This window comes from Triticum aestivum, chromosome 5D (genome assembly GCF_018294505.1).
Source record: "Triticum aestivum cultivar Chinese Spring chromosome 5D, IWGSC CS RefSeq v2.1, whole genome shotgun sequence".
Classification (NCBI taxonomy): Eukaryota; Viridiplantae; Streptophyta; class Magnoliopsida; order Poales; family Poaceae; genus Triticum; species Triticum aestivum.
The window spans coordinates 524074308-524145972 of NC_057808.1; the positions used below are offsets into that span (position 1 = coordinate 524074308).

Genomic DNA, 71665 nt, shown 5'->3' on the forward strand with positions numbered 1-71665 from the left:
GTCGTATCAAAGCAGAACATCAAAGGCCTGCTGGAACTCTGCAACCTATCTCTATTCCTGAATGGAAATGGGACCATGTTGAGATGGACTTCGTCACTGGATTTCCCAAATCACAGAAAGGTAATGATGCTATTCTTGTCGTCATTGACCGGCTTTCCAAAGTTGCACATTTCCTGGCGGTCAAAGAAACGATCACTGCTAGTCAGCTGGCAACGCTCTATATGTCCAGGATTGTTTCACTCCACGGTATTCCATTGGTTATCAGCTCAGACCGTGGCAGCTTATTCACTTCAAGATTCTGGGCAAGTTTCCAAGAAGCTATGGGAACTCATCTGTCATTCAGTACTGCGTTTCATCCTCAGTCGCAAGGGCAAGTTGAACGCGTCAACCAAGTTCTCGAAGACATGCTTCGAGCTTGTGTTATTTCCTTCGGCAAGAAATGGGAGGAATCTCTCCCGTATGCTGAGTTCTCTTATAATAATAGCTATCAAGCTAGTCTGAAGATGGCCCCCTTCGAAGTGTTATATGGACGAAAGTGCCGAACCCCTCTGAACTGGTCAGAAACTGGGGAACGTCCACTCTTCGGTCCGGATATTATCCAACATGCCGAAGAACAAGTCCGCATTATTCGTGAGAATCTCAAGACTGCTCAGTCACGTCAGAAGAGTCAGTATGACCGTCATCATAAAGACATGGTCTATCAACCTGGCGAAAAGGCTTATCTTCGAGTCACACCAATGAAGGGTGCTCACCGCTTCGGAATCAAGGGCAAACTAGCTCCTCGATATATTGGCCCATTCACTATTCTCGAAAGGCGTGGAAAAGTGGCATACCAACTGGAGCTTCCGCCGAACCTTTCTCAGGTTCACGATGTGTTCCATGTGTCACAGCTCCGCCGTTGCTTCAAGGACCCAATCCGAGCAGTGGATCATGAAGTGCTCGAATTGCAGCAGGACCTCTCCTATAAGGAGCATCCGGTCCGCATTCTCGACCAAGCTGAACGCCGCACCCGTCAGAAGGCGATCAAGTTCCTCAAAGTCCAGTGGTCGCACCATTCTGAAGATGAAGTCACTTGGGAACGCGAGGATCGCCTGCGTGATGAATACCCCGCACCGTTTCCTTCTACCTCCTAAATCTCGGGACGAGATTTCTTGTAGTGGAGGATTTTTGTAACGCCCGGGTAACTAAGCTACAGTAATCCCACGCTAATGATGCCACGTCACCATGGTTACTATTGCTAATCTACCGTGAGGTCAAACCCTTTCAAAATTCAAATTCAAATTAAAGTCAACGATAAAAGTTTTTCAAAATTTAAAACAAAAATGTCCGGGAGGTGCCATATTTTGCATAAGTAAATATGGTGTAATAAACACATTTTTATAAAATGCCTAGATAATTTAAAATGATTTAAAACAGAAAAGAAAATAAAAAAAAGAAAGAAAAGGTGAAAACAAAACAAAACAAAAGAAAAACAAAGAAAAGCCCCCCCACTGGGCTACGGCCCAGCCAGCAGCCCAACCGGGCCACCAGGCCAGCCCACCCACTCCCTTAACCCCCTGGACCCCGACCCACCCCCACCGACACCCCACTCCTCCCCCAAAATATCTCCCCCTCCCCCCCCGATTGGATCGGGATCGAGGAGGAGACCACCGACGCCGCCGCCCGGATCGCCCGACGCCGCCTCGCCCTCGCCGGCCTGCCTCTTCCTCCCCCGCCGGCCTGCTTCCCCTCGACGCCGTCGTCCCCATCGACCACCTCGCGCCCCACTGCCACTCCCCTACGGCCACCGTGAGCACGCGCCCCTCCTCTCTCTCCCCTGTCTCCCACGCGCTCACCGCGCCCCGTGCGCGCACGCGCACGCATCGCCCCGGCGACCGCCACTTGCGCTCGGGCGCCCCTGGCCTTCGCTCGCCCCCGACGCCAGCACCGGACTCGCGCCCCTGCCACCGCGCCCCTGCCCCGCAGCGCCCTCGCGCGTGCACGCCGCCTGCCTCACCTTGCTCTCCTCCTCCGTGCCCGCTCTCCGTCGGCCCCGTGCTCGTCGTCCTCACCGGCCCAGCGAGCGCACCCCACTGCTCGCCGCCTGCCTGCCCGACCCCGCTCCGTCGCCGCCCGTCGCTCCTCTCGTCCCACCCGCTCCGGCCACTAGCGACCGGCCTCGCCGCGGCCGCGGCCCCCCTCGCCCGCCACCGCAGTCGTCCCTCCGCCGCCTCCCTTGGCTTGGCCGCCGGCGCCGGCGTGCGCCGCGCGCGCCCAGCGCCCTCGGGCATGCGCCCCTTGGGTTGCGCCCGCACCCCCTGCACACGGCGCCCGTCGCCCGCTGCGCCCGCTCGGGCGCACACCCGCACCCGAGCGCCCGAACCCGATAGGCCCCTATGGGCCTATGACATATGGGCCCCGCCCATAGAACGTAAAAAAAGAATTAAAAAATATATATAATTAATTAATTAATTAATTAATTAATTAACTAAATTAATTAAGTTAATTAATCCTGTTTAAATTAATCTAATTAATTAGTTAATTTAATTAAACAGTAATTAATTAGCTAAACCCTAATTAAACTAAGCAGTGTATGACATGCGGGACCCACACGTAGTTGACCCAGTCAACTGCACAGTTGACTGCTGACGTCAGCATGATGTCATGCTGACGTCATCTTTTACTATTCTGGATAATGTTGTAATTAATTAATTAAATAAATGCTAAAATTAATTTAAATCTTTTAAAAATCATATAAAATAATCCGTATCTCGGATGAAAATACTTTCTATGAAAGTTGCTCAGAACGACGAGACGAATCCGGATACGCAGCCCGTTCGCCCGCCACACATCCCTAACATATCGAACTCGCAACTTTCCCCCTCCGTTTCATCTGTCCGAAAATGCGAAACATCGGGAATACTTTCCCGGATGTTCCCCCCCTTCGCCGGTACCACCTACTGCCGCGTTAGGGCACACCTAGCACCGCTCATTGTCATGTCACGCATCGTCATGCTTATGTTTGCATTGTATTTACTGTTTCTTCCCCCTCTTCTCTCCGGTAGACTACGAGACCGACGCTGCTGCTGTCCAGTTCGACTACGGAGTTGACGACCCCTCCTACTTGCCAGAGCAACCAGGCAAGCCCCCCCCCTTGATCACCAGATATCGCCTATTCTTCTCTATACTGCTTGCATTAGAGTAGTGTAGCATGTTACTGCTTTCCGTTAATCCTATCCTGATGCATAGCCTGTCCTTGCTACTACTGTTGTTACCTTTACCTGCAATCCTACATGCTTAGTATAGGATGCTAGTTTTCCATCAGTGGCCCTACATTCTTGTCCGTCTGCTGTGCTATACTATCGGGCCGTGATCACTTGGGCGGTGATCACGGGTATATACTTATATACTCTATACATGACACCTGTGGTGACTAAAGTCTGGTCGGCTCGTAGGAGTACCCGCAAGTGGATCTTTGTGGCGGAGCGACAGGGCAGGTTGAGACCACCTAGGCGAGAGGTGGGCCTGGCCCTGGACGGCGTCCGCGGTTACTTCAAAATAACACGCTTAACGAGTTCTTGGTATTTGATCTGAGTCTGGCCATTTGGTCTATACGCACTAACCAACTACGCGGGAACAGTTATGGGCACTCGACGTCGTGGTATCAGCCGAAGCCTTCGTGACGTCAGCGACCGAGTGGCGCGCGCCGGATTGGACTGGAACGCCACTAGGCTAGGTCTGCTTCCGGCCACGTACGCAACGTGCAGGTGTGCAATGGGCGATGGGCCCAGACCCCTGCGCGCATAGGATTTAGACCGGCGTGCTGACCTCTCTATTGTGCCTAGGTGGGGCTGCGACGTGTTGATCTTGCGAGGCCGGGCATGACCCAGAAAAGTGTGTCCGAACAAATGGGATCGAGCGTGTTGGGTTATGTGGTGCACCCCTGCAGGGAAGTTTATCTATTCGAATAGCCGTGTCCCTCGGTAAAAGGACGACTCGGAGTTGTACCTTGACCTTATGACAACTAGAACCGGATACTTAATAAAATACACCCTTCCAAGTGTCAGATACAACCCGGTGATCGCTCTCTAACAGGGCGACGAGGAGGGGATCGTCGGGTAGGATTACGCTATGCGATGCTACTTGGAGGACTTCAATCTACCCTCTTCTACATGCTGCAAGATGGAGATGGCCAGAAGCGTAGTCTTCGACAGGACTAGCTATCCCCCTCTTATTCTGGCATTCTGCAGTTCAGTCCACTGATATGGCCCTTTACACTTATACCCATGCATATGTAGTGTAGTTCCTTGCTTGCGAGTACTTTGGATGAGTACTCACGGTTGCCTCTCTCCCTCTTTTCCCCCTTTCCCTTCTACCTGGTTGTCGCAACCAGATGATGGAGTCCAGGAGCCAGACGCCACCGTCGACGACGACTCCTACGACACTGGAGGTGCCTACTACTACGTGCAGCCCGCTGACGATGACCAGGAGTAGTTAGGAGGATCCAGGCAGGAGGCCTGCGCCTCTTTCGATCTGTAACCCAGTTTGTGCTAGCCTTCTTAAGGCAAACTTGTTTAACTTATGTCTGTACTCAGATATTGTTGCTTCCGCTGACTCGTCTATGATCGAGCACTTGTATTCGAGCCCTCGAGGCCCCTGGCTTGTATTATGATGCTTGTATGACTTATTTATGTTTTAGAGTTGTGTTGTGATATCTTCCCGTGAGTCCCTGATCTTGATCGTACACATTTGCGTGCATGATTAGTGTACGGTCAAATCGGGGGCGTCACAGCCTCCCTCCCCTGGGTTATCCCTGTCATCTGGGTTGGGCTTATAGCCTTCCCAGCCCAATATGTCTTCGGCCCATCTTTCCAGATCCTCATTTTCAGGAATTTTATTCCCCTGTCTAATGCATTCCATCTCCACCACACAATCACCCCCATAAGTAACGAAATCGTCATGCCCAATTTCTGACCAAATGTCAGGAATTTTGGGAATTTTTTCCATAAGATTCTTAACAAACCATGCATCTAGATAGTTTTTTTTATTTACATCCTTATCACCCTCACCTGTTGCCTCCTCGCAAATTAGTTTTGCTGGGGCTATCATTTTTGTACCATTTTCTATCTTTTTTTCCTAGTATTTTGCGCTGAGATTTACCCTCAGGATTATGATCAATATCTTCAGTAATCAAATATCTGCAAACTGTGTTAACGACATGAGACTCACCCGAATCCTCTGACGAGTCCCCAGCCCCCTCGTCAGCGTCGTCCCCAGCCAGCAACCAGAATCGATTGCCGGCGGGGGAGACGCCTACTTTGCTGGAGATTTGGGGAGGCCGAGGAGGCGTGGTGAGCGGCGCAGGAAGGGAGGGGATCGCCTTGGCATCATCACTTTCTCCTTCTTCTTCTTCACCCCGCCACTGCTCTCGCCCAGATCTGGAATCTCCTCTGGTTCCTCCATCTCCGAATCCAGGTCCTCCTCGCTGTCTTCGATCGGGATCGGGACCCAGCGAGTTCCCGGGGTGGGGATCGCCATCACCGCCCCGACCACGAACTCCTCCGGTCCTGCAGAGTGACGGCGACGGGATCTGAATCCCCACCACTTCGCCCTCTGGGATGGATCTCCCGACTTGGTTTCCTCCATCGCCCAGACCAACGCAGCCAGAGAGCTCACCAGGGCCCCCGTCGGAGTGGTGAAACCGTTGGGGGCGAGTCTCTCGTCTTCCTCCACGGTCAGGTTCCTGAATACCCTCTTTGCTGCACGTCGCATCTCTCTCCTCGTGGCGAACCAGGACACCACCTTGTGAGCCCTCGCCAGCTTCGCCTCGTCGCCGCTCGCCAGCACTACTATGGCCCTCTCCATCTTCATCCTCCAATCCGCCATCGCCTCGGCTCTCCTGAGCAAGGGTTCGCTCGTTGCTGTGGGAGGGGGTGGAGTTTTGGGTGCGTTGCGTCTCCCAGCCACCGGGCGGTGGGGATTTATTACCCACACTCCGCCCGCATTCATGGCGGTAGTTCGCCTCGGAATCCTCCCCGTCGCCTCCCCTCTCCCAATCCAACGAATTCCCAACACAAACCAGATGACACAGAAACCAAATCCTTGACCGCCATGAAATTACCTCTCCGTCTCGCAATCCTCGACTGTCAATCAATCGGTCCTCCGCATCAAGTAAGAGGATCCGGCCAATCTCCCTCTGTATCAACACCGCCCCCTGGTGGTAGCAGAGCAGCCCCGCCGCGAAGAGGTTGGGAATGTAGAGCGCAGGCCACGCTTCTCTCCCGCCCACCGTTCGCCTCTCGTCGTCGGCGGTCTCCCTCCGCTCGCTCCGGTGTGGGGAGCGGTGGTCGTCAGCATCGCCCGAGTCGCCTTTTTGGTTGCGTGAGCTAATCGCCATCCGGTAGCCTTTGTACAAGATCAACTATCAACAAAACTGACATATTTGTGTTAGCCTCACTTTGTCTCCGTGAGATATATGGATTGCGTTGACTGATGTACAACAAAAATCCATATCCATATTTGTTAAACAATTTCTCCAATGTTGACTAGCGGTCGATGTGTGTTGGATGTGTTAATGGAGGCCTGGCACAGTGTGACACATGCAAGATGGGTGGGGGAGGGCCCACGCCCCCCTCCTACTTCCTCTGCAATTTTTTATCTATATTTCAGCACATGCATTTTTTTTTACAATTTTGTTGTACAACACTCTGCCAAATGTTTTGCAACTCAAACCTATTTATCTATCGATTGAGCCGCCATCAAGGCTTGATTTCACATGACATTACCGTAGAAAACACGGTGGTTGCAGTCCAGTAGGCGGTGGCGCTCATCGATAAGTTAGTTGTGTAATGTTGCACCATCAAGGGATATACTAAGACACACTCTACGATATGCACAATGTGTAGATAACGTGAATGCCGCTTTGAGGGAACCGTGGACTTCCTCTCTGGCGACACCGACCATGATTGTATCCTATAAGTGTTCCATCCAGGACGGCCGCCGCTCCAAGGCCATTGGAATATAATCATTGCTCGTGGACGAGTAAGACGGTTGATGCAATTCTCCTTCAAATTCCGCAGTTTGTCCATCGACGACGAGCGAGCTTGCTCGCACCGGTTTGATCGTCAAGACATACCTCAGACGTCCATGGCAACACTATTTGTGTCTGTTCTTCATGGAGTGCACAATGTCGAAGCTTGTGCGGACGAAGGGATGGCTGGAGTTGTGGCGGTGTTGCCATCAACGATCCATAGCATGGAGAGTACAAGAACATGGCTAGTATGGGTGACCACTGTAAGTGTTGCCGTACATATATTCAGATGTTGCATAGAGACCAACTTGAGTGTTGCAGTTTGGTTTTGTACATGACACACCAAAACGAGTATTCCTGATGATGCGACTCACTCTTTATGATGCACAGGTGCATGTGCAAAATGTACAATACATGACATTCATCAATACATATCTTGAGGACGTTAGCACGCGGCTGCACGATAGCCGTACCATGTCTGGCGGCCTCCTCCACCGGTCATCTCCACACCAAGGGCTAGTTGGGAAGCTCGCAGGAGGCATCGGTGGCATCGGAACGGTGGCACTCTCGGCGTGGTCGGCTTGGACGAGAGGCCACGCTCTCCGCAGTAGCTTGTAGATGGTCTGGCATCGCGGTCATGCCTAGAGCCTAGATTCCAGCGTGTGAGGCAGATAAGCTTGGGCACGCAAGCACATTCGCAGCCGCAGCAGCTGTTGTCTTCTCCAGCCTGCCATTCCAGATCAATCCATCCATCTTTCCTTCTGCCTGCTACGAGCGGCAGCAGATGAATCATATACTGTATGTCGCTTTAGCTGGCACTGTAGATAAGGTATGTATGATCGCACGAACGAGTGATCCCGCCTCGCCACACCAATCGATCTTCATACAAATTCGCTTTAGCTGGTACTGTAGATAAGGTATGTATCTCCTTTCCGTTTTCGCTTCTTCTTCGAAGAAATGTGTGGGCATCTTTGCACTGACGGTGCAGCAAGAGCAACAAATTTCTTCTGTATGTAGACAAAGAAAAAGGAGACGTCACACAACGGCTCGCCCACCAGAGGACATGGTACGTCTGTACAGTACGTGTGTGTGACAGGGTACAAAGCCACGAGCGTACGTATGCTTGAATGTGGACGAATAAGCATCGGGATCAGATTTCTCAACCTACTTTTGCAAGGTACACGTGTCTCATTCATATCATAAAGAACAAAATACAAATCACGTAAAGACCGACATGACAAAACTGAAAAGATAGCAGAACATCTCTGAGCTTGACACCAACGCACGTCACCTGTCTCCGGCACCACCATAGCAGCCATCGTAGAAAAGAATGGCGAATCACCTCCTCACCCGAGCTTGCTCGGCTCCATCACTGATATGCAGCTTTGTAGATTTTCAAGGTGGCTCACCAAAAGTGAAACCTTTGCCATTGAACGAATCAAACCGGGGCAACACTCCAGACACGTCATCGAACTCTAGATCTGGCACCCCACCACGACTAAGACGCCGAAGGAGGAAACCATACCCGCCATCCACTAACCACGAGCCCAGCACATGTTCCGTCTTTCAGATGTCGTCGATGCAGACCACAATCTGCATCCACTCCTAGACTACCTCCCAAGCTCCGCGCTGACAATGGAGCAAACGTTGTCGTAACGGCGGAGCCTGAGGACACAGGTCCACCACAAGAATGATGCCGCCGCCACACCATCCTTACTTGAACAGACTGGTTTCCAAATCCATCCACAACCATAGAACCGATGGCCTCATCAGGGAAGGATCCGAAGAATCTTTATTCAGCGCCGTCATCGTCGCCGCCGAAGAGCAAAGACGATGAACAAACTGAAAACCTAGACTACGAGAGAGTAAAAACAATCCACACGAGTGGATCCGGCGACCCCCTCACCACTGACGACCGAGATCACCGGCGGAGGGGAGCCGCCGGAGGTCGGCGTTGGAATATCGGCCTCTCCTGGCGGCGGCTAGGGTTCCAGCCGCCAGGGACAAGAGGAAAACTCGTACGAAACCTCTTGGTCGTGCTCCTAGGTTCAGATTTCTCAACCTAGACTAGAAGGTCTACGTGAGCGTGGCCGTATAATACATGACATGCATGCATGGATGGAGACCTATGAGACGTGCTACAGTGTGGTGTGCTCCATATACACAACATACTCTGTACGTGTGGTTCTGTTCGAGTGTTTGTTCTGTGGTCGTATACGATGCATCCGCCTGCATATGCTCCGTTAGCCATGTTTGTTTGTGATGACGTAGTCCCGTACGTCAACATTCAACAAAGTCATGCTGTACTACTCCAAGACCGGCACGATCTCATGCTGTCATGCATGCGGCGGACCAGCGGTACGGCTAACTGTGTGCCTGTCTCTTCCTTGTGGACTCGTACGCGCGGACGTGGCAGTTGGACATCCGTGCAGGGTTAGCTCTACTTTTTTTTTGAGTCTGAACACACTATAATTAATGCTCAGAAATGTTCATATGGATACAATGAAGGTCCGGTGGATTTATAAGCCACATGTGGGCACGTGGCGCCAAATCCAGACCGAAAACATGCTTAACGAGGCTATGTGCCTTGAGATTGGTAATTCGCCCTTCGAAGACGAAGGTGCAATGCACAAAAGTTCTTGCCGTCTCCGTTATCTCCTTGACAGTACTAGCATATGCACCCGCATCCGCTGGTTGATATCACAGACCACTCTTTGGCAATCTGAAGCAATGTTAACATTACAGGGTTAGCTCTATTGCTTTGTCCATATATATGTTGGGGTTTCATGAAAAGTTCATGCAACGGCCGAGCTCCCGGGAATTCTTTTTATTATCGAAAATACTATTTCAACACCTAGAAAAATATATCTGAAAACGGATACACATAGACATATACTTGTAGGACAAATACATAGATTAAAATGGGCTTCTTGTTTGTTGTATTTGGGCTAGATATTTGTCTTTTTTTTGTAGCATGCAAATAATCAAATTAGTTCATGAAAATGTATACATACTTAAAGAACATGCATATGTATTTGTAGAGAAAATTAACATTTTTATCTTTTAAATATATTTAGTTTTTTTAAAAGGGTTGTATGGAGCCCAGCCTTTGTAACGCCCCACTCGGTGGTTTCGTACATGGTTTGATCTGAGCAGTCAATGCACATTCTAGAACTATTTATGACCACGGGTGTTGGGTGAAATGCAGTAATATACTGCGTAGGTGTGGAGATAATCTCACTAGTTTGAAATTGTTTCATCTTCAAAGTTTGTTTTGTGGCATGTATTTGAAAAGTTATATCTTACAAACAATGGATTCAGAGCTTGACCTATTTGAGCTCAGCTTGCTCTAGGCTTGGCTTGGCTCGAGCCTCCAACTAGCAGCTTCAAGCTTGCACTAAAGTTCATGAGCCTAACGAGCTCTAGCCTGAATATCTCAACAAGGCTTGCTTGGACGTATATTGATGTAGGGCATATTCGATTCATAATGCATGAACAAGAAAACATAAATGATTTGAGTGGCATGCTCAATTGAATCCTATAGGATTAGCAAGGCACATGAATCTGAACCAGAGAGTGATTGATGCCATAGAAAAAACAAAGAAATTGTAAAAAGAGATTGAAGTGCATGTTAGATTTTCAACTGAATGTATTACAAATGATTCCTTAGGAAAAATTCCTATAGGATCCAATCCAACAAATCAAACATCCAACGTAGAAAAGAATTCTAAGGATTCTACTCGTCCGAAGATCCTATGAAATTCCTTTGAATCAAAGGAAGCGTGGCATTTATAATAGACCTCAATATACAGTACTCGTGGTGGGCATCCAACACTGCACTAGTACAAGGACATGACACATCAAGGAACGATGCTAATCACGGGGAGCATGCATGGAGCTGATCAATGATTCACATCGTGTAGTGCAAAGGAGCGTTAGTGTGAACGTTCTCCAATTAAAATATCCGTTTATAATTTTGTCGAGCCAAGCTTGAACCCAACTGAGCTTTATCCGACTCACTTTTTCGTATGATCAGACTTTCTTTGTAGCACAAAGATACTTTGTTGAGTTGAGCTTGATCTCAACCAACTTTTCTTTACTTCTCCCCCTGAACCAAAGTTGAGCAAAGATAATTTGTTAAGTCAATATTGAGCCCAACCAAGTTTTCTTTACTTCCCCCCACTAGTAGAAAAAGGGGTTTTCGTTCGGGCCTGGCCAGCCCATTACTCCCGGTTCTTATACAAACCGGGATCAACGGGTGCATTCGTCCCGGTTCGTGAGCCCAGGTGGCCGGCCGGGGCCTCGCGGGCTTTGGTCCCGGTTCGTCTGGACCCATTTGTCCCGGTTCTAGGAACGAACCGGGACCAATGGGCCTCGCTCTTGGCCCATAACCATTGGTCCCGGTTCCAGCCACGAACCGGGACAAATGATTTGCCTATATATAGCCCATCGCCAGCGAGCAGAGCACTCCACCGTGCTCTGTTTTTTGCTGGCCGGCGAGGGGAGGGCATTTGGGTGCTCTAGCTCACCTCCTATGCACATGAGGTGTTCGATGAAATGTCCGAACCACACTAGTTAATATTTCTTCTCTCGAAACTCGACCTCCGAACTCCATTTTCCCCAAGATTTTTCTAGGTTTAGCGGTCCGTCACGTCCCGTCCCCGTCTTCACCGCCGTCGATCGCCCGCGCCGATCTCGTCGCCGGCACCACCGCGGTGAGCCTCTTGTTCTTATCTTCTTTCTGAAAGAAAAAAAAATCTTACTTGAGATGGATACTTGTCTAATTTTCTTGCTTTTAGTATTCCTTGTTATTATATAGTGCGATGGTTCTGGTATCCGCCCCCGTCGGCCCTCATCCTGTCTATGATTCGGATGTGGTATATATTATCTTTTTATAACTATTTGGTTCATTTATTGTTTATGACAATTAAGCCGACCAACGTGACATAGATTTTTTTATGTAGGAGGTGGTTGAACCGGAAATTCCAACCGACCCTATTGTCGAGAGGTTAAATTTAGTCGAAGAAGAAAACAATTACTTGAAGGAAAAAATAAAAAAAATTGAGGAGGAGAAGATGATATTTGAGTTGCATGTTGCGGATGTCGTCGATGATCACAAGATCAAGATGGATACAATGCGGTTGAAGATTAGAAAGATTAGAAAATATGCCATTCATACCGAGGCTTGGTATCATTATGCCGTTGGATCAATTGTTACCTTAGTTGTGATTATGATCGCATTTGTTGTTGCATTGAAAGGTTTTACATAGTTTCAATGTATGGTTTAACTAGATGCTCTGGAGAGCTATATGTTGTTCAATTTGAACTATGTATGTACTTTGGTTTTAATGTGATGATGAACTACTATTAATTTGGTCACTTATCTCTATCCAGCTAAAAAAATCAGTGAATGCATGAAAAATAACAAATGAAGTCAGAAGGGGTTGAAAATTGATGATGTGGCTTTGAATGGTGCATTTTGAACACAGAAAAACTATGGAGTTCAAATAAGTTCAAAAAAAATAAAATCCCTTTGTAACAGACGAGTTTCCGTATGAAACCCTGATACTTCGAAAGAGATTGTCCGTTTTGTACACGAAGTGCATCCAGTTTTTGCTGTAAGCCTCTCTACTTTCTTGCACATGCTATGTGGGTGAAATGATGATACCATGCCAACTTTCAACCTTTTCAGAGTTCATTTGTAGTGCTTTTCAATTTGAGGGTCTTATAGCTCAAAATAATCAGTAAATGCATGAAAAATAACAAATGAAGTCAGAAAGGGTTGAAAATTGATGATGTGGCTTTGAATGGTGCATTTTGAACACAGAAAAACTATGGAGTTCAAATAAGTTCAACAAAATGAAATCCCTTTGTAACAGACGAGTTTCCGTATGAAACCCTGATACTTCGAAAGAGACTGTCCGTTTTGTACACGAAGTGCATCCAGCTTTTGCCGTCAGCCTCTCTACTTTCTTGCACCTGCTATGTGGGTGAAATGATGATACCATGCCAACTTTCAACCTTTTCAGAGTTCATTTGAAATGCTTTTCAATTTTAGGGTCTTATAGCTCAAAATAATCAGTAAATGCATGAAAAACGGTGCATGAAAAATAACAAATAAAATAAATAAGTAATTAGAAACAAATTAATATAAACTTTAATAAAATATATAAGTAGAAACAAAATAAAATAAATTTTAATAACATTTATGAAACTAAAATTAACAAAGTATTTTCTGTTCAAAACATTATAAGCAACCTCTAGTATTACTGAAACTAAAATTATATAAAATTGATGCAACTAAAATTATCGAAGTATTTTCTGTTCAAAATCATGAAAAGCAAAAAGAATTTCATAAAGAACTTTTTTTGTTAGAAACTTTAATAGCAAAAAGAATTATCATAAAATAAAATAAATAAGTAATTAGAAACAAAACAAAATAAAATAAAATAAATAATTTTTTGTTATAAGTAGAAACAAAACAAAATAAATAAAGCAAAAAAGAAAACAAAAAACAGTCAAAAAATAAAAAATATGCCACCTACTGGGCCGCCACGGCCTGAATACGACTAGAAACCCATCGATGGGCCAGGATTCAGGCCCGCAAAAGGCCCAGTAGGCCCATTAGGCATAGCAGTGACATTTAGGCCCGTAAGCCTGCAATGGAGAGGAGCTCGAGAGGGGTGCGGCAGTGGGGCTTATCAGTTTGATTGACCTCTATTTCTCGTAAAGTGCTTGTGGCAGGAACAAGGGAATGATTACTGTGGATACTACGTGTGCGAGTTCATCTACAACGCGACTTTAAAAAATAAGCGAGGCTACTCTAAAAGACAATATGAAGTGCGTAAGCAATAATATTCACAATTTCATTTTATTACACCATCATTTCTGTTGAGTTTCATTCATATATATGTATTAACCTCCTTCTTCAAATTAGACGTGGCAGATGCGGAATGAACTCCTACCACAAGATCGCATGAAAGCAATTCAAGGGGAATTGGCGGGATTCTTTCTTGACCACGTCATCAATAAAGCCGGAGAATACCATGTGGAAGTTGAGTTCAAATGCTAGGGGATTGTAAGAGATCTTACATATTGTATATGTATGTAGCCAGTAGCGTCGGATAGATAATACGAAAACTTGTTGTTCGACCAATCTCTCGGAGAAGGAGAGGTCGATCACTTCTCTCGGTATGCATGACGAACTTCTGTACTTAATGGTTTCCTTCATTTTCTTACTAGCTAGCGTGTCGAGGGCCTCTCTATGTATAGCACGTAGCGTCGACCAAGCACGGAGATAAGAGAGGACACTTCTCTCTATTAATTAATTAGCTACCTAACACAATATATGAAACACCTTAATTAATCATACAAAACCCCCAAATCCACCCCCCTTTTAGAAAAAAACAAAAACCCTAGCCCCTGAACAGCTGACGCGTGGATGCCTATTGGTCCCGGTTGGTGCCACCAACCGGGACTAAAGGGCCTCCTGCCTGGGCTCGCAGCACCGACCACGTGGAGGCCCATCTGTCCCGGTTAGTATAAGAACCAGGACTAAAGGCCTAGGCATTAGTAACGACCCTTTAGTCCCGGTTACCCAACCGGGACAGATGGGCCTTATGAACCGGGACAAATGGCCCTTTTCTACTAGTGCCCGCCTGAGCGAAAGTTGAACTTCATTCGTTATTGAACTTTTTTCCAACTTTCGTGAGTTTTTCTTAAAGTCGAACTCGAGCCTAGGAACAAGCTCGAATGCCAATTCAGGCTTGCTTGAGGTTCGACATAGTAGCGGGATCCCATCTATAATCCAAATCCATGGTAGTGGGAATGAGGGAAACCTGAGCCAGTTCCATAGAGTCAAAAAACACTGGTGGCCATCTTTGCAAAGAGTTAATAGTGGAACAAGAAGTTACCCCCTCTCTATACAAACATAGAACCTCTTTCTTGATCTACATGTGGCATTAAAAGTCAAGATCACCTAGGTGAAAGAAATCCATTCAGTCCACTCCTCTCACACAGCTTCTGCATATGCTATTAAAGACGGTGACATCGAGAATAGCCACTCAAGCTAGGCGAGCCCTGAGACAAGGAAATAAGAGCTCTTTACTAGGGCATTTATTATCGAGGTCCAATTTATATGTATTGATGAAGGTATTCAAATCTATCATCTTAGGCCCAAAAGTATAGAAGGGTCATGCGTCCATGCATGATTTACTGGAATCATATCATTACTGAATAAATTTTGATGAGTTGGGTTGATTTTTAACCAATTAAGGTAGTGGTGCATGTCACTGATATTTTCAGGATAGAGTTGCGATTTTTTGTGCAGCCTATGCATCAAATCAAGAAAAAAACATGATGCGCATATTTCACTACATATCTATTGCCATATATATACATACATATATATATATACATATACATATATATATACATGCATATGTATGTATGTATATATATATATATATATATATATATATATATATATATATATATATATATATATATATATATATGTGTGTGTATATTTGTGAGGTACAAAGCAAGCATTATTATGCAGAGTGTAGATAAAACCAAGAAAAAAATGGTCATCTTGTAAATGATTTGAGCTGAATGACTATTCCAAATATCAGGGGAAAGTATGCATGTGATACCCGTGGACCGCTGAAACTAGGAACTTGAAAGATTTTTCAACAAAGAGGAATGTAAAAGATATATCTATCTCGCTAAGAAAGAACCAATAAACGAGCAATGCCAAAAATTCAAGGACAAGCCCCCTCATAGTTTTTTTTGAATACTCTAGAATTTTTGCTCATTGGTATTTTGTATACTCTATAATATTTCATTAGGCTTTGCACTAGAAAACTTCAATTAGCTCCAGAACTGTCAGCCATGATATTTGATGATACTATGAAATAGACATGACCATGTACATATATTGCAATGCATCTACATGACATAAATAAATATGTGAAGACATGATTTTTCTTTTAAAATTATTTAATATAGATATATTTTTAGCAAAATATGTTTAAGGCTAGCCTCTAAAAAACATTATATATCATTTTCCTTTGTAATATATCTTCTATTATTTTATAATTTCATTATGCAAAATATACATTAAAATTGTGGATTGGAAAGTATTTTATCTTAATTATGTGGTCTATTTTGTAAAAGATAGTAGAAAATAATATTGGGTAGATCAGTTAGATTATAAGTCAAAGGATGAGTTATAATGAAATAAAACAGTTTAGTACAAATAATTATAGCCACCGGCTAATTAGTTATTTGTACGGTCATTTTCTTGTTATTATGATGAAAAATCAATAAAACGAAATATCATGATAGCTCATACTAACTCCAAAAAATCGGTGTAAAAAATCAAAAAAAAACAAAAGAACTGTTGTTTTTTGACAACAATTATATAACGTGAATGTTGGATATCATGACTCTATGTGCAACACCACCGCTAATAATGTAGCCAAAGCTTATTGAAAATATATTGTGACACTCATTGTGGGTTTAATTGTTATACAATAAACTAAAATGCTATTTTTTGTATAATGGTGGCTATTTTTTTTCAAACTTGTTTCCACTTCTACATCAGTGAACAATAATCTTCATAATTATTTAACTTTTCTTAAATTTTGCAAAATTTATTTAACCCAAACTTAAGCCCATAGGATCAAGCTCAAATGCTAATCCGGGCTCGCTTGAGCTCATCTTGAGCTTTTACGAGCTCATCTTGAGCTTTTACGAGCTCAATAAGCTCGATCTTGAGCTTATTACAAAGCTAGAATATTAATTTAGTTTTGCTTAAGCTTCTATCGATATTTGTCGAAACATCGGTCGAAATGACCTTAGCTACGTAACAAGCTCTAATGCAAATTTAGGCCCACTTGAGGTTCTACTGAGCTCGATCCTATAAACAAGATGTGCAAAAAACACAATGCAATATTGCGCAAAAGACTACATAAAAATTAGGAACTTGTTTACGTGCAAATCCACATAGTTATATTTGCACATGTGACAAATAGTAATGTTTTTATTGAATATTTATAGTGATGTGTTCCCACCCAATACTATTTATTAAAGAAATGCTAAGATTTAAAATGATATTTTGGCCAAGTTTTATAAGAACGAGCTCATGTATACACCCTAAACTGTCAAAATGTTTTATATTTACGAATGGAGGTGTACCTCGCATAGCTCTAGCTAGATTTTCGAGAGAGAACACAATTATGTGGACCGAAATGGATATACGTTGTACTCTTGTTGACGACATGTTTTGGTCGCATGAATTACGCAACAAAGTGTACAGAGAATGGAACAAACATTTTCAGAAAAAGAAACCCCCAGACTCATGCACCACCGATTATCCGTGGTAGGCATGCTTGTTGGAATGAATTGCATCCACCATCCTCAGCTATAAAAGCGTGCACGTACCCAACAAGAGAGCACTACCATGGTTTCTGTTCAGAGGATGCGAGGCGATATGGCTCAAGTACTCGTCATCTTCTCTCCGGAAGTTCTGCTCTCACTCTTGCTCTGCTTCCTCGTAGTACGCCGCTACTACTTGGCAAGACGATCCGCGAACAACTGCGAGCAGCTCCATGACCATGGCCGCCGTCTCCCGCCGTCGCCTCCGAAGCTCCCTCTCATAGGCCACCTGCACCTCGTCGGCCCCGACCCGCACATCTCCCTTGCCGAGCTCTCCCGGAAGCACGCCGGCCGAGACGGCCTCATGCTCCTCCGCCTCGGCCAGGTGCCCAACCTCGTCGTCTCCTCCCCGAGCGCCGCCGAGGCCGTCCTGCGCACGCACGACCACGTCTTCGCCTCCCGCCCGCCGTCCATCGTCGCGGACGTCCTCCTCAGCGGCCCCTCCGACGTCGCCCTCGCCCCCTACGGCGAGTACTGGCGGCAGGCCAGGAAGCTCGTTACCACCCACCTGCTGAGCGCCCGGAAGGTGCGCGCGCTCCAGGGCGGCCGCGAAGAGGAGGTGCGCCTTGTGGTGGCCAAGCTCCGGGCGGCCGCGGCCGCGCGCTCCGCCGTCGACATGACCGAGCTGCTCGGCGCCTTCACCAACGACGTCGTGTGCCGCGCTGTGTCCGGGAAGTTCTTCAGGGAGGAAGGCAGGAACGAGCTGTTCCGGGAGCTCATCGCCGCGAACGTGGCCGCGATCGGCGGTTTCAACCTGGAGGACTACTTCCCGAGCTTGGCCAAGGTCGGTCTGCTCCGGCGAGTGGTGCTGGCCAGGACGTGCAGGCTGAAGAAGAGATGGGACGAGTTGCTTGATAAGATCATAGACGACCACGCAACCAAATCACCATGGCTAGTAGGAGGAGTACATCATCAACACGATGAGCAAGATCAAGACAGAGACTTGGTGGATATTCTCTTGTCTCTTCAACACGAGTACAATCTCACTAGAGACAACGTCAAGGTCATTTTAATGGTAATTCTCTGAATTTCGTGACACTTAAATAGTAGTATTGCCAATTAATCCGACCGTTACAATGTGGTAATTAATTACTCTCTCCGTTCACAAACATAAGACGGTCTAACTTTTTTGTGAATCAAATATATATAGACGTATTTTAATGTGTTTGTTTACTTATTTCAGTCCGCATGTAGTTCATATTGAAATATCTAAAACATCTTATATTTGTGAACGAAGTAGTTATTTTTTATGGTTATTAAAACTCAATCATAATACGAGTACAATTCCATTATGTGTAAACAGGACATGTTTGCAGCGGGAACAGACACGTCATCCATTGTCCTGGAGTTCGCCATGGCTGAGCTCATGCGGAAGTCACACCTCATGGCCAAACTTCAGGCCGAGGTGAGGAGCAAGACACCCAAGAGCCAGAAAACAGTCAAGGAGGATGACCTAAGCGGCATGCCATACCTCAAGGCCGTCGTGAAGGAGACGCTCCGGCTACACCCGCCGGCGCCGCTCCTCCTCCCGCGCCTCACCATGGCGGAGTGCGATGATGTCAACGGCTATATGGTACCGGCCGGGACACGCACCATCGTCAACACGTGGGCTCTCTGCAGAGACACCGAGTCCTGGGGTGAGAAGGCGGAGGAGTTCTGGCCGGAGAGGTTCATGGACGGGGCCAAAGCAGTTGCCGACTTCAAAGGGAGGGATTTCCAGTTCCTGCCGTTCGGAGCCGGGCGGAGGATTTGCCCTGGGATGGGCTTCGGGCTGGCCACTGTTGAGATCATGCTCGCCAACCTTGTCTATTGCTTTGATTGGGAGCTCCCCGATGGGATGCGGGAGGAGGATGTTGACATGGCTGACATGTTTGGAGTGACGATGCGTCGGAAGGAGAAGCTCGTTCTTGTCCCGAGGATACCACAGGATGCAAACATATAGTGCATGCGCACCATACTATCAGTTAGTATAGAGGCAATGAAAATTTAGACCAACTCAAATATGAACATTGCCTAGTTATGCTTCCCTCCTACAGAATGTTTATTTAGGAGAGATAAAGACACATGTTGCATTGGACTTCTCAAAAGAAGTGACAATAAAAGGTTTGAGCAAATGTTGAGAATCCTCCAAAACTGGAAGGAAAGGAAGGATTCCTATAGTATTTTTAAAGCGGGTCCAACAATCCAAAGGGTACATAGGAAAGTTTTCCTATGTGAATCCATTCTTGCGAATTTTTTGTAAAGTTCTTTTGTTCCAAACTGGGCCTAAATCTAAGGGCTCCTTTGGATCGTCAAACATGATCTAGTGGTCTCAATTGGAGGCTTAAGTGGGTTTACACTATATAATGTGGATTAACGGCCAGAATTACTAAAGACCCAAACAGACATGAATTAGTTGTGCTCAATATTTAATAAAAGAGAGTAAAATTTTAGCAAAGAAAATACTACGGAGCGCCAATCCCCGTATAAAACCAAAGAAAATAATTGTGCATTTTCCATGAAGGCCTCTGAGGATGTCAAAATGATTAGGGAAGTACATGCATCGGCAAGAGAAAGTAAACAATTTAGAAGTATGTTGCTAGCCAGCATGCCTTGATTTTGCATTGCCGCTTAAAACAAGGTATGGTGGCTTGCTGCGCGCTTGGGCCTCTCTCATCTTCTCGGCAGACATTAAAGGCGTGTCGGAAGATTTCGTCCGCTTGGTTTTCAACTCATCCTGGTACTTCCTCTGCCGTTTCTCCTGCTTCGTCTTGCCAGGGCCCTTGCCATGGAATTTGTGTGAAAGCTCCCGAAATGCCTCCTTCATAGTCATCTGTGGACAAAATCATCAGGCTCTGAGAAATGTTATCATTGTGTGTCATCTATTATTATTTCTGATGACAAATGAATGCACACAAAAAAATTGGATCTAGTACTTACCACTCGACCAAACTCATCAGTTCTCTCTATGTGAATTTCTTTTGGTCCATCCTTGATACCAACAGGCTTGCTTTTCTTCTTGTCACTGGTTTTTCCACCACCCTCATCAAGTGTCCCTCTGTCCTTAAGAAGCTTCAGAGCACCAGCCAAACCTTTGCCAATTTCAGCTTCATGTAAAACCTCATCCGGTTTGACTGCTCCCTCTTCTCCATCCTTTACTTGGTCTCCAGTGCCACCTATCTTTTTCCTAGCCGCCGCCCCGCTTGTGTCATCTTCTGCTAGAGTGCTTGAAGACACAGCGCCGTCATCTTCGTCCGCAAACACGTCGTGCGCTTCTTGCTTGCATGTTTCTATAAAACAAACGATACGCGACATCAGTACACTTGATTTGTTAGTCAACTCCGGCATAAAACAAACGGCACTTCCAATTCATTCAGAAAGAAAGTAAATACATCAAGCAGGTTACCTGCATTCAGTTGTAAGCCCAACACGAACTCATCCATCTCTGTGATTACGATCTTATTCTGCCGCACGTCGCCTCGGCGCTTGTTTCCCGCCGCCGATTCTGCGAAGGCCAGAGGACCGTAAGCCGCAGCATCTTCCAGCGTCCTTGGAGCCTCCTCCAGGCCCTGGGGCAATGATTCTGACGCCTTTTCACCCATACCAAATTCAGTTATCCTCCCTGAAATTACGTATGACTTTAGGCTTACGCTTAGGGTAATGGACCGCAAAATCGATCGGCCGATATGCGATCGGATGGCGCCGACTGATTATCCGACGCGGCGCAAAGGCAGAAGCAGAGCAAACCGAAGGAATCGAGCTAGGGTTTGCTTACCAACGGCAGAACGGAACGCGTCGCCGGTTCGAGGAAGAAGGATCGGGGTCGCCTCGGGGGGTGGGTGGGGGGGGGGGGGGGGTATTGCGCGGTGTAAGGGAGGGGGGCTATGTGCTATGTGCGGGCAGAGGCGGCGACCCCCGCGCTGTCGCTGGCGCCGGCGAGGAGGATTTGTTCCGAGCTCCGGGGAAGAAAGGCACGAACGATTCGGCCTGTTCGAGACGGGATGAAACTACAGGGCGAAACCGTTATGTTTACACCCGAACCGAAGGAGTGCCCCACGAGACGGTGAGGTGGGCCGGCCGTGCGCCAGAACCAGACCCGATCTAGTTTTGTAACGGAAGCCTTGTCTCAAAAGAAATAAAATTAGATGATGTAAAATTATATTTAAAAAAGATGATGCAAATAGGATGGTGTCACTCTCTACATCACGAGAGGCAAAAACGTTGCACCAAAAGATGATGTAGATGCAAATATTTTTACTCCAGGATGGGATGAGGGTGTGATGTAAAAGAGGCCACCAAATGATGCAAATTTGCATCACTTGATGCTCTCGAGCAAATTCCACATCACCACGGGAGCCCACGGGCGACCACGCGGCTGAAACAAAATATGCATCACTAGGTGCTATTTTTATATAATCAAGTGCTCATACATATGATCTAAAATAGGGCACTCGGAAGAAGACATCTGTGATGTATTTTGCAACACCTATTTTACATCATTTGTTAGAGTTGGAGGTTTTTCATGATCTAAACTATTTTCTTGAAAAACAATATCTCTGATGTCAAACAGTGGTTCCACTAAAAAAATGTAAAGCAGTGGCAGTGTCCAAAAAACCGCCCTTCGAAACATTTGAAAGGAAAACACTGCTCCAAGAAATGACATATTTCTATTTGAGGCCCATATATTTTGCATCAACCTACATTTTAGCCCCAAGCGTCGTACATTTATAGCATTTCTACCGGTTGCCGCAAAAACCAAACCTAGCCAGACGGACGCCAATCGTTGTGTTGGAGCTTCCCCACCATCACCCTACGCTGATTCCGGCTAGATCTCACCATCCCGTGCCACCGCCGTGAGTCCACCGTCTTCCTCCGGCTTGGCCGCCCATTCTCGATGCTTTGGAAGCCCGCAACAAGCCGCACCGCCGTCACCGATTCAGGATCTCCGCCGCCGGTTGCAGTGATTTCGACCGTTCCTAGCCCCCCCCCCCACCCGCGCTGCCCGAAATGGCTGTCGTAGCACTAGTGCTCGTTGTGGAGGTCGATTAGTGGCTGGCGCAACCCCCACATGACCACCGTCGGGTCACGGTTACTTTGGAGCTCTCATCTGTCAGAAGGTGCTACGACGCCGGCTCCTGTCGCAGTCCCAAGCTCCCCAGCGGCACCAAGACCACACCGAGCACATTCCTAGCCGACCTGGCGACCGCCTCACCCACATCGGACTATGCTAGTCGAAATTCTCCCCCACAAGTGGTTCACGAAAAGCCACTAAGGTATTTTTTTTGTTACGATGTAGAAGTAGATTGTGATGGAAAGTAATATGTTATAGATGGGTCCCTTTGAATTCTCTTCGTTGGATGATTCCTCCTCTAAAGAGCAATATGAGTGGAACAAAGACAAGGACATTGCTTTGATCATGATGGTGCACATGGGGAAGAACAAGTGGCTGAAGCATTGCGGTTCCGTCGGCCGTGAGTTGATTCGTAGGAGGAAACAAGATGGTTGTATGTCATGTGTGTTGAACTCTGTGTATGCTGATGAGCAAGTGTTTTGAATTTGAGTTTCTGGATCGATGAACTATGCAATAATTAACTATTGAATTTGAGCTTATGGAGTATTTATGTTTTATTTGTTTTGGGTTAATTTGACATGAGTTTGATATTTTTTTGTTTTGGATTTATTGTGTTGCACATGCTTTAAAATGTGTAGCTAAAGAAGGCCAAAAATTTAGGGCGCCAGCTTTTTTGAGAGAAAACTTTCAATCTATTCATCAACTGTTATGGCACTACAAAGGACACTAAAAATCTCTACTCCTTAAAAAGCACAGTTGATGATGACGGTGTGTCTGCCATCAACCACTTTTGACCATTAGATCTGCATCAAACGCACATCAGACAACCTATGGCTATTTTGCAAAAAGGCCCCCACCACTCCGCTTCATAATTGCAAAAGAGCCCTTAGTCTATCTGTTCAGCACCGTCCACCCAATCTCGTCAACTACCCATGGGAACCGATCTGGGCGGTGGCCGCTGCACCTCCGCTTCCGGCGTCGTCAAATCCCCAAAGCCTCTCCTACCTCCACTTTGTTGCAGCAGCCCCTCCAGCCCACCATCTCCACCTCAGCAGAAAGGAAACTTGGCTACTTGCTTCGCCGTTCATGTTATTTTTGTAAAAAAACATATGTGCCTACGAATTGTTTTATCAACAGTATATATGATCTTTGGTAAAAATAAAATTCATGGCCGCTACATTGCTTATCTCCCTTAAATGTTTATTATTTTCCGTCGGTAGTATTACTATTTCATTCTGTTGATGTGGGCTTGGAATGTGCTCTTCAAGCGCATCCAAATATGGTTGGGGATTCGCTTGATTGATCCATAATAAAAAATTATATTTAGTAATCTGATGTAATAGTGCTCAGGTTTTTGCTAGGCAAGGAGGTTGTTGGCTTGCTGCATTAAAACTGACAGTTTGTGATATTACAAAGTAGATATATGATGTTGCTTGGGCAAGAGCTAGCTATAACAGCCAAACATGTATATAGTTCTTGTTGTCATATTCAGAAATCCTAATTTGGAGAAGATTTTGTTGCATCAACTTTTTGGTTTTGTGGTGCAAATATGTGATGGCTCTGCCCAGCTTTCTCAGGTATTGCAACGATTCAACATGTAATATTAGCTTATTCCGTTTGTTTTGTATTTGTTCAGGCATCAACTTTATATGTGTATCTTGCCGATTGAAACTGAAAACCTAACTCAGCACATGTCTTAAGCATATGCTTCAGTCTCATTTTTAGAAACTGTTTTAAGACCTACCAATTGTTAGTTCAATTTAACAATAAGCACCACTCTTATAACAAATGTATGCAATTCATGCAGCATAAATAAGAGCATCTCCAACAGTCGCCCAATGCGCGGCCGCTAAAAAAGCGTTTGCAGCGCGCCGATCGTCTGTTTTTGCGCGCCGAGGAGCGCTTGCTCCAGCGGCTGCTCAAAACTTTAGCGCGCGCGAGTAGCTCCAGCAAGCGCGCTAAAAAGCAGCGCGTGCGAGCAGTCGGCGCTTGTTATATGTTGCATTTTGGAGACGAGATGAGATATTTCAAACATCAAAACAAACACATGGCATAATTTAAATCACCCAAACAAGTTCATGACATAAAAGTTCATGCCCACAAGTTCAAATTCATGCCCACAACATCATCCAACCAAGTTCAAAATCCGAACCAAGTTGATGACACAATAGTTCACACCAACGAATGGCCCATCAACAATCAAGCCTCATCATCGTCTTCATCTTCCTCTTCCTCCGATTCATCATCCCCATCCGAAGACGATTCTTCCTCCTCCTCTTCATTGTCACGCGCCGCATCATCATGTGAAGCTCGGAAGGTGTTGGCAAGATCTTCAACGGCATCATGCGAAGGTGTGTGAGGCACACCGGAAGACATTTCGCCCATGCCGCCCAGAGGTGCTCCCATGCCTCCCATGAGAGACGCAAAACTCATGCCTCCCATGGTAGCTCCGAAGCCACCCATGCCTCCCATGGTCTCCATGTTGGGAAACGTAGTAATTTCAAAAAAAAAATCCTACGCATATGCAAGATCATGGTGATGCATAGCAACGAGAGGGGAGAGCGTTGTCCACGTACCCTCGTAGACCGACAGCGGAAGCGTTATCACAACGCGGTCGATGTAGTCGTACGTCTTCACGATCCGACCGATCAAGTACCGAACGCACGGCACCTCCGAAGTTCTACACACGTTCAGCTCGATGACGTCCCTCGAACTCCGATCCAGCCGAGTGTTGAGGGAGAGTTTCGTCAGCACGACGATGTGGTGACGATGATGATGTTCCACCGACGCAGGGCTTCGCCTAAGCTCCGCAACGGTATTATCGAGGTGTAATATGGTGGAGGGGGGCACCGCACACGGCTAAAATATCGTATATCAAGTGTGTTCATGGGGTGCCCCCTGCCCCCGTATATAAAGGAGCAAGGGAGGAGGAGGCCGACCCTAGGAGGGGGCGCACCAAGTGTGGAGTCCTACTAGGACTCCCTAGTCCTAGTAGGATTCCACCTCCCATATGGAATAGGAAAAGAGGAAGGGAAAAAGAGAAGGAAGGAAGGGGGCGCCCCCCTTCCCTAGTCCAATTCGGACCAGACCAAGGGGAGGGGTGCGGCCACCCTTGAGGCCCTTTTCCTTCTTTCCCGTATGGCCCAATAAGGCCCAATACGTATTCCCGTAACTTTCCGGTACTCTGAAAAATACCCGAATCACTCGGAACCTTTCCGAAGTCCGAATATAGTCGTCCAATATATCGATCTTTACGTCTCGACCATTTCGAGACTCCTCGTCATGTCCCCGATCTCATCCGGGACTCCGAACTCCTTCGGTACATCAACATACATAAACTCATAATAAAACTGTCATCGTAACTTTAAGCGTGCGGACCCTTTGGGTTCGAGAACTATGTAGACATGACCGAGACACCTCTCCGGTCAATAACCAATAGCGGGACCTGGATGCCCATATTGGCTCCCACATATTCTACGAAGATCTTTATCGGTCAGACCGCATAACAACATACGTTGTTCCCTTTGTCATCGGTATGTTACTTGCCCGAGATTCGATCGTCGGTATCTCGATACCTAGTTCAATCTCGTTACCGGCAAGTCTCTTTACTCGTTCCGTAATACATCATCCCGTAACTAACTCATTAGTCACAATGCTTGCAAGGCTTATAGTGATGTGCATTACCGAGTGGGCCCAGAGATACCTCTCCGACAATCGGAGTGACAAATCTTAATCTCGAAATACGCCAACCCAACAAGTACCTTTGGAGACACCTGTAGAGCACCTTTATAATCACCCATTTATGTTGTGACGTTTGGTAGCACACAAAGTGTTCCTCCGGTAAACGGGAGTTGCATAATCTCATAGTCATAGGAACATGTATAAGTCATGAAGAAAGCAATAGCAACATACTAAACGATCGGGTGCTAAGCTAACGGAATGGGTCAAGTCAATCACGTCATTCTCCTAATGAGGTGATCCCGTTAATCAAATGACAACTCATGTCTATGGCTAGGAAACATAACCATCTTTGATTAACGAGCTAGTCAAGTAGAGGCATACTAGTGACACTCTGTTTGTCTATGTATTCACACATGTATTATGTTTCCGGTTAATACAATTCTAGCATGAATAATAAACATTTATCATGATATAAGGAAATAAATAATACTTTATTATTGCCTCTAGGGCATATTTCCTTCGGTCTCCCACTTGCACTAGAGTCAATAATCTAGTTCACATCGCCATGTGATTTAACATCAAAAATTCACATCACCATGTGATTAACACCCATAGTTCACATCTCTATGTGACCAACACTCAAAGGGTTTACTAGAGTCAATAATCTAGTTCACATCGCTATGTGATTAACACCCAAAGAGTACTAAGGTGTGATCATGTTTGATTGTGAGATAATTTTAGTCAACGGGTCTGTCACATTCAGATCCGTAAGTATTTTGTAAATTTCTATGTCTACAATGCTCCGCACGGAGCTACTCTAGCTAATTGCTCCCACTTTCAATATGTATCTAGACCGAGACTTAGAGTCATCTAGATTAGTGTCAAAACTTGCATCGACGTAACCCTTTACGACGAACCTTTTGTCACTTCCATAATCGAGAAACATATCCTTATTCCACTAAGGATAATTTTGACCGCTGTCCAGTGATCTACTCCTAGATCACTATTGTACTCCCTTGCCAAAATCAGTGTAGGGTATACAATAGATCTGGTACACAGCATGGCATACTTTATAGAACCTATGGCCAAGGCATAGGGAATGACTTTCATTCTCTTTCTATCTTCTGCCGTGGTCGGGCTTTGAGTCTTACTCAATTTCACACCTTGTAACACAGGCAAGAAACTCTTTCTTTGACTGTTCTATTTTGAACTACTTCAAAATCTTGTTAAGGTATGTACTCATTGAAAAAAACTTATCAAGCGTCTTGATCTATCTCTATAGATCTTGATGCTCAATATGTAAGCAGCTTCACCGAGGTCTTTCTTTGAAAAACTCCTTTCAAACACTCCTTTATGCTTTGCAGAATAATTCTACATTATTTCCGATCAACAATATGTCATTCACATATACTTATCAGAAATGTTGTAGTGCTCCCACTCACTTTCTTGTAAATACAGGCTTCACCGCAAGTCTGTATAAAACTATATCCTTTGATCAACTTATCAAAGCGTATATTCCAACTCCGAGATGCTTGCACCAGTCCATAGATGGATCGCTGGAGCTTGCATATTTTGTTAGCACTTTAGGATTGACAAAACCTTCTGGTTGCATCATATACAACTCTTCTTTAATAAATCCATTAAGGAATGCAGTTTTGTTTATCCATTTGCCATATTTCATAAAATGCGGCAATTGCTAACATGATTCAGACAGACTTAAGCATAGATACGAGTGAGAAACTCTCATCGTAGTCAACACCTTGAACTTGTCGAAAACCTTTTTGCGACAATTCTAGCTTTGTAGATAGTAACACTACTATCAGCGTCCGTCTTCCTCTTGACGATCCATTTATTCTCAATTGCTTGCCGATCATCGGGCAAGTCAACCAAAGTCCATACTTTGTTCTCATACATGGATCCCATCTCGGATTTCATGGCCTCAAGCCATTTTGCGGAATCTGGGCTCACCATTGCTTCTTCATAGTTCGTAGGTTCGTCATGGTCTAGTAACATAACCTCCAGAACAGGATTACCGTACCACTCTGGTGCGAATCTTACTCTGGTTTACCTACGAGGTTTGGTAGTAACTTGATCTGAAGTTACATGATCATCATCATTAACTTCCTCACTAATTGGTGTAGAAGTCACAGGAACAGATTTCTGTGATCCAATAAGGGAGCAGGTATAGTTACCTCATCAAGTTCTACTTTCCTCCCACTCACATCTTTCGAGAGAAACTCCTTCTCTAGAAAGGATCCATTCTTAGCAACGAATGTCTTGCCTTCGGATCTGTGATAGAAGGTGTACCCAAATGTCTCCTTTGGGTATCCTATGAAGACACATTTCTCCGATTTGGGTTTGAGCTTATCAGGATGAAACCTTTTCACATAAGCATCGCAACCCCAAACTTTAAGAAACGACAACTTTGGTTTCTTGCCAAACCACAGTTCATAAGGCGTCGTCTCAACGGATTTCGATGGTGCCCTCTTTTTTTTTATGTGAATGCAGCTGTCTCTAATGCATAACCCCAAAACTATAGTGGTAAATCGGTAAGAAACATTATAGATTGCACTATATCCAATAAAGTACGGTTATGACGTTCGGACACACCATTATGCTGTGGTGTTCCAGGTGGCGTGAGCAGTGAAACTATTTCACATTGTTTTAACTGAAGGCCAAACTCGTAACTCAAATATTCTTCTCTACGATCAGATCGTAGAAACTTTTATTTTCTTGTTACGATGATTTTCCACTTCACTCTGAAATTCTATGAACTTTTCAAATGTTTCAGACTTCTGTTTCATTAAGTAGATATACCCATATCTGCTCAAATCATATGTGAAGGTCAGAAAATAATGATACCTGCTACGAGCCTCAATATTCATTGGACCACATACATCAGTATGTATGATTTCCAACAAATCTGTTGCTTGCTCCATTGTTCCGGAGAACGGCGTTTTAGTCATCTTGCCCAAGAGGCATGGTTCGCAAGCATCAAGTGATTCATAATCAAGTGATTCCAAAATCCCATTAGCATGGAGTTTCTTCATGCGCTTTACACCAATATGACCTAAACGGCAGTGCCACAAATAAGTTGCACTATCATTATTAACTTTGCATCTTTTGGCTTCAATATTATGATTATGTGTATCACTACGATCGAGATCCAACAAACCATTTTCGTTGGTGTGTATGACCATAGAAGGTTTTTATTCATGTAAACAGAACAACAATTGTTCTCTAACTTAAATGAATAACCGTATTGCAATAAACATGATCAAATCATATTCATGCTCAACGCAAACACCAAATAACACTTATTTAGTTTCAACACTAATCCCGAAAGTACAGGGAGTGTGCGATGATGATCATATCAATCTTGGAACTACTTCCAACACACATCGTCACCTCGCCCTTTTACTAGTCTCTGTTTATTCTGCAACTCCCATTTCGAGTTACTACTCTTAACAACTGAACCAGTATCAAATACCGAGGGGTTGCTATAAACACTAGTAAAGTACACATCAATAACATGTATATCCAATATACCTTTGTTCACTTTGCCATCCTTCTTATCCACCAAATAGTTGGGGTAGTTCCGCTTCAGTGACCAGTCCCTTTGCAGTAGAAGCACTTAGTCTCAGGCTTAGGACCAGACTTAGGCTTCTTCACTTGAGCAGCAACTTGCTTGCCGTTCTTCTTGAAGTTCCCCTTCTATCCCTTTGCCCTTTTCTTGAAACTAGTGGTCTTGTTAATCATCAACACTTGATGCTCTTTCTTGATTTCTACCTTCGTCGATTTCAGCATCGCGAAGAGCTCGGGAATTACTTTCGTCATCCCTTACATACTATAGTTCATCACGAAGTTCTACTAACTTGGTGATGGTGACTAGAGAATTATGTCAATCACTATTTTATCTGGAAGATTAACTCCCACTTGATTCAAGCGATTGTAGTACCCAGACAATCTGAGCACATGCTAACTAGTTGAGCGATTCTCCTCCATCTTTTAACTATAGAACTTGTTGGAGACTTCATATCTCTCAACTCGGGTATTTGCTTGAAATATTAACTTCAACTCCTGGAACATCTCATATGGTCCATGACGTTCAAAACGTCTTTGAAGTCCCGATTCTAAGCCGTTAAGCATGGTGCACTAAACTATCAAGTAGTCATCATATTGAGCTAGCCAAACGTTCATAATGTCTGCATCTGCTCCTGCAATAGGTCTGTCACCTAGCGGTGCATCAAGGACATAACTTTTCTGTGCAGCAATGAGGATAATCCTCAGATCACGGATCCAATCCGCATCTTTGCTAGTAACATCTTTCAACATAATTTTTCTCTAGGAACATATTAAAAATAAACACAGGGAAGCAACAACGCGAGCTATTGATCTACAACATAATTTGCAAAATACTATCAGGACTAAGTTCATGATAAATTCAAGTTCAATTAATCATATTACTTAAGAACTCCCACTTAGATAGATATCCCTCTCATCATCTAAGTGATTACGTGATCCAAAGCAACTAAACCATGTCCGATTAACATGTGAGATGGAGTAGTTTCAATGGTGAACATCACTATGTTGATCATATCTACTATATGATTCACGCTCGACCTTTCGGTCTCTGTGTTCCGAGGCCATATCTGTATATATGCTAGGCTCGTCAAGTTTAACCTGAGTATTCCGCGTGTGCAACTGTTTTGCACCCGTTGTATTTGAACGTAGAGCCTATCACACCCGATTAACACGTGGTGTCTCAGCACGAAGAACTTTTGCAACGGTGCATACTCAGGGAGAACACTTTTATCTTGAAATTTTAGTGAGAGATCATCTTATAATGCTACCGTCAATCAAAGCAAGGTAAGATGCATAAAGGATTAACATCATATGCAATCAATATAAGTGATATGATATGGCCATCATCATCTTGTGCTTGTGATCTCCATCTCCGAAGCACCGTGCTCGTGATCTCCATCTCCGAAGCACCGTCATGATCACCATCGTCACCGGCGCGACACTTTGATCTCCATCGTAGTATTGTTGTCGTCTCGCCAACTTATTGCTTTTACGACTATCGCTACTGCTTAGTGATAAAGTAAAACTATTACATGGCGATTGCATCTCATACAATAAAGCGACAACCATATGGCTCCTGCCAGTTGCCGATAACTCGGTTACAAAACATGATCATCTCATACAACAAATTATATCACGTCATATCTTGACCATATCACATCACAACATGCCCTGCAAAAACAAGTTAGACGTCCTCTACTTTGTTGTTGCATGTTTTACGTGGCTGCTACGGGCTTAGCAAGAACCGTTCTTACCTACGCATCAAAACCACAACGATAGTTTGTCAAGTTGGTGCTGTTTTAACCTTCGCAAGGACCGGGCGTAGCCACACTCGGTTCAACTAAAGTGAGAGAGACAGACACCCGCCGGTCACCTTTAAGCAACGATTGCTCGCAACGGTGAAACCAGTCTCGCGTAAGCGTACGCGTAATGTCGGTCCGGGCCGCTTCATCTCACAATACCGCTGAACCAAAGTATGACATGCTGGTAAGCAGTATGACTTATATCGCCCAAAACTCACTTGTGTTCTACTCGTGCATAGCATCAACACATAAAACCAGGCTCGGATGCCACTGTTGGGGAACGTAGTAATTTCAAAAAAAAAAATCCTACGCACACGCAAGATCATGGTGATGCATAGCAACGAGAGGGGAGAGTGTTGTCCACGTACCCTCGTAGACCGACAGCGGAAGCGTTATCACAACGCGGTTGATGTAGTCGTACGTCTTCACGATCCGACCGATCAAGTACCGAACGCACGGCACCTTCGAAGTTCTACACACGTTCAGCTCGATGACGTCCCTCGAACTCCGATCCAGCCGAGTGTTGAGGGAGAGTTTCGTCAGTACGACAACGTGGTGACGATGATGATGTTCCACCGACGCAGGGCTTCGCCTAAGCTCCGCAACGGTATTATCGAGGTGTAATATGGTGGAGGGGGGCACCGCACACGGCTAAAATATCGTATATCAAGTGTGTTCATGGGGTGCCCCCTGCCCCCGTATATAAAGGAGCAAGGGAGGAGGAGGCCGGCCCTAGGAGGGGGCGCACCAAGTGTGGAGTCCTACTAGGACTCCCTAGTCCTAGTAGGATTCCACCTCCCATATGGAATAGGAAAAGAGGAAGGGAAAAAGAGAAGAAAGGAAGGGGGCGCCCCCCTTCCCTAGTCCAATTCGGACCAGACCAAGGGGAGGGGTGCGGCCACCCTTGAGGCCCTTTTCCTTCTTTCCCGTATGGCCCAATAAGGCCCAATACGTATTCCCGTAACTTTCCGGTACTCCGAAAAATACCCGAATCACTCGGAACCTTTCTGAAGTCCGAATATAGTCGTCCAATATATCTATCTTTACGTCTCGACCATTTCGAGACTCCTCGTCATGTCCCCGATCTCATCCGGGACTCCGAACTCCTTCGGTACATCAACATACATAAACTCATAATAAAACTGTCATCGTAACTTTAAGCGTGCGGACCCTTTGGGTTCAAGAACTATGTAGACATGACCGAGACACCTCTCCGGTCAATAACCAATAGCGGGACCTGGATGCCCATATTGGCTCCCACATATTCTACGAAGATCTTTATCGGTCAGACCGCATAACAACATACGTTGTTCCCTTTGTCATCGGTATGTTACTTGCCCGAGATTCGATCGTCGGTATCTCGATACCTAGTTCAATCTCGTTACCGGCAAGTCTCTTTACTCGTTCCGTAATACATCATCCCATAACTAACTCATTAGTCACAATGCTTGCAAGGCTTATAGTGATGTGCATTACCGAGTGGGTCCAGAGATACCTCTCCGACAATCGGAGTGACAAATCCTAATCTCGAAATATGCCAACCCAACAAGTACCTTTGGAGACACCTGTAGAGCACCTTTATAATCACCCATTTACATTGTGACGTTTGGTAGCACACAAAGTGTTCCTCCGGTAAACGGGAGTTGCATAATCTCATAGTCATAGGAACATGTATAAGTCATGAAGAAAGCAATAGCAACATACTAAACGATCGGGTGCTAAGCTAACGGAATGGGTCAAGTCAATCACGTCATTCTCCTAATGAGGTGATCCCGTTAATCAAATGACAACTCATGTCTATGGCTAGGAAGCATAACCATCTTTGATTAACGAGCTAGTCAAGTAGAGGCATACTAGTGACACTCTATTTGTCTATGTATTCACACATGTATTATGTTTCCGGTTAATACAATTCTAGCATGAATAATAAACATTTATCATGATATAAGGAAATAAATAGTACTTTATTATTGCCTCTAGGGCATATTTCCTTCACTCCATGGTAGCTCCAAAGCCACCCATGGTACCCATGCCGCCCATGGTAGCTCTGAAGCCATCGATGCTTCCCATGCCGCCAATGCCACCGCCTCCCATGCCGCCAATGCCACCTCCACCCATGCCGCCAATGCCACCGCCTCCCATGCTGCCCATGCCACCGCCACCCATGCCGCCCATGCCATCGCGAACCATGGATCTTTTTTGGATCAAGACTTCTTCACAGGCAAGATTAACGTACTCCTTTTACGCCTCATTGAGGGTAGATGTGTCCATGAAGAACAAGTACATCTCCCATTCCAACAACCTAGCTCGCTCCTCCATGGCCACCTTCTTCTCCTCCAATGCCACCTTCCTCTCCTTGGCCGCCACCCTCGTCTCCTCGGCCGCCAACCTCCTCTCCTCGGCCGCGGCATCTTGGTTCCTTGCCATCTTCCTCACCTTGTTCGCTTCCTTTCTTGCCTTCACAATAGCTTCCATAGCATTTTTGAGCTCCTCATCTCCTTTCCTCTTCTTCTTTTCTTTTGCGTCTTTCTTGCATCCATCCGGTCTTTTTGGCTTGGAGTATGAAGCCGAGTTTGGTGTAGGGCTTCTCTTGCCGTCATCACTTGATGCCTCCTCCTCATCATCATCCAAATCAATAGTTCGCTTGCGTTTGTTGCTCCCATCAACATCATCGATATCATCACGCTTCTTCCATTTCTCATCATCCTTCAATGCTTCGTAGCAATGAGGCAAGGTAAATGGTCTCCCTTTCTTGACCTTCTTCTCCTCTCCTTTGAACAAGTTTTGTGCAATATTGAGCTACATAAAAAAACAAGTTAGCACTACAAACACCAAGAAGAAGCATGATTAACATGGAAGAAATGGCACTTACCCTATCTATATCATTAGTGCCACTTGGGTTCAACTTGTCAATCGCCTTAAGTGCGGCCGCCCACCTTTGACAATCTCAGTTGATTGTCGACCACCGGGAGCGAAGAGATCTGTCCGAGCGGTCAATTCCACTTTTGTTGTGTACATCAAAGTGCTCCGTCATCCGGTTCCAATATGCATCTCTACTTTGATCACCTCCAACGGAGGGATCCCTCGACACTTGCAACCTAGTATTGCATAGCAAGATGTCTTCATCATTGGTGTAGTTGCCTCCTCTTCCTTTCGGTGCGTCGACGATGCCCTCACCATCCTCGTCCACCTCAAACTCATGATCATCGAAATGCATGTCATTGGTTTGAGACCAATGAGAATTGTTGGAGCCAACACCCGTAGTTGAAATATATGCCTCATCGTTGAAACTACAAAGTATATACAACGAAGCAAATAAGCTATCCATATGTATGCATTCAAAAAACAACAACAACAACAAAAAGTTGGCGAAATTTTATGCTTTGGGGCATTTCATCGAACACCTTGTGCACGTCGGCCGCCGGCTCAACAAGTGAGCTCGCCGGCGCTTCGGTAGCCCGCCGCGTCCGACGCTCGCCCTGCAAGCTTCTTCCTCGACGGCTTAGAGGAGCCGTCCGCCGCCTTGTTCTTCTTCGTGGATACCTTGCCCTTCTTCGCCCGCGCCGCATTTGAGAGCTTCGAGAGGGGGTCACGTGGCTTCACGGCGGGAGCAGACGCGACGCCACCCGCCGCCGAGGTCATCCGTGGCAGCATGAAAAAGCCGCGCGCGATACCGGTGCTTGGAGGAGCACCGGCGGAGGCGAAGCCAAAGCTCCCCGTGTTAGGGTTTGCGACGGCGGAGGGGTCGCGGGTCTAGGAAGGGGTGAGGGGGGTGCCGGCACGGCCGTCCATCGGGTCAATTCGCCGGCGGCGGCGCAGGCGGGGCGAAAGTGGCGCGGCGGAGGGAGTGCGGCGGAGAGAGTGCGGCGCGAGCGCTCGAGTTTGCGGCGCGCGGAAGCGGGCGCACCAAATAAACGGCACGCGATGGCGATTCGGACCGCGCGCTGAACTCTTTATGCCGCGCGCACGGTTATTGCGCGTCCGCTGGAGCTCGGATAGCGATTGCGCGCGCGCTAAAAACCACAAATTTGCAGCGCGGCGCTTATATAGCGCGGCTGTTGGAGATGCTCTAACTTGATGTTAGATTTTTTAAGAAGTGTTGTTGGCGAAATGTTGACTTTGGTTTTACCTCTTTCCTGACAAGTAATTTTTGTGTTATGTTCGATGATCTCTAGAGAAGGTGGGGATGGAGCAGAGGTAGAAGCAGGCATGTTGCCGAACAACAGTAGCGATGTACAGCAAGGATATGCTTGAAGATCGTGTGGGGTTATGCTTGAAGGTGTGCTTTTCAACGGCTTTGTGTTCAAAAGATAGTGTTGTTCAGTACGATATTATGGATAAGGAGACACGACGACTACAACAGAAGAAAAGATAATCAATATATGTATCTATGAATGTAAAGATGTTATGTTTAACACATTTGAATTAGATTAATTATTTGACCAGTATTTTTGGTTATTCCGTAGCAATGCACGGGCATTCGACTAGTATTTTTTTTACATCCAGGTCAATTGACCACCTAGCGACGACTACAAGCACTGGAGCGAGCCGGAGGCGCCGCCGTCACTGCCCCTCCTTCATCGGAGTCGGCCAAAACTCGTTGTAGTAAACAGTCGGGAAGTCGTCGTGCTAAGGCCCCAAAAGACCGGCGCACCAGAATAGTAACCGCCGCCGATGAAGAGAAGCATATATCAGAAGAATTCTACCTATAAACAAATGAACGTAGACGCACCAAGACTGGATCCATGAAGATCCAGGGAAGACCAACACCAACCGAATCTCACGAGATCTGCCGGAGGCATACCTCCATATGCCTTTCGACGACGCTGTACGCACCGCCGCAACGGGGACTAGGCATGGAGGATCTTATTCCAACTAAGGGAACCGTCGTCGTCTCGCCTCCCTCAGTAGGACAAACTCTAATCAACCCTACAAAGGACCTAAAAACGGAGCGGGAGCCCTCCCACCGGCGAGGGCCGAGGTCCACCGTGCCTCCGTGGCCCTAATGCCACAGAAGACCAACCGGGTCAGCGGGATGCCGCTGGCGGAGGCGAGAAGACCCTCGCCCTAGGAGGAGTTTCTCGTGAGGAGAGCCAGATGCATCCGTGGACATATAGCTGTCCAAATTTAGGGTGCCAGCTTACATCATTTGTTACGGCAGAATATTTTCTAGTGCCGAAAATCCATCTCTCTCCTGGCCTAAAATCATTTCGGTACAATTTTTATAGCATATGTTGAAGATACTCTAAGACTAGTTTAATAAACCTCTAAGCCAAGTCGGATTTGAATATACACCAGATTCATATTGCGTCTCAAAGTCAAGTTGTGGTTAGAGGGATCAACAACCAAGATTAACAATTCGAGGACCTACAACGTCATCACTAAAGATCAAACATTGGGGACACATGTCCACATAGGTTCAATTTTACCATGAATTGTACGAGTTCAATGAAGAAGCTAATAGAGCATCATTGATGACGTAGGGATGCAAGCGGAGCCAGATAGTGAACAATATCATAGAACTAATATAATGTTAGTTTTACATAAATGACAAGAAAAATTTAAGCTAATTGATCAGTTTTGCAGGACGAAGCGGGCTGCCCCTTGCACCCCCTTGGATGCCAGTAGACATCATGTACTATATGGGACACCAAGCTTTACCCTTTACTTTTGATTATTGACTAATAAAACTTCCCTATTTGAGCTCAAAAGAAAAAAACTCCACGCCACACTGGCGTAGTAGGTAAGTGTAAAAGTACCCCCAAAAGACCTTTACTGATGGACGCGGTGTTTCTGCACCCATGTCTAGATGTTTTTTGGTGTGAAAAATAAAATCGTTTAAAATAGAAAAAAGTCAAAACATTCTGATTGTTTTTGTGGTCCAAAATGGTTGAATGTGTGATGCCCGTGCCAAGTTTCGTGGAGTTTGAAAATTCGAGGAGCTCGTGGCAAGAAACATAAAATTCAGGCATGTGAGAAAGTTTAAAAGAAAACCATTCGTGGTAAGAAAGATAAAATTCTGGCGAGGGAGAGGCGGTGACGGCGGCGCACCTTCAGCTCGCTTCAGTGATGACAGTCGTCGCTAGGTGGTCTACGGATCTGGATGTAATTTTTATTATTTCTGATGTTCTTAGTACTGTCATGATTGTAAATAAATAGATTGGAAGTATTTCTGTTAAAAAAATGTTCGGTTGTTCGCGTACACTCCTCAACTACCCCAGTTACAAATAGCACTAAAATTCTAAACTACTCCCTCCGTCCCATATTGTAAGACGCTTTTTGACATTGTAGTGTTACAAAACATCTTATATTATGGGACGGAGGGAGTACATTCCTCTCAATAATAAAAATTATAAAATAAATTCAGATAACAAAGGGAAGTGTGCCGTGCGTGATCCCTAGCCTATTATTTTTGTAGAGAAAATTCTCTGGCCTATGAATAATCCATTTTCCACCGGAAAAATCGTTGACGATCTGATACGATATGATCCTCCCACCCAACCAGACCAATCCAAACCAGAAACACTTGGAAATCCTGAGCCGCGTGCGCCATTTTTCTATCATTTTGCCTAGGCAGCCCGACAGAGTCCCGCGCCAATCCCCCCACACGCGCCAGTCGCCGCCACCTCCCACCTACCGTCCCGTCATCATCATCCATCCTCATCCTCCTCCAAGAACCCGGCAGAATCATCGCGAGAGCACCATGTCCAATCACGACTCCGCGTGGCCCTCATTTTGATTGATCTTAAGCTGCAGCTCGGGGATTGGCTCGCTGTTAGCCTGTCGGACCACCCCTCCATGGCGCCCGAAGTGAAGGTGCCGCTGCTGGAGGGGAGGGGCGCGACGCCCGCGCAGACGTTGGGGAACATCGTCGTGTCCATCGTCGGCACCGGCGTGCTCGGCCTGCCCTACGCCTTCCGCACCGCGGGCTGGCTCGCCGGCGCCCTCGGGGTCGCTGGCGCCGGCGCCGCCACCTTCTACTGCATGCTCTTCCTGGTCAGTACACACTTATCCATTTCCCCTGTTTGACTTTGAGTAGCACTACCTGGATTTCTTAGGATTCAATCAGCTTCAATCGATCTATACTGTGGCTAAATATTCAGCTTAAGTTGTTCAATCGATTGGTGTGATGAAGTTTAGTCACACATTCGCAGTTGACTTTAGTTGCTGTTTGGTCTGAAGCTGGATTGCAGGGACAAGCTGCGGGAGCAAGAAACAGAGGAGGACGGGCTCGGAGATGAGCAGAGCCGCCATGGCGATGGCGGCAACTACACATACGGGGACCTGGGCGAGCGATGCTTTGGCCCCGTCGGCAGGCACTTCACGGAGGCCATCATCGTCCTATGCCAGACCGGCGGCACCGTGGCGTACCTCGTCTTCATCGGCCAGAACATCAGCTCCGTGCTCCCCGCGCTCTCGCCGGCCATCGTCGTCCTGGCGCTCCTGCTGCCGGTCGAGGTCGCGCTCTCCTTCGTCCGCTCCCTCTCCGCGCTCGCGCCCTTCAGCATACTCGCCGACGCCTGCACTGTGCTGGCCGTCGCCGCCGTGGTCAAGGAGGACGTCCAGCTCCTGGTCGAGCGCGGGCAGCCATTCGCCGACCGGAGCGCGTTCGCCGGGCTCTGGGGCGTCCCGTTCGCGTGCGGCGTTGCCGTGTTCTGCTTCGAGGGGTTCTGCCTCACGCTCGCGCTGGAGGCGTCCATGTCGAACAGAGCCAAGTTCCGGCCGGTGCTCCTCCAGGCCATCGCCGGAGTCACGGTCGTGTACGTCGGCTTCGGCGTCTGCGGCTACCTCGCCTACGGCGACGCCACCCGGGACATCGTCACCCTCAACCTCCCGAGCAACTGGTCCACCGCCGCCGTCAAGGTGGTGCTGTGCGTCGCGCTGGCGCTCACGTTCGCGGTGATGATGCACCCGATCCACGAGATCGTGGAGTCGCGGCTGCTGGCGCCGGGCGGGTGGGTGCGGAGGCGCGGCGGCTTCGTGGAGCGTGCGGCGCTGCACCTGAGCCGCGTCGCGGTGGTGGCGACGCTGGCCGCGATAGCGTGCTTCGTGCCGGCGTTCGGGGAGTTCGCGGCGTTCGTGGGGAGCACGGTGTGCGCGCTGCTCTCCTTTGTGCTGCCGGCGCTCTTCCACCTCCGCGTCGTGGGGCCGACGGCGAGCACGTGGGCGCGCGCGGTGGACTACTTTTTCTTGCTCTCCGGCCTGGTGTTTGCCGGTCATGGGATGTACACGGTCTTGTCACCCCAGTGACAGTTGAAAATGTTCATAGTTTAGTACAGCGCGCGCGCACACACAAAAGAGAGCAATCACCATCGAAATTACAGTCAACAAAGACCTGCAAAAACCAGAGATCGGAGGTTAGCGCATCTCCGACGCCGACCTTGAAAACGGACACAGTATCCGACGCCGACCTCCAAAACGGACACAGTATCCATCGCCGTCTGACTGGGAGCCGGCCATCAAATTCTGTCTCCAAACGTCCGTCTCTGTTTTATTTCTTAGGTCCACAACAAAATAATAGCACACAAAATCTTTGATTAATGAAAATATCAAATGTGGCACTAGTTCAAATGCAGATATTACAATCTAACTAAGTTTTGAAATAAAAAATAGTTCAAACTTGAATTCAACTCGCATATATGTTATAGTTGTCCCTTTTAAACGCTAATAGATGCTCAATCGGATCTTTCTTAACCTACTCATGAGTTGTTTGATGTTGAATTTGTTGATGCATTTGGACAAACTCATCAAATGTGACCGGATTCTGATTTGGAAGTCAGCTAGGGCCACCAATGTTCTTAAATTCCAGACCTCTAACATCATCTTCACCCTCATCCTCCACGATCATATTGTACATGATCACACAATATGTCATCATCTCCCACATGGTCTTTGGATCCCATTCTTTTGCATGTCCTCGAACAACTGCAAAGCGGGCTTGTACCACTCCAAATGCCCTCTCCACAGTCTTTCTAGCTTCTTATTGTCTTTGGACAAAGTGAGCTCTTTTCTGAACAATTAGCTCAGAGTTAGTCTTGATGAAAGTCGCCCACAGAGGATAGATACGTCAACCAGATAGTAGGACATGTTGTAGTCATGCTCATTAACATGATAGTTGCATGGATGAGCTTGTCCTTCAGGCAATCTAGCAAACAATGGTGACCGCTGCAGCACATTGATGTCATGGTCCGACCTGAACATGCCAAAGAAAGCATGCCAAATCCAAAGGTCCTATGATGCAACTGCTTCAAGAATGACGATGAGCTTCTTATCATGGCCCCGGTATTACCCTTGTAGAACATATGGGCAGTTCTTTCATCTCCAGTGCATGCAATCAAGGGATCCAAGGATACCTGGTCACCTCTTGCTTCGAACATCGGGGTCTGCGATAGTGGTTCTCTCAAGTACTGATGTCCAAACACCTCAATCACCACAGTAGAAATCACCATGGCGTCTCCTCATGTGCTATCAGACATCCGAGGGTAGTCGTCCCATGAATCTGTGGTCGTTCCATAGGCAAGCATCCTCAATGCATTCGTGCACTTATGGTAACCAGATAATCCAATTCTTCCTACAACATCCTCCTTCAAGATGAAGTAGTCATCGTAGGCTCGGACACCATTGTAGAGGCGATCGAACACATTTTCCTGCATCCAAAAGCGCCACAAAAATTATCGACGAATAGCGCGTCAGGTGCAAAGTAGTCGTCCATCGGCGTCAAATTCCCTTGTGCCTTGTTCTGGTTCAGCAATCGATGACCCTTGATCGATCCCTTGAAATTGAGGGCGTACTCTTCTGCACGCGTAGCGTCTGCAAGGACCGCCTACGTCATCGCCGCTTCATCCGCATACTTATCCTCATCAAACGACTCAATGTAGTTCTCGTACAGGTACTCCATGTCCGAATCCATTTCTTCAAAGAGGAGGGAAATTTTGTCAAAATTTTAGCACGGGCATTTCACCAAACACTTGTCAGACGTGGTGACCCCCACGGATGGTATCCATAGGTGCCTACAAGGCAGACGAACGAGAGCTGGAATGGCGGCATAAGCAAAGCGGCGTGAAGACTAGGTGGAGCGGGTGGCGGGGGTGGTGAAGCTGCAAGTCATCCAAGGAGGAAGCAGATGTAGAGCAAAGCAGTGCAAGGGGGAGGGGATGGAAATGCAGGCTCCGGGCGTGGTTTTGGGTCGGACGGGGTCATCGGAGTCCTACGTGGCGGAGGTCTGGACTCCCGCAAAGCCCCCTAGTTTGCTTCCGGTTTGTGGGAAAACGGACCCGTGGACGTATATGGGTCCGCATTGAATGGCAAAGTGAGTCCGGACAGCTCGATCCATACGTATGCGGGTGATTTGGGGGTCTGCTTCGAAAATGCCTTTAGTACATAAATCTTAATGAGATCCCAACAACATATTTGGGATTGAACACTTCTTAACTTTGAGATGTCAAAATGTTGACTCCTCAAGAAGAAATTGCCACTATATCACCTTGCCATTTTGATCACTTTGATTAGCCTATTCACTCTTCATCAACGTCAAATTTGTCTTTCAGTGTGTTGACCATTCATGGGATGATCACTGCTTGTACCTCCATAGTGTTCCTGGGCGTAGTAAAAAATTGTTGTGTAGCATGTTCCCCAACAGACAAAATAATGATCAAGGTTTCTTGCTGTATAATTGTTTCGCACTCATTTGGACTTTGTTTAACATCTATTTAGAAAATAAATGCATTCTTGAATAAATGAGGTTTGAAATATGAGTGATGGCGGTGTGGGGTGCACGCAAAAATAGAATTAAACCCCTGGTTGTTGATAGTGGAGTGGTGCAACAAAACAATGCCACTATGGCAGGCATGGTTACGGACTACTTCACTAATTTGTTTACTACCGATTCGGCATTGTGTGCAGACCAAGTGGTAGATTTGATCAACTCCTGTGTCACTGTAATACGAATGATAGCCCGTGTGCATATTTTTCGTATAAGAAGATTGCGGGTGTGCTCTTCCAGATTGGCCCTCTAAAAGCCTCTGGACCTGATGGCTTTTTGGCGCGCATGTTTCATAGGAACTGGGCTGTCATGAAGGACCAGGTGACTGCTGTCGTGAAGGAATTTTTCTACACATATTATGCGAGAAGGTGTGAACAATATTGCGATCGTGCTCATACCAAAAATTGGTAACCCGTAAACTTGTTGATTTCCCGCCTATAATTTTTTGCAATGTCATTTATAAGGTGGTGTCCAAGTGTTTAGTTAACATGTATAGGCCAATTCTTGATGAGATCATATCACCTGAACATAGCGCCTTTGTACCAGAAAAATGATAACTGATAATGTTTTGATTGCCTTTGAGAGTATACATCGTATTCAGTAGGAAGATGACCTAGCAAGGAGTTTTTGTGCCTATAACTTGGACCTCTGAAAGGCGCATGACAGGGTTGATTGGGTATTCTTGAAGCAGACGATGCAAAAGTTGGGTATCGCTAACCAATGGGTGAAATGGATTATGACTTGTGTCACCTTGGTTAGATAAAGTGCCAAATTAAATGACACCCACTTGGATTCGTTCACACCGTCGCGTGGGCTACGGCAAGGTGATCCCTTATCCCTGTTTTGTTCCTCTTTATTGTTGGTTGTATGTATACTTGTTAAAGGATGGTGAGGAGAAAGGAAAAATCACGTCCCTGAAGGTATGTCGCCGTGCACCTGGAATTTCCCATCTTCTGTTCGTCGACGATACGATTGCTCTTCTTTAAAGTAGACGCACAAGAAGCACAGGAGGTGAGGTCCATTATAAAGGAGTATGAAGGGGCAACTGGACAACATATTAGTCCAGCCAAATGCAGCATGTTGTTTGGGAAGGCTTGTCCAGATACAAGCCAGGAGGTGGTGCGCACTGCACTGTAGGTTTTCCTACCTTTGAAGAGAAATATCTAGGCCTTACGACCCCTGAAGGTAGAATGTTGAAATGGAAGTGCCAAAATTTGGAAGCCAGACCCACTAAAAGAATTATTGTGTGGGGAGATACACTCTCTCTGGTTGGAGAGGAAGCGATGATCAAATCAGTTGCGCAAGCAATTCCCACTTACATGACGGGGGTGTTTAAACTTCCCATGTCCATGTGTTATGATATCAACAGGGTCGTGCGAAAATTTTGATGGGGACCTTCTGAGGGGAATTGCAAAACTCATTGGCAGGTATGGTTGAAAATTCAGACCCACAAACTGAGTGGGGAGCTGGGATTCCATGACTTCAGGTTGTTTAACCAGGTTTTGCTGGAATGACAAGCTTGCATACTTCTGACAAAACCTAAGAGTCTTTGTGTGCAGATTCTAAAAGCTCGGTACTACCTGAAAGGGCATTTGGAGGACACGATTTTTTCAACCAATGCTTCGGTCACGTGGCAGGCGAGATCCTATTGCTTGGAGCTCTTGAAGAAGAGGTTTATTTGGTGAGTGGGTAGCATCACACATATTCGCATCTATAGGGACCAGCGGCTGCCTCGGGATCTGTCAGGCCAGCTCATCACGCCCTAGGGGACGCGCAGGAGTATGGCGGCTGGACCTCTTGTGCGAACACTTCCTGCATGTCGACATCGATGTTATCACTCGCATACAGACTTCCCCACATGTCACCAGTGACGTCCTCGTCCAGGCCCGGAGAAATCTAGTGTTTTCTTGGTTCGATCGGCATACCACTTCGCCATGGATGAGCGCAGGCGTCCATCAACGAGTGCGTCGAGCATGGCAACGGAAGGTCATCGCGCTATCTGGAAGACCATATGGGGGTGCCCTACTTCCCCTAAGGTACTCGTGTTTGCTTGGAGGCTGGTCACCAATTCCCTCATCACTTCGGCAAACAAATTTTCTCGCACTCTAGAACCTAATGATTTGTGCCCTCTATGTGGTGTGGAACAAGAGGACGGAAACCACGCTATCTACTGGTGCCCACATGCAAATGAGTTGTGGCAAGTAATGGCAAAGGACTGACCTATCCCGATCATCGAGACGGTGCGCTACACGGGGCCGTGGTCCTCCTGATGGTCCTCTAGCGCATATGGCACATACGGAAGGAGATCACGCATGACAAAGCCTCGACCCCTATCGAACATTCCCGGTGGTTCCTAAATAGCTACATCAACTCGCTCTGGTGTAATCGGCATTTTACTAATTAGGATCAGGTAAGCGGAAAGATGGTGCTCTCTTTACGAATGGTCGGCATCCGGCTTTGGAAGTATGATATCGACCTAGCACCCTGAAGGGCGTTGAGCTGCACTGGGTTCGATCGCCCTGGGGTGGACTAAGTTAAATATGGATGGCAGCTTCCAAGCCGCGGACCAGTTGAATGTGGTATGGTGCTTCGTAATGATGCTGGAGAGATCATATATACTATGTGTAGACAACTCTTCACATGTGATAATGCGCTGGAGGCCGAGCTGCAAGAGTGGAAGGAGGGTCTAGCCTTTGTGGTGCAACAAATGACCCACCCCATCCATTACAGCATCTCCAACCGCGCCCCCAAGAGGCCCCCCGAGGCCATTTTTTGCGCCAACGCCCAAAAAACGGCCCAGCCACGCCCCCAGGAGCCCGTTTTCCGCTGGTTTGGACCGAAAATGGCGCTGGCGGACCCAGGCCGAACCCGGCGCGCTGGGGGCGCCTGGGGGCGCTGGGGCGATCGTTTTTGGCACGAACGGGAATGGGCCCGCCGAGTCAGCGACACGTCGTTGATAACCCACAAGTATAGGGGATCACAACAGTTTTCGAGGGTAGAGTATTCAACCCAAATTTATAGATTTGACACAAGGGGAGCCAAAGAACATTTGTAAGTATTAGCATCTAAGTTGTCAATTCAACCACACCTGGAGATTAATTATCGGCAGCAAAGTGATCAGTAGCAAAGTAGTATGATAGTTTTGATAGTAGTAGCAACAGCAATAATAACGGTAATAGTGATAGCAGTGATTTTGTAGCAGTGATAATAGTAACAGCAGCAGTAGTAACTTAGCAAGAACAATATGTAGGAAAATCATAGGTATTGGATCGGTGATTTGTTGGATGATATTCATCATGTGACAGTTACAACCTAGGGCAATACGGCACTAGCTCTAGTTCATAAATATAATGTAGGCATGTAATCCGTAAATAGTCATATGTGCTTATGGAAAGAACTTGCATGACATCTTTTGTCCTACCCTCCCGTGGCAGCGGGGTCCTATTGGAAACTAAGGGATATAAAGGCCTCCTTTTAATAGAGAACCGGAACAAAGCATTAACGCACGGTGAATACATGAACTCCTCAAACTACGGTCATCACCGGGAAGTGTCCCGACTATTGTCACTCCGGGGTTGCTGGATCATAACACGTAGTAGGTGACTATAACTTGCAAGATCGGATCTAGAACATAGATATAATGGTGATAACAGAAACGGTTCAGATCTGAAATCATGGCACCCGGCCCCAAAGTGACAAGCATTAAGCATGACAAAGTCATAGCAACATCAATCTGAGAACATAGTGGATACTAGGGATCAAGCCCTAACAAAACTAAGTCGATTACATGATGAATATCATACAACTCCTCACCGACTAGCGAGCCTACGAAGGAATTACTCACTCCCGGTGGGGAGCATCATGGAATTGGCGATGGAGAAGGGTTGGTGATGACGAAGATCGAGGATCCCCCTCTTTGGAGCACCAAACGGACTCCAGATCTGGCCTCCCGATGAAGAACGGGAGGCGGCAGCGGCTCTGTCTCGTGGAACGCGATAATTCTTTCTCCCTTATTTTTTCTGGAAAAATAGGATTTTATAGCGTCGGTTTCAGGGTTTGCGGGGGCACCAGATGGGGACAACCCACCTGGGCGCGCCTGGAGGGGGTGGCGCGCCCTCGTGGGTTTGCCCACCCAGGTGCCCCCCTTCGGTGGTTCTTGGCTCCAGAAATTATCTTTATTCATATAAAAATTCCTCGCAAAGCTTCGTTCCAATCCGAGAACTTTTATTTCTGCACAAAAACAACACCATGGTAGTTCTGCCGAAAACAGCGTCGGTCCGGGTTAGTTTCATTCAAATCATGCAAATTAGAGTCCAAAACAAGAGGAAAATCATCAGAAAAAGTAGATACGATGGAGATGTATCAACTCCCCCAAGCTTAAACCTTTGCTTGTCCTCAAGCAATTCAGTTGATAAACTGAAAGTGATAAAGAAAAACTTTTACGAACTCTTTTGCTCTTGTTTGCATAAATAAGCTTAAACAGCACCCAGGTTTTCAGCCAAGATTATAACTAACCATGTCAACAACTTTGTGAATCTTAATTGCAGAAACTTTTCAACAAAAATAATTATCCCCTTGTACAATTCCATTGTATTATAAAAATAATGTGCCAAGGTTTTGCCTTTAGGATGTTTACAATGCTTGTTGGTTTGTGCGGTGCGGGACAGAAACTTTGGCTGTAGTGCGCGATTTTTAATTTTTTGCTGGAATGTAAAATGGTTCTGATTATTTTTGCACTGTCTTTCTATGCAAATTGTTTATTTTTCCTAATTTTTTAAGAATTGTTCAAGTATCATAAGTGTGGTGAATGTTCAGATTGTTACAGACTGTTCTGTTTTAGACAGATTCTGTTTTTGATGCATAGTTTGCTTGTTTTGATGAAACTATCAATTTATATCAGTGGGTTAAGCCATGGAAAAGTTATATTACAGTAGAAACAATTCAAAACAAAATATTAATTGGTTTGCAACAGTACTTAGAGTAGTGATTTGCTTTATTATACTAACGGATCTTACCGAGTTTTCTGTTGAAGTTTTGTGTGGATGAAGTGTTCGATGATCGAGGAGGTCTCGATGTGAGAAGAAGAAAGAGAGGCAAGAGCTCAAGCTTGGGGATGCCCAAGTCACCCCAAGTAAATATTCAAGGAGACTCAAGCGTCTAAGCTTGGGGATGCCCCGGAAGGCATCCCCTCTTTCTTCAACAAGTATCGGTATGTTTTCGGATTCGTTTCATTCATGCGATATGTGTAAATCTTGGAGCGTCTTTTGCACTTAGTTTTCACTTTTATTTTATGCACCATGCTGGTATGAGATAGTCCTTGGTTGATTTATAGAATGCTCATTGCAGTTCACTTATATCTTTTGAGTATGGCTTTATAGAATGCTTCATGTGCTTCACTTATATCATTTGAAGTTTGGATTGCCTGTTTCTCTTCACATAGACAACCGCCATTTGTAGAATGCTCTTTTGCTTCACTTATATTTGTTAGAGCGTGGGCATATCTTTTGTAGAAATAATTAAACTCTCTTGCTTCACTTATATCTTTTTAGAGAGATGACAGGAATTGGTCATTCACATGGTTGGTCATAAAATCCTACATAAACTTGTAGATCGCTGAATATGATATGTTTGATTCCTTGCAATAGTTTTGCGATATAAAGGTGGTGATATTAAAGTGTGCTAGTGGGTAGTTGTGGATTAGTAGAAATACTTGTGTTAAGGTTTGTGATTCCCGTAGCATGCACGTATGGTGAACCGTTATGTAACGAAGTTGGAGCATGAGGTATTTATTGATTGTCTTCCCTTGTGTGGAGGTCGGGGGGGCGCGATGGTTAACTCCTACCAACCTCCCCCCTAGGGGCATGTGTAGTAGTACTTTGCCTCGAGGGCTAATAATTTTTTGCAATAAGTATGTGAGTTCTTTATGACTAATGTTGAGTCCATGGATTATACGCACTCTCACCCTTCCACCATTGCTAGCCTCTCTAGTACCGGGCAACTTTCGCCGGTGCATTACACCCACCATATACCTTCCTCAAAACATCCACCATACCTACCTATTATGGCATTTCCATAGCCATTCCGATATATATTGCCATGCAACTTCCATCATCATCATATACATGACTTGAGCATCATTGTCATATTGCTTTGCATGATCGTAAGATAGCTAGCATGATGTTTTCATGTCTTGTCCGTTTTTTGATGTCATTGCTACGCTAGATCATTGCACATCCCGGTACACCGCCGGAGGCATTCATATAGAGTCATATCTTTGTTCTAGTATCGAGTTGTAATATTGAGTTGTAAGTAAATAGAAGTGTGATGATCATCATTATTAGAGCATTGCCCCAGTGAGGAAAGGATGATGGAGACTATGATTCCCCCACAAGTCGGGATGAGACTCCCGACATAAAAAAAAAGAGAAATGAAAAAAAATAAAAAAATTAAAAAAATGAGAGAAAAAGAGAGAAGGGGCAATGCTACTATCCTTTTACCACACTTGTGCTTCAAAGTAGCACCATGTTCTTCATATAGAGAGTCTCTTGAGTTATCACTTTCATATACTAGTGGGAATTTTTATTATAGAACTTGGCTTGTATACTCCGATGATGGGCTTCCTCAAATGCCCGAGGTCTTCATAAGCAAGCAAGTTGGATGCACACCCACTTAGTTTTCAGTTGGAGCTTTCATACACTTATAGCTCTAGTGCATCCGTTGCATGGCAATCCCTACTCACTCACATTGATATCTATTGATGGGCATCTCCATAGCCCGTTGATACGCCTAGTTGATGTGAGACTATCTTCCTCCTTTTTGTCTTCTCCACAACCACCATATTCTATTCCACCTATAGTGCTATATCCATGGCTCACGCTCATGTATTGCGTGAGGGTTGAAAAAGCATAAGCGCATTAAAAAGTATGAAACAATTGCTTGGCTGAAACCGGGGTTGTGCATGATTTGAATATTTTGTGATATGAAGATGGAGCATAGCCAGACTATATGATTTTGTAGGGATAACTTTCTTTGGCCATGTTATTTTGAAAAGACATGATTGCTTTATTAGTATGCTTGAAGTATTATTGTTTTTATGTCAAATGATAGACTATTGCCTTGAATCACTCGTATCTTAATATTCATGCCATGATTATATACATGATCAAGATAATGCTAGGTAGCATTCCACATCAAAAATTATCTTTTTTATCATTTACCTACTCGAGGACGAGCAGGAATTAAGCTTGGGGATGTTGATACGTCTCTGTCGTATCTATAATTTTTTGATTGTTCCATGCCAATATGATACAACTTTCATATACTTTTTGGCAACTTTTTATACTATTTTTGGGACTAACATATTGATCCAATGCCCAGTGCCAGTTCCTGTTTGTTGCATGTTTTTGTTTCGCAGAAAATCCATATCAAACGGAGTCCAAACAGGATAAAAACGGACGGAGAATTATTTTGGAATATTTGTGATTTTTGGGAAGTAAAATCAACGCGAGACGGTGCCCGAGGGGGCCACGAGGCAGGGGGCGCGCCCTGGACCCTTGTGGGCACCCCGTAAGGCGGTTGACGCTCTTCTTTTGCCGCAAGAAAGCTAATTTTATGAGAAAAATCTAGGCGAAAGATTCACCCCAATCGGAGTTACGGATCTCCGGATATAAAAGAAACGGTGAAAGGGAACGCAGAAACAGAGAGAGACAGAGAGACATATCCAATCTCGGAGGGGCTCTCGCCCCTCCCATGCCATGGAGGCCAAGGACCAGAGGGGAAACCCTTATCCCATCTAGGGAGAAGGTCAAGAAGAAGAAGAAGGAGGGGGCTCTCTCCCCCTCGCTTCCGGTGGCGCCGGAGTGCCACCGGGGCCATCATCATCACCGCAATCTTCACCAACAACTTCACCGCCATCATCACCAACTCTTCCCCCCTCTATGCAGCGGTGTAACCTCTCTCTTACCCGTTGTAATCTCTACCTAAACATGGTGCTCAACGCTATATATTATTTCCCAATGATGTATGGCTATCTTATGATGTTTGAGTAGATCCGTTTTGTCCTAATGGCTATTTGATGATCAAGATTGGTTTGAGTTGCATGTTTTATTATTCATGTTGTCCTATGGTGCTCTCCATGTCGCGCAAGCGTGAGGGATCCCCGCTGTAGGGTTTGCAATATGTTTATGATTTGCTTATGGTGGGTGGCGTGAGTGACAGAAGCACAGACCCGAGTAAGTAGGTTGTTTGCGTATGGGATAAAGATGACTTGATACTTTAATGCTATGGTTGGGTTTTACCTTAATGATCTTTAGTAGTTGCGGATGCTTACTAGAGTTCCAATCATAAGTGCATATGATCCAAGTAGAGAAAGTATGTTAGCTTATGCCTCTCCCTCAAATAAAATTGCAATAATGATTACCGGTCTAGTTATCGATTGCCTAGGGACAAATAACTTTCTCGTGACAAAAAGCTCTTTACTAAAACTAACTTAGTTGTGTCTTCATCTAAACAGCCCCTACTTCCTATTTACGCGCTCTTTATTATCTTGCAAACCTATCCGAAAACACCTACAAAGTACTTCTAGTTTCATACTTGTTCTAGGTAAAGCGAACGTCAAGCGTGCGTAGAGTTGTATCGGTGGTCGATAGAACTTGAGGGAATATTTGTTCTACCTTTAGCTCCTCGTTGGGTTCGACACTCTTACTTATCGAAAGAGGCTACAATTGATCCCCTATACTTGTGGGTTATCACTGTACCATATTATCAGATCTATATTGACTTGTTCCAAATGCAGAGGAAAGCCCGCAAGGACCAAAAAGTACCTGAACCAAATGTTGTGGAAATCTTCAAGGACTGTCACACTAGCAAGAAGAAGGGCATGACTACACCAGTCAAAGCCGTTGTTGTAAGTCCTTAATCCTCATGCCTTTTAACTACTACTTACTCTGACTTGTGCCTTGAACTGCATGGTTTGCACCCAATGTCTATTACTCTTTTCAATTTTATACACAATTGTCTTAGCGTATCATTGCACCTTACAAGGTTTAAAAGAGAGGAGTGATGTTCCTTTGATCTTGACCTGTAATCTAGTTCCGTGCTGGACTTTCCCACACAACGTTACAATTGCTTGTTTGTCTGTTCTCAGTTGTTTTGTGATATGAATGATGTCATACTATGCTTACCGTATTATAAACTTCGTCTCTTTATCCTTAGCCCTCAATACAATGTGAAGAAATAGACAATACATTAGCGATGGTACATGGTCATATGTTTGGAACCTGGTTTTATTATGTACTTTGCAATAAAATACAACTAATATTTTACATGGGTTCACCAGAATAAGTTCTGTATATAGACCAAAGCTATTTTGTTTGGTTTTGCTGCCTCCTTAATATATTCTGTTTTGGTACTACTAATGTAAAACCTCAACTTTTCAGCGAGCTATGGAAAAAATCGTGGAACCGCCACCTTCTGAAGGTGGCGAGGCAACTATAACCGCAATGTCAGCTCTTGCTGCAGTGGGTCAGGACATGTCCACTAACAGTGCCAAAAGCACGTTCCTGCGTAATACTGGGTTGGTTGTTAAGGCAATCTCATCCAAACTGCCTTGATCAAGATATGCAAGCTCAAAACAATGGTGTATCTGCGCTCCAGACATAAGTCCATTCCCTAACAGAGACCCTTTGTGAAACAAGGAGAGACATTGTTCGATGTTGTCAAGATATGCATGGTTTTGAAACCAGACTATCAGACATTTGCTATGTTGTTCAGGAGCCTAGGAGAACTGAAGGCGAAGGTTATGGTGCTCCATTGGACAATACAGCATGAAAACGTAACAGTCAGGTCAAATGAACTGAGCTTTTGAACTTCTGGTGTTGCATTTATCTGCTAGACTGTTAACTTTTATGCCAACCTTCCTTTTGTTTTATAGTTGTAATTTGTTTTGGTGCGATACAAAATTTGTTCTTAACGTGCAGCCACCGGCTGAAGAAGACAGCAAGCCATTTTTGTATAGTGTAGGGTGTTCCCTATATTTACACTGGTGGCGAACTTTGATGCCCAGTGGATGTAATATGTGTAATAGCCGTGATAGCCTAGCGTAAGTTGCTTGCTTATTTATTTCCTTATTGTCTTGTTTATTTGTTTTCTTGTAGTTAGTGCAGTTCTTTTTCCGCGGTTTGCTAGTGGCCGCAATAACCTATTTTTTAAAACTAGGCCACATTAACCATGGGCTACATATTTACTGTAGTTAACATGGGCCTCCTACGGGCCGTAGAAACAATGGGCCTTCTAAGGGCCGTAGAAACAATGGGCCTTCTATGGGGCGTAGAAACAATGGGCCTTATACGGGCCGTAGACACAATGGGCCTTCTACGGGCCATATCATCAATGGGCCTTCTACCGGCCGTATGATCGGTTGGCCAAACATGGGCCAATAATAGACCACATTATGGCCGTAAATGGGCTAGAGTTGAAATCGTCTGTTCATGGGCCGACCATAACGGGTCGTCGTTAATCGACCGTATTTGATGACGCTATGAAAACGGCCCAACGTATTAACGGGCCACAAACGGGCCGACTGTAACCACGGGCTGAATTTGGCCCACAAGCAGAAAATGACGGTAACGGGCTGTAAGTAAATGAATGCTGGAAATGAGCCCAAGAATAAATGGGCCCTGAGAAGGCCAAAAGATAACATGGGCTGGAAACGGCTCAACTGAATAATGGGCCGTTAATGGGTATAAAGTGATACACTGTTCATTACGGGCAAGTTTTACCACGGGCCGTTAAGGGGCCGAGGGTTACTAATGGCCTCATATGGGCCGAAAGACGTCATGGGCCATACATGGGCCGGAAGTTAAAACGGGCTGGAATTATATTGGACGGCCCAGATGGCGCTACTGGGCCTAATTCGGATAGGCCGTAAACGGGCCCTGGGTTAGCGGGCTGTAAATGGGCTTTATGCGAACAGGCCGTTAACAGGCTTGCCGTGGGCCGGCCCGCCACCTTTTGACCAAGTCAAACGGGCCGGCCTTTTCACAGGAATGGGCCTCTATTGGGCCGTGCCACGTGTCGACGTATCATAGGCGCTTTGGGTCCAATGAGTGGATGACATCTGTCCCAACGGTGAGCCGACACGTGTTTCCTCCAGCCAATGATGATTTTACACGTGGAAAATCCCTATTGGTCGGGGCTGTTAACAGGTTATCGGATCCAAAACCGGACCCGGTAGCTTAACGGCGTTCCGTTACGGTGGATGCCACGTGTCGGTCACCCTTGACGAAAGCACTTCTTTGACGCGCGATTTATCGTCATGGAAGTGGACACTTCCGTGATGATAATTTTGGTAATGTCATGGAACACTTCTACGACAGCACAGGTATGACTATCTTCATTCTGTCATAAATTTGTCATGGATGTACATGCATGACAGAAAACGTGACCTACTGTGACAAACACGTATCATCGGGAAGTGTATTTTTTTGTAGTGTCTTCTTCCCCGTGCTCAGCTCCTCTCCCCCCTCTGTCCCCCTCATAAACCCCCCTAGATCCCCTCCATTTGCTTGAGATTTCACCGGTGGATCCGGAGCATTTTCATCACCCAAGGTACCTCCCCCATTCCCCCTCCTTTTGATTGGTTGAGATCTTTGTTTTGTGTTGATTTGGTCAATTTATTGCAAACCCTAGTTGTTGATCTTGTTGTGTGCATTTATGATGCATTTATGATACATTTATGATGCATTTATGGCTAGGGTTATGGTTATGTTTGGGGTTAGGGTTAGGGTTATGGTGGTTATGTTGGGGGTTAGGGTTATAGTGGTTATGTTGGGGTTATGGTTAGGGTTAGGGTTAATGGTTAGGTTAACTTGAGTATGAATAGTAGTTATTTGTCCAATTTGTGCAAAATTTAGTTTATTTGTCCATTTGAGTTGGTTGGATTATATTGTTGCCAATTTCTTAGATGCATAAGCTCGTAAATGTTCATTATTTGGACAAGGCGACATTTATGCTTGGAAATGATGATGAAGGGGAAGAGGCTATGGTTTTTGACACAAGTCCAAGCTTTGATGATCTTGTAGTTAAAGTGAGAAGCGTCTTACACTGGAATGACCCAAATGTCGAGGTTAAGCTTATTGGGAGGTATGACGTTGGATTGGGAGTAAAGCCCCGATTAAAGAGTATGCCCATCACCTCCCAATTGCATTGGAATGTGTACAAGGACAAAGTAGACGCATCACAAGACAAGTCTATTGAGATCTTTTCCACAAAGGTTGATTCTCCTCCTCCCTTGCAAATTGATCCCAACCGCAATGCATCTTCCCCAATACATGATGATAGTGCCGAGGTGTATGTCCCCAATTGTTCTAGCCAACCACCAAGTAGCCAACCCAATGAACATCATATCAATACTAGCGCCATAGTACTCCATCATGATGCTATTCCTCATGTTGAAGAAGATGCTATTCCTCGTGTTGAAGAAGATGCTAGTGGTCATGTTGATGATGATGCTATTGTTGCTCAAGAGGATGCTTACTCGGAGAATGAAGAGATCCATTACAATCCAATTGGTAACTTGGATGTCATTGTGCGGCAACAAGACATGGACCGTACCCTACCTTATAACCGTATGTGTGGGTATAACTCGGATGATGAGGGTCCGGAGGAAGAATTGGATGAGGATGGGTTGACTGCGCAAGAAAATGAAATCTACAAGAAGGTGACCGGCAAGGAGATAGGGCCGCCGTTGTTTAGGGATGTGAGTCTTGCGGACAATGCCGTTGTTGACGGTGGGCTGAGATTCGGGTTGTCTGAGCCAACACCGTGCCCCAAATTTAGTGATCCTTGGCCAGAAAATGAGGATGAGAATGCTCATTTGAAGAAAGGCATCAAGTTTGGTTCTTTGGTAGAGTTCAAGTGACTATGCCATTAGGAACCATAGGCCGTTTGTTGTTGGTCATTCAAATCAAAAAGTTCATTACACGGTCAAATGTGACCAAGAAGGTTGCAAATGGAAGGTCCGCCGTAGAAAAATCAAAGAAACCGGGCAATGGGTGTTGAAGAGTCATGTTGGCACTCACACGTGCGTACCCCCGGACAAGGCCGACCGAAGCAAAGGACACCGTCAACTCACGTCTGAGTATCTAGGATACAAATTGTTGAATCAAATAGCACATGATCCAACCGTGAAGGTCAAGTTTCTCATGACTTTGATTGAGGAACTTTTTGGATACCCGGTCAAGTATGGGAAGGCATGGATGGCGAAGGCAAACGCTATTAGGATGTTGCATGGTGATTATGAGGCCGCATATAACATTCTGCCCAAGATGTTGGCAACCATTGCTCATCGAAACCCGGGAATGCGCCATCGGGTGGAGTCAATTGACGGAGTGTTTCGTCGTGCCTTCTGGAGCTTCGTACAATGCATTGAGGCATTCACGTATTGTCGCCCGGTCTTGTCTATAGATGGTACATTCTTGACCGGCAAATACAAGGGCACATTGATGGTGGCGATGGCCCACTCTTCAAATGATAACGTGTTGCCGGTGGCATTTGCCTTGGTGCCTTCGGAGCACGATGATAATTGGGAGTGGTTCATGGGGCATGTGAGAACCAAGGTGATAGGAAAGCGAGAGGTATGCATTATATCGGATCGCCATCATGGGATTCTCAAAGCAATAGACGTTGATATTCCCGGTCTTCCAAAGCTTCAACACCGTTGGTGCATGAGACACTTTGTTGCAAACTTTTACCGGGCATGCAAGAGCAAGGAGTTTTGCAAAGACCTTACCCTTGTTTGCGTTGCATTCAATACCGACACATTCAAAAGCCGATATGATAAACTCATCAAGGCTTTGGAGAAGAACAAAGGGGGGAAAGAATTCTTGCTTAGGCATTTTCCGGATAAAGAAAAGTGGTCACGCGCTTACGATGAAGGAGGTATGCGATATGGGGACATGACAAGTAACATGGTAGAATGCTTCAACAATGTGTTGAAGGGTGTCCGTTCCTTGCCGGTGACCGCAATACTAAGTACACTTTCATCAAGCTCAACGAGTACTTCCTAAAGCATTCTGAAAGCACGGCCAAGTGGATTGGCGAAAAGATGGACTATCCATTCAAGGTTCAGGATTGGTTGTTGCATCAAGCGCGCAAGTCTTCCAAACAACAAGTGATCAAATATAATGAAAAAGAAATGATCTATCAAATCGATGAGCCGGGTGGGACAACAAGGGACGGCAGATCTTGTGGTGGAGTTGCTTACGAGGTGCACCTCAAAACCCGTTGGTGCCAGTGTGAGAGGCCACACAAGTATCATTGGCCTTGATCGCATTTGATGACCGCAACACGGGCGAGAAACTTGCTCGTATCCGATGGCACAACAGTGCGGTTGCACGAGTTCACATTAGAATGAACAAGGTTGACGTGGGCGCCTCGGTTTAATCCTTTCCTTGATGCCTCACAGTGACCTGAGTATCGTGGCCCAGACATTGTGCCAGATCCCGCACTCACGGTGCCTATGAGGGGGAGAAGAAGAAAGAAGAGTTTCAGGAGTGACATGGATGATCTAGCTGGATACACCGGAATGAAGCAATTTGGTAGTGGTCATTTCATGGAGGCACCGGACACCAACAATTGTGGAGAATGCAACAAAACAGGACACAACGTTAGGAGATGCACGAAGAAACCTAAAACCAACACGGGCACTAGTCAAACACGTGAAGGGAGGACTAGCCTTGGAGGGGGCCGTGGCCATGGAGGAAGGACTAGCCTTGGAGGGGGGCGTGGCCGTGGAGGAAGGACTAGCCTTGGAGGGGGGCGTGGCCGTGGAGGAAGGACTAGCCTTGGAGGGGGGCGTGGCCGTGGATCTGGTGGTTCTAGGACACGTCGGGTTGATAGGGGAAGGCCTATCGACGTGTTGCTCAATCCGGATGGTTGAAATAATGTGAATGGTACTACTTTATTTGCCTCTTTACATGTCAATGTGTTCATATTTTGCCTCTTTACATGTCAATGTGTTCATATTTTGACTTAACATCTTTATTTGTTGTAGGCATGGCTTCATCCGGTTCCATGACGAGGCCACCGTGTGCTAACCAAGAAGACATGCCACACAAGTGGAAGGACGCATCTTTGGACAAGGTGAAGGAGAAAGATGTGAAGATTCCGCCATGTTGGTGTGGAGATGTTTGCAAGGTGAAGGAGTCCATCGACCGAAAGAAGTCATGGACGGAAGGAAGGAGATATTTTGTTTGCCCCAATTATGCTTACGATCGTGCGCTTCCAACTAACGCCTATGACCTTCCACCGGTATGCTAGAGAAGTAACATGTTACTCTAAAATGTGTGTCAACACTAATATCCGTTTTATGTGTAGTCACCGCCTCCTCTATGCAAGTACTTCACCTGGATAGATCATGAAGTGCCAAAAGATGTCCAAAAGGACCAATATGAAGATTGTCTTAGGCGCCAGCGGCTGTTCGAAGAAAGGTTTCAAAGAGGCTTGGAGGAAGAGCGTCGTTAGAAAGAGAGGATGGAGCGGAAGCAACGCGAGGAGGGGAGGGCACGCCAAGCGAAGCTTTCTCGTGAGGAGGAGAGGGCGAGAAAGCTTGCAAAAGCTCGCAAGGCACAAGAGGAGGATGAGGCACGTGACAAGAAGGGGAAATGGCCCCGTATGACTCAGTAAAGCCTTCGCTTCGGTGGACTCGTCATGTAACCGGATGAAGCCATGCCAAATTTATCATGAACTATGTAGTACTAAGGCAAGAAGCCATGTGTCGTGAACTTGTCGTGAATGAATTTGCCATTTGTATTAAATTTGGTGTGGAGATGTTTGCAAGTGTCGTGAGAACTTCAGTTTGTCAGCATATTCTGTGATTTGTCATGATTCTTATTTAAAAACTGTTGTGCTGAGAAGAGGGATAGAACAGAGGATAGCTCTGTTTCTAAGCTGCCCCCTACCGCCACAGACCCTGGCGGTAGGGGGGATACTTGTTGTGACGAAGAAAATAAACACCCTGGCGGTAGGATTAACCCTACCGCCACAGCCTCGGGCGGTAGGTTGCAGGATCCTACCGCCAGGGACCATGGCGGTAGGGGGGGTAAACTTTCTGTGACCAAAAAAACGAGCACCCTGGCGGTAGGCTTAGCCAGGGTGCTCGTTTTTGGTCACAGAAAGTTTAACCCCCCTACCGCCATGGTCCCTGGCGGTAGGATCCTGCAACCTACTGCCAGAGGCTGTGGCGGTAGGATTTGAACCCTCTCCTCTCCTCTGTTCTGCCCCTTCTGTCGAATGTTATAATAATATACCCACTTCTATCAAATATTAGAACGATTATCTCGCAAGCATATACATAACTCAACTCAAAATAGTTCATTACATCCACGAATAACACATGTTCAAACTAATTAAAACATGACCCGGTTCGGATGACATCGGTTGAAACTAATAGCTCAAGCTCAACGGCACATTTTCTAAATAGGTAACATATTTCTCATACTTATCAGACGTTCAATTTGATCGTCACGCGCTTGATTACGCTTCAGTTGAAAGTCGGTGGATCCTGCCCAATGACCCAACACACCATTCGTTTCACGGAACCAGGCCCATGTAGCACGGCGGGCGGGATTCTCTGACACGCCTTGTTTGATTGCCCATCCTATGACCTGGCCGGGTTTCCTCAAGTCCATCTCACGGAATTCTTCTTTGCTTGCAGTGAACGCAATCTCAATTGCCAAAGCGTGTCTGCAAGCATATTCCCGGTCTTCCAGCTCATCAAGCATCCTCTCTTTCTCCTTCACAAGCTTTCGGAAAGCTTTTTTCTCCTTAGCATCAGAAGGTTCCTCGATAACGTGATACTTGCTGAAATCCTTCATGGCCTCATTTGCCTCATCGCAAATCTTCAACCATGCTTCACATTCCCTCTTCAAGCGACGTTGTCGCTCCGACATGACCATCTCACACGCTATGTTCATAGTCATGGATCGAATGTCCATCCTACATGAATATACGGGTTTAAAATGACATAGACCAAAACACAAAATAAATTCAGTGCAGTACAACACTTGGTTACTTCATATGACATACAACACCAAGTTCTTAATGAGTTCAAATGTTAAGGGTACAAGTCATATAGTTCAAATGACGACCAAGCAAAGGGTACATGTCATTACAGTCCAAATGACAAAGATTACATAGCCTCATGCAATTCTATGTGGCGTGCGGTCCCGGGTTGCAACAAATAACATCATTTCTTTCTTTGACCCATGCCCAACGAGAAGCCCGCTTCTCGTCCGACGAGAATGGTTGGCGAACTAACCAATCAATGACCTGGCCATGATTTCCCATGTCTATCTCAGCATATTCTTCCCTTGTCGCACACAATGCAATTTGCATTGCAAGGTCACGCCTACAATTTTTTTCCGCCGTCTTGGGCTTGGTGATCTGCCTCTGCTTTTTTTGATAAAATTTTCAGAACGGTCTTTAGTGAAATAATGATGTGAAAGGGCCCTACAGTCCGCATTCAACGCATCAATGGCTTCCATCCACAAGTTCATCTTTTCCTCAATCAATTCGCGTTCACGGTTCGCCGCCGCCTCAGCGGAACCTTCAAAGAAAACGAACGGTGCCATCCTACATTTCAAAAAGTTGCTATTAAAGTAACTTAGGTTTAATTGCTTTTTTAAGCCTAACCCAACCCCAATTATGTACACTAAGACTAGCACTAGATCTAGGTACACAAACTATTCTACAAGCAATTCTAAGCACATCATACATAAGGATATCACAAACATAAACCTAAATGGATCATAGTAATTTATTTGACCACACCAAAATGATGAACTAGGGTTTGCAACCAAATGAGCAAATGGAAACTAAACAAAGTTATCAACCAATCAAAATGAGAGGAAATGAGAGAGCTACCTTGGGTAATGAAAATGGTAAGAATCCACCGGAGAAATCTCAAACAAATCAGAGAGATTTGGGAGGCTCTTGTGTTTCAAAGAGAGAGGGGGAGACTTGAGCTCGGTGGAGAGGTGAAGTGGCCTGAATGAGTGGTTGAGGAGGGGGTATCCATCCCCTCCCCACCTTATCCACCACACAGGACCCTACCACCAGAGGAGCTGGCGGTAGGCTTCAGAACCCTACCGCCAGGGCCCATGGCGGTAGGCCCTTTTCCACGTCAGCACGCGCCAACGGCCGTTAGTCGTCGTCAAAGGGCCTACCACCAGGGCTGATGGAAGTAGGACGTGCAAACCTACCGCCAGCCCCCCTGGCGATAGGCAAAAGGGTCAGATCCCGAAATATTTTCAAACGGGGGTCAGATCCTGAATTTGTTAGCAAAAAGGGTCAAAACACAAAATTTCGCCTATTCTGGTCGCTGGTTTGTGATGTTTGTTTGCCGGGCTTGTTTGTGGGCTCGGTTGTCCTTTGCCTATTGTTTTCTGTGGTGGGCTTGACTGGTTTGGGCTGGCTTGCGTTGATTTTTGTATCTCCTTTTCTTTTTGTTTTTGCATAAATATTTAAAGGGAAAGAAAAAGAATAACAAGAACAATAAAAGGCCTAACTATGGAAAAGGGAACATGCCCCCCCCCCCCCCCACGTGACCAAGAAAGAGAAACGGTAGCGTTACACACAAACCAGTGAAAATGAAATTACAGAACGCTAGAAGTGACACACAGGCTTAAAAAACGAAAATAACTATAAGTGATAGAACGCTAGAAGTGGTAGAAAGGATATTGCTGGAGAAAATAAAATGAGAAAGGGGTGAATGACGGTCTTGTTTTCTGCAAACCAGTATAAGTGGTATAACACTCGAATGTAAACCAGTACGCCACGAGTGCTAAAACAAAAAAACACAACAAAATAAAATAGTTAGAAAGGGGTAAATGACAAAAACTCAGAAATGATGAAACGGTTTTCAGTTCTTTGTGCCTGGAATGACTATGATCGTTTAATAAAAAGAAAAGGAAGCTAAAAAATTCAAGAAAAAATCAACTGAGGATGACCTTTTCAACTTAATAAAAAAAGATATAATAGAATTACTTTAGTCGCATTTATACGCAAGTGGGCCTATGGGCGGCGCAGAACAAGGACAAACACCCGCCCGCTTCCCACGGTTGCGAATCGAGAATAGACATGTAAAAAAACTTCGACGTGAGTTTCTTTGCACAAAAAATCCTACGATAAAAAAAAATCCCATAGGGGATCTCGCCTTAGGATGTTTCTTCACGTAGTGGAGAATAAACATAAAAATGATAAAAAAAATGAAAACACCTCTGTTCGGACCCCCCCCCCCCAATTGCAAGCGCCACATGCTGCACAAGCTTTTAGTTGTTGCAAAAAAACAATACAATGAAAAAACATCCCCACACCCCACGGGATGTCGTCTTACGTGTTGATTTGCAGCAGAAAAAACAAAAAAGCTAAAATCAAAATGCCTCAGCCGCTCCTCCCTCCTACACCCCCACCGGATTTAGACAACAAGAACACACACACTCACTCCCCTTCCCCCCTCTAACTAGTTGTGGCTGACCAACACGGCGCTACAAAAAGTAACTGCCCCCACATGACACGACAAAAACAAGAAAAAAAGAGTGGGCTAAAAAGCAAACAAAATGGGGGAAAAGAAGACAATTTAAAGTGTGTGTCCCATGTTGAACACATGGAGTTGCAGCCAAGGGCGACACTTGCAGTGTCATGCCTAGTGGCAGACATGCAACTGACCTACATGCCTCCTCATCTAGTTGTAGTTGTGTCGTACCCCTTTGCAATGATAGGCGGGGTATACCACATGCAGTTGCAACTCTAGTGGTGGACATGCAATTGGGTAACATCTCTCCCTCCAGTTACAGTTATGATGTATTCCTTGCAGGTGTAGGTTGGTTACGACACATGCAGTTGCAACTCTAGTGGTGGACATGCAACTGGCCAACATCCTCCTCCACTACAATTGCAATCGTGTTGTTGTAGTTGCAGGTGAGTTAAGACTTCCGGCCCCAAGTTGCAGCCGTCTTTAAGTTACAGTTGAGGGCGACACTTGGAGTTGCGTACATAGTGGAGACATGCAAATCCCCTCCCCCGAAAGAACATAACCCTCAGTTGCTGTCGCGTTGAATGCATGTAGTTGCAGTCGTGGGCAACACTTGTAGTTGCATGCCTAGTGCCAGACATGCAACTGCCCCCTTTCTCGATAGCACTACACTAAGTTGCAGTCGTGTTTGAAGATGTGCAGTTGCAGTTAGGGCGATAATTGCAGTTGTGTGACTTGTGATAGACATGCAATTCTCTCTCCCTCGACAAAACACCACTAAGTTGTAGTCGCGTTGAAGATATGCAGTTGCAGTCGGGGGCGTTGATTGCAATTGCATGCCTAAGATAGACATGAATTATCTCTCCCTCGATAAAACACAACTAAGTTGCAATCGCATTGAAGACATGTAGTTTCAGTCGAGGGCGGCACTTGCAGTTGTGTGCATATTGTGGCAAACATGCAACCTACCCCTCCCTGACAAACACCACTAAGTTGCAGTCGTGTTGAAGACATGAAGTTGCAGTCGAGGGTGACATTTGTAGTTGCGTGCTAGTGGCTAACATGCAATTGCTCACCCACAACAAACACAACTAAGTTGCAGTCGCGTTGAAGACATGCAATTTCAGTCGGGGGCGACACTTGTAGTTGTGTGCCTAGTGATAGACATGCAACTGCCTCCCTCACCCCCAAGGACAAAACAGACCAAGTTGCAGTCACTTTGAAGACATACAGTTGCAGTCGGGGCTAGCACTTGCAGTTGCATGCCTAGTGGCAGACATGCAACCGCCCCCTCCCCGATAAACACCACTAAGTTGCAATTGCTTTGAAGACATGCAGTTGCAGTCGGGGACGACACTTGCAGTTGTGTGTCTAGTGGCAGCTATGCAATTTATCCCCCTTCTCCTGCAGATAAAACACCACTAAGTTGCAGTCGGGGTGACACTTGGAGTTGCATGCCTAGTGGCCGACATGCAACCGCAACCACTCCTCCGACAAACATCAGTAAGTCGGTCGCATTGAAGACATGCAGTTTCAGGCAGGGGCGACACTTGCAGTTGCGTGCCTAGTAGCAAACATGCAACTGCCCCCTCATCCCCCGAAAAAACACAACTAAGTTGCAGCCGCGTTGAAAACTTGTAGGTGCAGTCGGGGGCGACACTTGCGCCGCGATAAATCACCACTGAGTCACAGTCTCATTGAAAACAATTGCATTCAGGCGCGACAAATAGCACTTATGTGTCTAGTGGCAGACATGCAACTGCCCTCCCCTCCCCTTCTTCTTTTCATGTGGATTAGGACACTTGTAGTTGTGCATCCACACTAAGAAGTGCAACTGGGCATGGCAATTTCACTAAAAAATGCATATTTCAGTGGCCTCGGATTTTGGGTGTTTTTCCACATGGATGGAAAATAATAAATTTCAAAAAAATAAAAAAAAGTTAAATTATAAAACGCCCTGGCATATTCCCAATCTCATCCACACACACGCCATCCCACTTGCGGTCGTGTTATACCCTTTGCAATTGTACACGGGTTTGGATGCATGAATTAGTTGCACACGCGTTATACCCCTGCAGTTGCATGTGGGTTTTAAGTAAATTGGACGTGAGATATTATTGAGAAAAAGAAAAGAAAAAGCAAATGCTTCTATATCAACCCCATGTGGAAAAAAATAGGTAAAAACATGATAATTTTTTGGGTGACAAAAAAAATGATCGAAAGGCAACATACAAATAAGCAAATAAAATAAAAATCCATGTAAAAAAATAAAACAACGAGGGAGAATAAAAATTGTTCATGCTTGTCAAAATGTATGTGCTACAAAATTTTAGATGTATATTGAAAAGAAGTAACATAAAAAAAGAAATAGAAATAAAAGTAAAAGGAGCCGAATAGAAAAAAATACATAGTAAATACACTAAATGGAAAAGGAAAAGGAAATACAAAAAAAAGGAAAAAGGCTAGATTTTTATAAAGCAGGGAAAAAGCTAGGCAAGACAAGTACACGAGTACACAAACATAGTGAGCTGCCCAGTAAGATTTCACTGTAAGATAGAGAAAAAAATAAAAGAAGAAAGAAAATACAAATATTTACATGGAAGACCTATGAGAAAAAGAAAACGGGAAAACGGCAAGCCAGAGTCCATAGCCCAGACAAGAAAGCAAGTTAAGAAGCCCATACATAAAGGAAGGCAGACAACCTCTCCGCTGCCAGCCTCAGCCCGTACGTGTTTTAACAAGAGGTATACAACAGCGACAAACAGCGATCAAATTCAATTAGCACAGCTAGTCTCGTCGACTGAGACTTCGCACCCGTCAAAAAAAAGTCTCAGTCGACTGAGATTTAGCAGCGCCCAATATAAATTGCAAAAAAAAAATTGATTTGCCATTGTCAAAAAAGAGGGTGTATTAAAACATGCTGTGCTAAACTCTGACCTGGCTATCTTTCGCTCGCTCATACTTACCCCGTATATAATGACAAAGGAAAGTGTGCCGTGTGTGATTCCCCAGCCTATTATTAACCCATTTTCCACCGGAAAAATCGTTGACGATCTGAAACGACATGATCCATCCATCCACCTAAGTTAGATCCATCCTAACCAAAACCACTTGGAAAACCCTGCACGGCGTGCACCATGTGTTTTCCCCACGCAACCCGACAGCGTCCAGCGCGAACCCCCCATACGCCACCACCTACCGACGCGACGCGTCGTCATCATCACCAGTGATCCATCCTCATTCTCCTCCAAGAACCCGGTGGAACGTCGCGAGATCGCCGGCCATGCCTTCTCTCGCTGAGCAGCGCTCTGACTGATCTTAAGCTGCGGCTCCGAGACTGGCTCGCTGCTTAGCCCGTCGGACCATCCCTCCATGACGCCGGAGGTGAAGGTGCCGCTGCTGGAGGGGCGGGGCGCCACGCCCGCACAGACGCTGGGGAACATCGTCGTGTCCATCGTCGGCACCGGCGTGCTCGGCCTGCCCTTCGCCTTCCGCACCGCCGGGTGGCTCGCCGGCGCCCTCGGCGTCGCCGGCGCCGGCGCCGCCACCTTCTACTGCATGCTCCTCCTGGTCAGTACCCATTTGCTCCTTCTCCAGTCCCCTCTGTTTCGATACAGTATCATTTCTTGGATTTCATATAGGACTCAACAAGCTTCACTTCGTTTTAGTATACCGTGACTGGTTATTCAGCTTGATCTGCTCAGTCGATTAGCCTCATCGTCAAGATTAGTCACGCATTCGCAGTTGAATTTAGTCGTTGTTCGTTCTGAAGCTGGATTGCAGGGACAAGCTGCGGGAGCAAGAAACAGAGGAGGACGGACTCGGAGTTGAGCAGCGCTGCCATGGCGGCAACTACACCTACGGGGATCTGGGCGAGCGAGGCTTCGGCCCCATCGGTAGGTACTTCACGGAGGCCATCATCATCATCGGCCAGACCGGCGGCAGCGTGGCCTACCTCGTCTTCATCGGCCAGAACCTCAGCTCCGTGCTCCCCGCGCTCTCGCCGCCCGCGGTCGTCCTGGCGCTCCTGCTGCCGGCCGAGATCGCGCTCTCGTTCGTCCGCTCCCTCTCCGCGCTGGCGCCCTTCAGCATCCTCGCCGACGCCTGCACCGTGCTGGCCGTGGCCGCCGTCGTCAAGGAGGACGTCCAGCTCCTGGCCGAGCGCGGGCGCCCGTTCGCCGGCCGGAGCGCGTTCGCTGGGCTCTGGGGCGTGCCGTTCGCCTGCGGCGTCGCCGTGTTCTGCTTCGAGGGGTTCTGCCTCACGCTGGCGCTGGAGGCGTCCATGTCGAACCGGGGCAGGTTCCGGCCGGTGCTCTTCCAGGCCATCGTCGGGGTCACTGTCGTCTACGTCGGCTTCGGCGTCTGCGGCTACCTCGCCTACGGCGACGCCACCCGGGACATCGTCACCCTCAACCTCCCGGACAACTGGTCCACCGCCGCCGTGAAGGTGGTGCTGTGCGTCGGGCTGGCGCTGACGTTCGCGGTGATGATGTACCCGATCCACGAGATCGTGGAGGCGCGGCTGCTGGCGCCGGGCGGGTGGGTGCGGAGGCGCTGCGGCGGCGTGGTCCAGCGGGCGGCGCTGCACCTGAGCCGCGTGGCGGTGGTGGCGGCGCTGGCCGCGATAGCGTGCTTCGTGCCGGCGTTCGGGGACTTCGTCGCGTTCGTGGGGAGCACGGTGTGCGCGCTGCTCTCCTTCGTGCTGCCGGCGCTCTTCCACCTCCGCTTCGTGGGGCCGACGGCGAGCCCGTGGGCGCTGGCGGTGGACTACTTTTTGTTGCTCGCCGGTCTGGTGTTTGCTGGCCACGGGATGTATACGGTGTTGGCACCGAGTGACAGTTAGAAAATGCTCATCAATTTCGTACAGTACACACACGCGCACAAAAAAGAGTGAATTACCGTCCAAATTACTCCCTCCGTCCAGAAATATTTATTGGAGAAATGGATAAAAATGGATGTATCTAGAACTAAAATACATCTAGATACATCCATTGCTCCGACAAGTATTTTCGGACGGAGTGGGTAGTTAACAAAGACGTGCAAAACCAAAGAGCGTCGTCTCTTTTAATCCACTGGTGGGTTTTACATGCGCCATCATGTTTTGTTAACACTCACCAGTGGATGAGGATCCCCAACTAAATGCACCTTGCCCACCGGCTTCATAAGTGCAAAACTCCATCCCTCCTTTTTAAGTTCGACATTCACGAGGCTTTTGATTCAGGCAAATGGGAGTACATCATTGATCTCCTGTGGGAGAGTGTTCCCAAGCAATTTTAGAGTCCGGAACTTTGGATTGTAGCCCTCCTTTGCCCCTCATCTTCGAGGATCCTTTGAGCAAGGGTCTTTCCCTCTCTATTTGGCAACACAAGAAGGTGGATCTTCAATTCCTTGAGGATAAAGTTGCGAGCAAGTTGGTCACCAACGAAGGCCAAACCATTACCACCATTGGACGAACGGCCCTTGTCAAGTCCGTCATCACCTCCCAAGCGGTCTACTTCATCACACCACTTGTTATTTTGCAATTACTCTAAATAATGTCAACAAGCTTGAAAGTATTTCCTTTAGTCCGACTCGAATAGGACGGCGGGTGCAAAATGCAAGGTGAATTGGGTGGTCGTTTGTCGGTTGCATGAATATGGTGATCTAGGGGTCCTCAACACCGACAAGTTTGTGCAAGTCGTGCGCTTGAGATGGCCTTGGTATGAGTGGACGGAGCTGGATGCGGGTTGGAATGGGAAATCTGTGTGAAGAAGAGGATCTAAATTTCTTCTATTCCTCAACAACCATCACCGTGGGGAACGGTGCAAAAAATCTTTTGGGACTCTCCTTGGATCCTCGGGCGGAAGCCCAAGGACGTTGCTTCGCTCAACTTTGAGGCTTCCTTGAGAAAGAATTGCAAGGTGTGTAGGCCCTTAAGAACAACGCGGGGATCCTCAAGATCAACCCTTCCACCATCGTTTCCATCGAGCACATCCGTCGATTTTTCACCCTTTGGATGCTTGTGAACGATGTCCATCTTGATGAGCTCTCCGATGATGCCATTGTGTGGAAGCACGCGGTTAGTGGGCACTACTCTGAGGCCTCCGCATACAAAGCACAATTCATAGGCATGGTTCTTTCTCCCATGGATCAAATGGTTTGGAAGGTTTGGACACCACCAAAAGCTAATTTATTTGCTTGGCTGTCTATTCAAGATAGAATTTGGACCACCGATAGGTTGGCTGATCGAGGCTGGCCAAATTAGGGTCTTTGTCTCAGTTGCAAGAGGGTGCAAGAACACGCATGACATCTCTTTCTCAAATACCGCTACACCATAAGGCTTTGGAACTCGGTCATTGAGAATTTTTGCCTTGAGCACATGGACACTTCCTCGTGGCATTTGGAGGGATCCATCAAAGGATTGGTGGACAAGTTAAACTGGCGCCGACACCCCCCATACAAAGCCATGACCTCACTCGCCATGCTTGTGTCATGGATCATTTGGAATGAGAGGAATGCCCGAGTGTTTCGTCACAAGAGCGCTCCATCGCCAATCTTGGTCAATTCCGTTAGTGAGGCAAACCTTTGGGTCACCACCAGAGCAAAGTAATTATGGTCAATTGTTCTGCGAGAATAATCATTCATGTGGTGTAAGGGGGTCAATTGTAATCATCTCTTTCGTCTCCTAAATTAATAGATGAGACAAATCTTTTGCCTCCATTTGGAGAGAAAAATAGCCCATAGGCAGTGGTATACTAGTTTACAGAGCGAGAGGAGAGGTAGAGGCGACAAGACATAGCAGCCTCTTTACTAAACCCAAAAATTCAGAGTGAAAAATCCGAGTTCCTAAAAATATATGTAGTTGAAAGGTGCTCATTGCGAAAGACACAGACATTGCGGGCATCCCAAATTTTCCACAAGATGGCGAGGGCGACGGTAGGCCAGATGTTGATGCCGAGGCCGCCCGGTGTGATGATCTCACAGACAAGGTCGATGGAGGTTGGGATGTCGAAGCCCAGGAGCAGCCAAACCTGTGTGGCCTTAGGGCACTAGAGAAAAGGTGAATCGCATCCTCACTGTGGTGATCACGTCGCGAGCATGAAGAGTCAGAGGATATGGTTTCAAGCAGAAGGCTCGCCTTTGTGTTCAACCTGTCTCTGGATAGAAGCCAAGCAAATATTTTGACTTTGATTGGGGCCATCGAGCTCCAAATGTAGCCAACGTTGATGTCAACCTCGGAGTCGGGGCGTTTTGATCTCTCCATATAGAAATACAAAGAGTATTGAAATCCATGGCCTCTTGCTGTGAAGAGATTTGCAAATCAATAGGTGAATACACAAATCTTGATGAGATGCAAACAACATATCTAATTTTGAATGGTTCTAAACTTGAGATGTACGACAATTACATGTACGATTTTGATACGAAACCGCATAAATCGGAAGAATGATGTGATCCAATAATTTGCTTATTGCATCGTCCATAAATTGGATGTGGGGTGTCGTACGCATAGCATCTCTTCTTCTTCTTTAAACTTCAGCAACTATATTCAAACGATGTGTTATCTATCGAGGAAAGGAACTAGGGAATCAGGGGTTAACATGCCAAACATCCCGGGTGTACTAATAAAAGTGAAGTGAGCTAGCTCATGCGCGGCAACATTAGCTTTGAGATACCAATGCCAGTATCAAGAAGAAATGCATATTGAACCAAATGCCTTTTTGTTGAACCAAAAGAAAGTACCAACAAGAAATGCATATTGAACCTCTGGTGATGAATTTTTACACCAAGGCCCTTATGTTTTTGTTATTATGGCGGTTATTTTCTCCACCAAAGAGTGTTCCCCTCCGTGCTCACAAACACGAGCAACATCTCATCCAAGAGACTCCCAACATCTAAAACAGCTTGTACTAAAATCGAATGAAGCATGACTCTCTGCACAAGTAAGCAGTTCAAACAGGGCACACGAACAACCCCGACTCCAATACCGATAACAGAAACATAGCAAAGATTTTCTGACAACTAGTGAGCATAGCAATGTATGTTCCGACCAACTGGAAATCAAACAACAAACAAGTTAATTTGAGTGAGTTCAACTAAGTGGAAATCAAACAACAAACAAGCTACTTTGGATCCAGAAGATATAGCAAGGATAATGTCCAACACAGGACCGACCACCGTTTTCTGTTCCGAGAAAAATAGGCGAGCAGTGTCAACGGCGGCAGCAACTGGGGAGGTTTCTGGAAACTCAGAACATGCAATTTGGCCATCAATCTGACATCAGGCTAGGAACAACAGTCAAACTGAAAACCACTTCAAGATTCTTCCTAGTAAAATGAAATCTACCATCTGGAAGATAAACTACATTTCAAGAGGGCAACATCGTCTTCAAAAACTTGATGGTAGTCACCATCTCGAACAACAAGATCTAACATTATGAGGGCCCTGATGCTAATGTGATCCCAAGGTATGCCGCATGCCTTCAAGATCTTCAATTTTTTATGAATTTCCTCATCAGCCTTTCTACATTCGACGTTGACAACCTTGGGGTGTGCACACTCAAATGATTCTACTATTGTTTCTACGGCCCCTGTTGCTCCTGTGAGGTTCTATATGATATACAAATAAATTAACTTAAGTTCAGTATATATAGAAAGTTAAAAATATATGTTGTTTCATGGATGCACTAATTACTTTGGAGTTGCGAAAACAATCGTGCCCCACATTTTCAATTGCTACAGTACATTTTTACATATACACAGAGCCAAAGGTGCTGTGCACATGGCTCACAAGTTATAAGCCTTCTGCTACTTATTCAGACATGCATTACAGTATTACACCCTTATTAGACAAACTATCATCTGGGATGACTTACCAAACAAAAATTGTCAGGTAAGGAAGGCGATGATGGACTTAGCTGAGTGAGACCAACTTCTTCTCCAGGCGCTTTGCTGAGCGAAGGGCCTCCAGAGCCTCTGCCTGCTTCCCTTCGCGCTTCAAGGTGAGGGCCTTCAGTTTCTCAGCCTTTATCTGTTCCTCGAGCTGGCTTTTCTCTGTCTGAACCTTGCTTGTGGCTGCGACGGTTGGCCTTGCCTCTGCTTTCACCAAAGGTTGAGGGCTCGGAGATTGCGTGGACAGGTCAGCTGCGCTCCAGCCGATGGATTTCAGGGCAGACATCATTTGAGGATCAATAAGATCTTCCACAAACGCGTCACTTGCTTCAGACTTTCCTCCAGAGTTTGAACCCTGGCTATCTGACTCTTCCAGTTGGCTCTCTAGTGACTTGGCCAATTCGAATTCCGCATCTGCTTCCGCAGTCTTTCCTTCTCTCCTCAACTTGAGGGCGTTGCGCTTGTGAGTGAGGGATTCACGCTGGATTCTGAGACGGTCTCGGCTGGACATTGCCTTTTGAGGCTCAACGGACTTGTTCTCCTGTGCTGGAGGGGCATAGGTCAACGGGCCGGTGTGGGTGGTGACGCTGGCAGACTGCTGGATCGAATTGCTCTGCTGCACAGCTGATGTGGCTAACTCATGTGCACCATCCTCACTGTCTTGTTGAGGGGCTTCAAGACGCTTCTCTAAGAGTTTTGCTAGTTTCAATTCTTCTCTAGCTTCTGCCAACTTCCCTTCTCTCTTAAAAGCAACTGCTTTTCTCTTATGGAGTAAGATATCATCTCTGAGTGTGTCGCCTCCATGTGGCTTCGGAGGTTCTTTATGATCAACATCAGAAGGTGAATGTGATGCTTCTGCAGTTTGCAACTGATCAGCGATAGGTGACCTGGAGAAGGCTGAGTATGCTCCATCACTAGTTACCTTTGATTTGTGG

The 71665-nt window shown here is 46.2% G+C and overlaps 5 protein-coding genes across 6 annotated transcripts in view; 3 read left to right on the forward strand and 2 right to left on the reverse strand.

Moving 5' to 3' along the window:
• Positions 1-17474: 17474 nt before the first annotated feature.
• Positions 17475-19611, forward strand: LOC123125959 (indole-2-monooxygenase). Its single transcript, XM_044546394.1, has 2 exons — positions 17475-18464; positions 18753-19611. The coding sequence occupies exons 1-2, from the start codon at positions 17475-17477 to the stop codon at positions 19389-19391; spliced, it is 1629 nt and encodes a 542-aa protein (XP_044402329.1). The 3' UTR covers positions 19392-19611.
• Positions 19612-19902: 291 nt separating this feature from the next.
• On the reverse strand, positions 19903-21260 carry LOC123125960 (SART-1 family protein DOT2). The gene is made up of 4 exons (XM_044546395.1): positions 21204-21260; positions 20835-21050; positions 20369-20718; positions 19903-20261 (listed from the first exon to the last, which is right to left on the reverse strand). Exons 2-4 carry the CDS (start codon positions 21028-21030, stop codon positions 20028-20030), a joined length of 780 nt encoding a protein of 259 aa, XP_044402330.1. The 5' UTR covers positions 21031-21050; positions 21204-21260; the 3' UTR covers positions 19903-20027.
• A 16838-nt stretch (positions 21261-38098) lies between these two features.
• On the forward strand, positions 38099-40203 carry LOC123123449 (amino acid transporter ANT1). The gene is made up of 2 exons (XM_044543956.1): positions 38099-38563; positions 38750-40203. Exons 1-2 carry the CDS (start codon positions 38366-38368, stop codon positions 39815-39817), a joined length of 1266 nt encoding a protein of 421 aa, XP_044399891.1. The 5' UTR covers positions 38099-38365; the 3' UTR covers positions 39818-40203.
• A 24794-nt stretch (positions 40204-64997) lies between these two features.
• LOC123123450 (amino acid transporter ANT1) lies at positions 64998-66729 on the forward strand. Its single transcript, XM_044543957.1, has 2 exons — positions 64998-65430; positions 65633-66729. Exons 1-2 carry the CDS (start codon positions 65233-65235, stop codon positions 66701-66703), a joined length of 1269 nt encoding a protein of 422 aa, XP_044399892.1. The 5' UTR covers positions 64998-65232; the 3' UTR covers positions 66704-66729.
• Positions 66730-70540: 3811 nt separating this feature from the next.
• The window catches only part of LOC123123451 (uncharacterized), a 5752-nt gene continuing 4627 nt past the window's right edge, over positions 70541-71665 (reverse strand). For both annotated transcript variants that reach the window (XM_044543959.1, XM_044543958.1), the window contains exon 4: positions 70541-71665. This exon is cut by the window's right edge and continues 2080 nt beyond it. In XM_044543959.1, coding sequence (XP_044399894.1) covers positions 70753-71665 — 913 coding nt within the window. In that variant the 3' untranslated portion in view covers positions 70541-70752.

Coding starts and splice junctions, on each gene's coding strand:
- LOC123125959 (XM_044546394.1), top strand. CDS start 17,475: ATGGTTTCTGTTCAGAGGATGCGAGGCGATATGGCTCAAGTACTCGTC. Junction 18,465..18,752: donor ACGTCAAGGTCATTTTAATG/GTAATTCTCTGA, acceptor ATGTGTAAACAG/GACATGTTTGCAGCGGGAAC.
- LOC123125960 (XM_044546395.1), bottom strand. CDS start 21,030: ATGGGTGAAAAGGCGTCAGAATCATTGCCCCAGGGCCTGGAGGAGGCT. Junction 20,719..20,834: donor GGGCTTACAACTGAATGCAG/GTAACCTGCTTG, acceptor TTTGTTTTATAG/AAACATGCAAGCAAGAAGCG. Junction 20,262..20,368: donor CTGATGAGTTTGGTCGAGTG/GTAAGTACTAGA, acceptor TTTTGTCCACAG/ATGACTATGAAGGAGGCATT.
- LOC123123449 (XM_044543956.1), top strand. CDS start 38,366: ATGGCGCCCGAAGTGAAGGTGCCGCTGCTGGAGGGGAGGGGCGCGACG. Junction 38,564..38,749: donor TCTACTGCATGCTCTTCCTG/GTCAGTACACAC, acceptor TTTGGTCTGAAG/CTGGATTGCAGGGACAAGCT.
- LOC123123450 (XM_044543957.1), top strand. CDS start 65,233: ATGACGCCGGAGGTGAAGGTGCCGCTGCTGGAGGGGCGGGGCGCCACG. Junction 65,431..65,632: donor TCTACTGCATGCTCCTCCTG/GTCAGTACCCAT, acceptor TTCGTTCTGAAG/CTGGATTGCAGGGACAAGCT.